The sequence below is a fragment of the Musca autumnalis genome, unplaced genomic scaffold (genome assembly GCF_047663935.1).
Source record: "Musca autumnalis isolate F117 unplaced genomic scaffold, ASM4766393v1 scaffold_5, whole genome shotgun sequence".
Classification (NCBI taxonomy): Eukaryota; Metazoa; Arthropoda; class Insecta; order Diptera; family Muscidae; genus Musca; species Musca autumnalis.
Genome location: NW_027412088.1, coordinates 134,420,790 through 134,492,878, shown reverse-complemented (window position 1 = coordinate 134,492,878; position 72,089 = coordinate 134,420,790). Strand labels below are relative to the sequence as shown.

The following is a 72,089-nucleotide window of genomic DNA, read 5'->3' as shown; positions in this document are numbered from 1 at the left end:
GTTTAGATGGGGCCATAAAATCCAAGCTGGATCTGACGCAACAAAACCCAACTAGGGTTTTTGTCGTTTGGGTTTTGTACTTTCAAAAAATCATCAGCTCAAATTGTTTGCACAATATAACCTTAAAAATGTTGCACATTGTATTCCAAAACATTGATAAAAACGAGATGTGAATGTTGGTATGCCACATGGGGGTCTGCGACGAATATTTCGCGGTATTACGTGAATTATCGGAAAAATAACATGAAAAATATTAAGAAATGCGCTATTACTTTCCTCCTACCGTTATATAAATCTTATACATAATTTGCGGCAAATCGCGACATTCTAAGCGTTTATATACATAAATTATTCTTAAACAATTAATATAAAAAAATGTTATAAAGAAGAAATATCAAAAAGCCTTTGGACATCGCATTCGGTGCAGGAACTTTTTTTCGCCGAATCGATCTATCTATCCGATCATTTAATAAAATTTTCTGACCAAAAACAAAGGCAACCCACTACATGACACTCACAGATATATGATTTCAAATACTACATCATTATAATGATAACAGTTCTTCATCAACTTTAAATGAAATTCTATTACCGCCGGTAACTTTCAATGTCAATTCAGTGATAAAAAATACCCAAATGCATTTATGTAAATCTGTTAAAGCAGTGCCTCATGGTGGCCATATTTTAAGCCACATTTCAATTGAAAAATTGAATTTATCCATTTCATTGAATATTCAACGGCTAGTGGACATCATCACCGTCATCGTTACGCTTCATTAGATAGCACCACAAACGAATGGAGACCACAGCTTGTTAGGCGTGACCACAAAACGTTTGTTGATAATCAAATTCTTCCAATTATGATTTTTATATGATTATGATGATGTATGAAGTGCAGAAATGTAACTTTATTAATTATAACTATTTGACGGGTTGTTTTTTATGAACTTGACATTTATTTCCTCTTGCCTATCATTAAATAATTAAATTTTTGTTATTTATAAAAACAAAAATAATACATATGTATATGTATTTATTGTCAATTTTTATAAAAAATATACCACACCAACAACATATTTACGGTTACTTACTTATAAGGTTCTTATTTTATACAGAAAACTGAACTAAGAACAGATTTCCAGAACGCTCCCATTTCTTCCTTACTTCTCCAATTTTGGATGCTATATTTTGAGATATCATTTTCAACTTGAACTTTCCATCGGAGTTTTGGCTTCCCTTGGGGTGTAAACCGTCAAGTGACTCGTATTCATAGGCATTTCAGGAGGGGTCATCTTAATCCATCCTGCTGACATGATCCAGCCAACAGGTCTAAAACCGCATTGGTATGACCCGATTATTCCACAGATCATAGGTTTCAGTCGTTCACACGATACTCTCGGCAACACCTTAAATGCGATGGGTAGCAGACCTATGCCTCTGTAGTTGACACAAACCGTCTCGTCTTCTTTCTTGTGCGCATAGCAGACTGATGTTCCGGCCAAATTTTGCTAATCAACTGATGCATAGTCACTGTCTGTATGTCGCCAGAGGTCTTGAATAGTTCGGCAGGCAGCCCATCAGCTCCGCCTGTCTCCTTGTTCCTCACTTTAGCTAGTTGACAAGCACTTTATCACGTTGTTTGTGATTGGTTCTTGGATATCTTCATCGCTGCCAATATTCGATACCAATAGTTTCTTCCTGATCCTCAGTACGCTATCTTTAACAGTTATCAAGTTCCCTCCAACGCCTTTGCAGGAGAATGTGCCTGCACCTGGTGAAATGTTCGGACTTCATTCTAACTCTTTCTTTTGAGAATGCGTTTCTCTTCTTTTACCGATATTTTCCTTGGCGCTTTATGTTGCTACTGCAGTAGTCATACGGCACTCTTGATCGTGGCATGGATTTTTAGGTGGTGATTTTGGTAACCAAGTATAGATTTATTGGAAGTTTGAAGAGAGTGGGTTATTTTTTACCGCATTATCGGGGTAAGGAGTGCCGCATGTGCCATCTGTTGCGTTTGTAGCTTCTCGACAACCAGCTTACGTAATGTGCTAGAACGTACTTTTGGCCCAACATTAAGACGAATGCGTACCTTGTCTCCCACAAGGAAATGGTCCTAATCGATGTTCCCTTATCGCGAACTGGAAGAGTGTCTTTCGTCTATCACAACATGATTTGATTTACCCATCTGCGGACACCCATGTGGCCTTGTCGTGGTGCTGAAACCTGGTGCTGCTGGGTTTTTCCGCAACCTCATTCCGTTGTCGGATGTTAGCTCATGAAGGCTGAACTTGCCGACCGTTACCAATTATATTTTTCCATCCCAATTTTAGCTCTAAAATCTTCTAGAACAATCTTCATGTCATGGCCAGGGCAGCGGTTATATGCTCTCTCTCAAGGCACTATTAGAATATATGATTGGACTGTTCGTCTTTCTCTTCGGCCGAGGCATGGTCGCAAATGAGACTGATGTTAAAAAATATGAAAAAATAGTGCAATTACCAGGTGACTCATCTTATTTGGAATGTTACAAATAATATTTGACATTAAGTGAAGATTGAGGCTTCCTTTGGCACGATACTAAATAAACCTTGGGTGCGATGTTCTAATTTAAATGGCAGGGATCTTTGGTATCATAAGAATAAAATTTTGCCCATTTCCCCACAGAGGTCCGATACCGACCATCACCAAAATGAATAGCTTTTTACTCTTTGGGACGTCCATATCCACAAAGGTTTTAAAGTGCAGGCGAACGAACGGACACATATAACTAGATCGACTTAGCTCCTCGAGGCATTAATTCTGGTTTATTTTGATGTGTACCACATATTTATAATTATTCGGTGACTCAAAGTGAAATTTAGGGGAGAATTTTTAACGTCATCCATCTAGGTAAGATATAGAATATTCGGATCCGATTCGACCACATTTTAAAGGGGTTTTAAACAAATTTTAGAAAAAGAGACCTCTCTTGAGGATTACATTTCTTAACCATAAGGTTCCTCGCATTGTTGGGAGAAATTTTGCCAAAGACACTACATATATATAACTCCAATATTTCCAAAAGTGTAAAAATAGCGGGAACTTCTCCTACGTATTTATTGTACCTCCCGACCTAAACTTTCAAAACGGTTTCATAATCTGCCCGATTTTACTTGTAATTATTTTTTGTGTTGTACAGTGTAATTTATTATAAACGATCCATTGCACTATAGTAATTTCGACAAGTTTTTAGGCAAAAAGTCGATTTTTGCACTTTTAATAACGCGAGCTTTATAATTTGATTTGAAAACAGAACATGTCAAATTATAGGGATATGTAATTTGTTTTCAAAAATATTCAAAATTCGCGGTATAATTCGAAGTCAAAGTTAAAATTTCGAAGGCAAAATAAAAAATATTAAAAAAGATTAAAACTTAGAGCAGAATTTAAATGCAATTTGTTAGAGTTCGGTAATAATCAAAAACATAGAAATGATATTCAATGGAATGGTGGCGGTGTGTACTTTCTGTTTTAAAATATAATTTTCTCTAAAATGTTTGTTACAGCGGAAAAAATCGTCATATAGGAAAAAACCTAAGAATTTTATTTTTTATAAAATTATAGTTTTATATTATAGACATATACAAAATTGTCCAACTTTGTCTGGAATTCTGCTACCGGAAGAAGGTTCTGAATCAACTACATAATATACCAAGTTGCGTTTTTTTGCGTTTTTTGAGTTATATAATCTGTGCACAAAAAATATTTTTTTTAAATTTTCGGTTTGATGTTAAACAATTTGAACTAAAAAGACAGCTTCTTTATAGGAATATTCACCATGTGTTTTAAAACTGTACAGTCGTGTCGTGGTCAACATTTTGTTAATTATATCTGTAATACGTTCTAACTAGGGATCATGATTGCGCGGTTTATTTGGTCCTTTTAAAAAAATAATATTTATTAAAATCTCTTCGCGAAGCAATATTTTAAACATATCAATGTTTATAAAAATCTGTTGGTGGATTAATATTTTAGTTCATTATACGCTTTATTTCTTTTAACCGCGTTCATTGGGTTGGAATGAATAAAATACGTAAAATAAGAATAGGGTGTAGGAACAACAAAATTTGTTCGTTATATCTGGCGTTCGTTATAATCGTGTTCATTTGTAGAATTCTTATTAAAGCTTTCTTTTAAATATTATTTATTTATATATTTGAAACAGTGCTTAAATTCGTCGCTATCCTCTTGTGCTTAAAAGCGGACCTGTGAATCCTAACAAATTGTATGAAATTCTAGTCGCGGGTTGACAATTTTTGTTCGTTATAGTAATGGTCATTTTAAGAAGTTAAATGTGTGTACAAATATTAAGAAAAAACATTTGGGAACACAAAACTTTGTTCATTATAAACATAGTTTCTTATAACCGATGTTCACAAAATCCGAATTCTACTGTGTAATTGTTTGCTTTAGCAGATTTTTGCATATAAAGCATTAAAAATTTATGAAAAGCCCATAAGTCAACCGCTATTAATTCTTGGTCCAAAAACAAGCCAAATTACCTAAAGTGCATTGTCCAATTATTTCCTAAATAATTTATCATTTACTAAATTTAAATGTCCTATCGAATAAATAGACACCGGTTCGAATGATTGATACATACGTTACTTATACGACCCAATTAGCTTTGTCAAATGTAACATCCTCTCACAATCTTTATACGCTTCACTTCAAATTTAATAATAAATATGTACATTTTTTCGCCAGCAACGAAGACTATAAAGCAATTCTCATAACATTTAATATTGATATTAAAAATAATAATTAAGGAGGTATGGAATGCTAATTTGTATTATTAAGTAATAATGAGGATGCCGCAGTCAATTAATGCGCCTATTAAAATTAACAATTAATTGGATATCAATTTTATCAATTGAATACATTGAAATATTTTAATTGTAATAAATTCCGTTAATTAATGGCAATGTTCATAAGTTGTTCTAATTATACCCTCAGCATTTATGCTAACGAGGGTATATGGCAAATAACAAAAATGTTTTGTAATCGATGAATCCGAGTTTCACCCTATCAGAATTCGCGAACTGTTAATATATTCTATAAAGTATGACTACAATTCTTTAAAATGAAGTGTTTTAGGAGGGATCCCAAAATGTCGACCATTAAAATTAATTTTCGTGGAAGCTGTGTTGGCATCAATGTAGAAAAATGAGTAAAAATGGGTTGAACCCAACAAGTTTTTTATGTTCCCATACGATTTTTGGCTTAACCATACATTTTATAGACCTATCCCTAAAGAAAGAATCACAGAATACTCCATGGGCAACCAGATTGTAGTGTATGATTTTTCGATATATCCACTGCATCCACCTAAAATTGATGCTGACATTTTGAAGCCGGAATTTCGGGGTTTTTTGAATTTTTTTTAATAATCCGGACGCGCAAGATGATAATATTCCAAACTCTTAACACGATTGTAGAACTCGTGATTTTACGTCGTTTGATGCATATCTCATGAGTGTGCTCCTTACAGCATCCTAGTAATTGGAGTCGAAAGGCCAAAATTTGATTCGTGAATTTTCTTACAAAACCTATTTTTGCGTGTAAAATTTACAACTGTCATTCCATTTCCTTTGAAACCCGCGTGAATTTAGTTTTTTTACGCGACGGTTCTAATGATGCCTTCCGCGATCGAATCCATCTACTAAAACCGCGGATATAGATACCTTGAAAATCGGAAAATCGGCAAAAATATATTTTGACAAATCCGCGTACTAAACCGCTATTTTCTTTAAAATTTTTTACATAAGTGGAATCCTTTACTGGCGATTATAATATTTGCGAAAACACGTGTCATAAAAGAAAAGAGATACGCGAGTAATATGGGTCTTTCACAAAAAATTGAATGTGGAGGCACATCCGCGGTTCTTGAAGAATCTAATTAAAATTGGTATATTTTGACGTATTTTTGATAGGCGCTGATGAAACCGGATGCGCATCAAAATCGTATGCACATTGCGCGACTTTTACCAACTTTAGGGTTTTTTGCAGTGTATGATGCAACTGGCGGCACACAATGGCCCTTGAGTGAAACATCGAAATATGCATCAATTTTGAAAGAGATTGATTCGCTTTATCCAAAAACGGATGCGCATCAACCGACTTTAACTAATTCGCGAATAACGGGCTTTTTAATTTTAACATTAATTGAATGATTGTAATTTTGATATTACTCTTAATTTTCTACCCTTATTAGTTATCACAGTAATCAGCTAAACTCTCGCGATGGTAAACCATAATTTTTGATGAAGTTTTAACCGTATACATTCATTATTCTATGGGATTTTAGCAAAATAGTTGGAGAACTCCCAAATATTTTTTTCTAATTTTTAGAATCAAACCAAAAAAATATTTGCAACAATATTTTCCAACAATAAGTTTTTCTCTTTTGTTGTTGCTATAATATGCAATTTATGTACCCAATCTCTATATTTTCTACGCATTGTCTAGATTCCGCATATATTTTTTAATTTATTTTTTGAGGGTTTGTACGGATTCTGGGAAAGGATAATTTGGATTTACTTCAAAAATTTTTTATTATTTGCTGATTTTCCGCGAAAATAATAATACATTTAATAACTATTTAAGCATCTACGAATAGATATGGAATGCTGTTAACGATTTATGCATACATTTTCTCATAACAACAATAAAAACCGCTATAAATTTTGCGCGCATTGGCCAATTTCGTGAACGCGAGCAGATTTGAAACCGAATTTTTTTCCTTTACCTCTATACCAAAAATCGTAGATGTGCTCGCAAAAAAATTTTTTAATTTTTTTCAAATGGAATTGTAAAGGAATTTTGTTATTCGCCATATACACTTTCATACGGGAAAAATGTGCCTCATCGAAATAATGGTTTTAGACCCCAAGTATGCTTGGACGAAATGTGTTTTAGACAATTTGGAGTCGATTGAGCAATCTTCGTCCGTCTGTCTGTCTGTCTGTCCCTCTGTCTGGCTGGTGCGCACGATAACTCTCGAACGGGTGAACCGATTCGATCCATAATTTGGCTTTCGTAATATTTTGTCCAAACTTATTTTAAGTTCGAAGATGGGTTATATCGGTCCACTCCTTCCGATACCTCCCCCACAAAAGTTCGAAACTGTTCGGAAAATTTGTACGAACGATAACTCTTGAAGGGAGTAAACGATTTGGTCCATACTTTGCAAATCGTGAAATGTTTACCAGACTTAAATGAGTTTCCACTATGGACTCAATCGGTCCACTCCTTCGGGTACCTCCCAAACAAAATTTGGGATAAGTTCAGTTTAGGACCTGCTCTCGAATCGCTTTGATTTTTGTTTTAGTAACTTGTATTCACTGCCCCCCATACGACGGTACAAGTTTTATCAAGGGCAAGTCCACGCTTCCTGACCAAATAGCCCCAAAGTTGAAAAACCCCTATGACACCGTGTGAGGTGGTCGGAGCGCAAGATAACTCTCGAACGGATCTGCCGATTCGGCCCAAAATTTGGCCTTAGTAATATTTAGTCCAATCATAGCTTAAGTTCGAAGATAAGCAATATCGGTCCAAACCTTCAGGTTCCTCCCGCACAAAAGTTCAAAAATGTTCGGAAATTTTTTTCGTACGGTAACTCTTGAAGTAAGTAGCCGAATTGGTCCATACTTTACACATTCTAATATATCTACTAGATATAGATTAGGTTCAAATATTGACTATATTTGTCCACTCCATCCGGTACCTCCCACATAGGGTTTTGGGTATTCTCGGTTTTTATCATTCCCGGGAAACGGGAATCATAAAATCGCCATTCCCGGCAATCCGGAATTTCCCGGGAAATTTAAAAATACGAGACGTTTCTAGGGGCTTTTTGAGTTTTTGAGCTAATTTCTTAAGAAGTATGGATTTGTCCCGAAAAATTTGTACCGTTGCCAAACATTTAAAAGAGAGAGTGTGGGATATTTCTTCCTTCGGCAGTTATCTTACGTCTACCTACCCTATGTAGTTGGTAACGGCAGGCTTTTTCTGAGATTTTGGGCCTTTACCCCTTCCTCCCAAAAAAAGTTGCCGTCGCAACTCGGCCTTCCATAGAACTTTTTGAAAAGAATTTCAAAACGATTCGAGATGAGCTGTTAAACTGCACCTTTCCAAAATTTTGTGTTGGAGGTACCCGAAGGGCTGAACCGATATAGTCCTGATACATGGCTAGATGAAATAATACAATGTGTAAAGTTTGGACCAATTAGAAACTTCCTGCGGGTGTTATCTTTCCAATTTTCCATTTTAGTTGTTGCCGTCAAGGTTTTTTGGAGCATTTAAGACATTATCTCAGTAAGTTCAGACTTGCCCCCGACAAAATTTGTACCGTCGTAAAGGGGACAGTAAAGACAAACTGATGAAAATTTCAAATCGATCCGAGAGGAGCTCTTAAACTTCACCTTTTCCGAATTTTGTGTGGAAGCCGCTCTATGCCTGGAAGTAATATTACCATATGCACCATTTATCGTGCGCACAAGCCAGCCAGCCGGACCCAATGACTGAGGGTATAAAAATGGGATTTTAAAATAGAAAATATTCTTTCGCACTTAAATGGAACAGAATAAAAATCCGTCGTTATAGTCCATGTTTTTGGTGCGGCTCTTATAACTTTTTTCCCTGAAAACACTTTTGTAGAATAAAGTTATTTCCAAATCTTTTGTAATTTATTGATTCTATAAAATCTAAACGAATTCTGATTCTATGATATACAATCTACGGGCGTAGTTAATTAATTCATTCAATATTAGTTGTGATAAATGGAAAATGATATTTCCCGATTTCCCGGGAAATATGATTTTGTTTCCTAGGAAAATCCCATAACCAAAAAACCGAGAATTCCCGGGAATTCCCGGTGCGGGATTTCCCTACCCAAAACCCTACTCCCACATTTCGGATAAGTTCACTTTAAGTCCTGCTCTCGAATCACTTTGATTTTTGTTGAAGCAACTTGCATTCGCTGCCTCAATTACGATGGTAAAATTTTTTTCAGGTGCAAGTCCATACTTCTTGAGCAAACAGCCCAAAAGGTTTAAAACCCCCTTAGGCACCATATGTAGTAGCTGGAGATCCACTTCCATAATGGTCAATGTCGATCCATTCCTTTAAGTATCTCCTCCACAAAACTTTTGACCTTTATTCCTAATCAAAATTTTTTTCGGTTCATACATCAAAAATTTTTAAAACCCCCTAAATACATACGTTTCTTGGGAAAAAATGTTTCAATATACACAGGCTGAGGGTATATCTCTGTCAGCAAAGCTGACTGATACTTTTTTACTTGTTAGAAATATATTTTGGGCGAATATTGTGCTAGTGAGTATGAAAAGGAATAAGGATAAAGATACAAGGTAAATTGTTGGTAATTCAATTGATAATTCGTTGTCTTTTATCAATAGAATGCATGAAATGACTGAACTGGAGACGTAACTGTCGTAATTAACAGCTACTTCACTCGGATAACTTAGGATCCATTGCATTCATCCTATAAAGTACAGAAAAAGTAGACATTGTGGACAAAAAGAAGTGTGTTTGAATGAAAAGCCGAGAGCTTCGGCGGAGAAGCATTTTTCTGAGGAGATTTGCCACAACTAGAAGATGTGATATTCTGGTCAGTGATTGAACCACAAACCTCTGTACCCACCATGCACCATGGGAACTGTTTAAAAAAGGCAAAAAATGCTGTACTGAAAATACATTGCTAGTTTCCTCAGGTACTAAAATTCGTTCGAACACTACCAAATTTCTGTTTTTACAGTGTTTTATTTAATTTGAAAAATATTTGTATTGTGTTAATTTTCAATCATTTCCTACAACAACAGGATCGTCTTAGAGAAACAGACCGTTAATCAAATTTAAATTTTAAGGGAATATATAAATTATAAATATTTTATACATTTATATCAACAATATTTATATTTTATTTTTATTTATGATCGATATTTTGGTTAAAACACCTAACACGGATTTCACGTAAAGACATAATACCCCACAGAAAACAGTATTGCGCCGTGGATATCAAACAGAGAACAATGCAGCCAAATCAAAATTAAATTAATGGGAAAATTACTTTATAACAGGGAAATGCAAATACCGTCTGACCGTCTTTTCAGCTGAACAAAAAAGACAAAGAGGCCTGAAATGAGCATACACACGAAACGAAAACGGCGTAAGCATCTCCTGATGTTAATTACCCCATTTTTCTGTGAATAACAACGTTATTATTGTTCGATTCCATTGTAAGGATTCGCACAACTACATACAACACATACTCATACAATTCACCACTCATACGTGTGTGTTTAACATGTATGTATTGCAATTCAGGAGAATTGAATCCCACTTGGTACTTGGGTTTCATACACATATACATGCAAATGTACATACATAGGTACCCAGCAAACCAAATGTCGGATGTCCGACAAATCGGAGCAATTTCAGAAGCAAAATTGTTCTGATTTCTATACGATTTTTCGCAGGGGAATTCGTTCAGATTTCGTTCCGATTTCGGAGAGAATGTGGGATGTAAATTTCCTTTCGAATATGCTTCCGAATTCGGATCGATATGTCGGAAATAAATTTCCCTTCGCACAACAAACACCTTTTGTGTTTTTTTTTTTATTGTCGAACCTGGGTCTCCGACAACTGAGTGTCAAGGTTACCGGCGTCTTAGCGTTTTGAACCACAATTAACTGACATAATTTCGCATATGCATTTATCTAATGAAGTGCGATATATATACTAGTTCCCAAGCTTTACCTTCGTCTGCAACAAAAACAGCATTCAATACGCCTGAAGATCGGCTTAACCACCCGTGAAACGTAGCGTAATGGTTGAATGTGTGGGACTTCGGTAGACTTCTAATTTTTCAATGTATATAATAGGTCTAATAAGCTCAACTCGAAAGAGAATTAATGAAAAGCAAAATGGTTGGTTATAAAATGCAACATACAATAATTCAAACTATTGCTGATAGACTCAACATATGCGTGCACAATGTTTACATTGTTCTACTATAACTACAAAATCATGACAACAGTCAAAATCATTAGATACGTTTGAAATAACAATCTTCCAATAAAAAATCGATCCGATTTCGCTCCGACATTTGGTTCCGCAATTATATCAACCACTTCATACAACTTTCGTTAAGATATCGTCACGATTTCGGATCCGACGGCGGAAGTAGCGTCCGAATTTTGTTCCGATTTCGTTACGATGTCGGTACGATTAGTTTGCTGGGTACGTACATGAATGAAGCTCTCTCTCCACGCTGTTGAGTACCGCGCGAAGTTAAGTGGGGCGTTACAGTAAAGTTTAATTATCTTTTCATGCGAAAAGGTGGCATAAAGAAAACAAAAGAAAAATTAAAGCCGAAAAGGGAAACGCATCGAAATACCAGATGCCCCGCATTTAAAAGCAACACTTAAAGCACTCGACACATTGAATACATAACAAAAAGGTAGATAGCTACATATGTATATGTGTATGTGTGCACGAAGCACAAGCACATCTGCACAAATGCAGATTCATATTCATTGTGTGCATGTGGAAGTAAACTGTGTATTTTGTGGTCACTTTTGTATGTTGCGAAATATTTTGGAAGATTTTTCCCGAATTGCCATTTTTAAAGTTAATTTCATTTATACGTTAAGTATATAAAAAATTGTAGGGTTTGATCATTATTCTAGCGGTTTCAAGCTGAAGATCTTAGCTTGGTGATGATTGAGTGAGTGACTGACAGATCATCGCCCAGACGAAAAGGCTGAAGCTAAAAGCTTGAAATTTTGAGTTTGGGTTGTTGTTGGTGTGTAGGGGTGAGATAAGGCTGGGTTTTTGGAAATTCGAACTAGGAGGGTAGGTACTAAATATGGTACCCTTTGTATTGGGCAAACGGGAAGAGCTGGAATTCTGAAATTTGGAATGAGGGTCATTGAAGGAGAGTTAGAAAGATGTACCAAAGGATTTTTGGAAATTCGACTTATAAGTGTATGAAAAGTACTAAAAGTTATTAAATTTAATACCGATTGTATATTTTGAATGGCTATATCTAGAATTTCGGAATTTGGTATGGAAATCAAGGTTGGAAAGTGGTGTTTATAAAAGGAAATTGGTTTAGAAATGCGTACTCATGTCTACGAAAAGTAATAAATGATACTAAATTTAGTACAATTTGGATTTGGGTGAACGGATAGAGCTGGAAACCTGAAATTTGGAATTAGGATTATTGTTGAAGTGTAGGATTGAGATAATGAGGTAGCTTTGGAAATTCGTACTTACGTGTACGAAAACTACTAAAGTGTACTAAATTTACTACAATTTGGGTGAACGGATAATGCTGGAAAACTGGAATTTTGAATTAAGATTGCTGTTGAAGTGTAGGATTGAGATATAGCGGTATTTTTGGAAATTCGTACTTCAAACATACTAAATTTAGTACTATGTGGATTTGATTGAAAGGATAGAGATAGAATTCTGAAATTTGGAAATAATATTGCTGTTGAAGGATTGAGGTAGTTTAGGAAATCCGTACTCATCGCGTACGAAAAGTATGGAGGAGGTTTGGAAATTCGTACTTATTTGTACGAAAAGTATTGAATGATACTAAATTTGGTAAAATTTGGATTTGGTTGAACGGATAGAGCCGGAAATCTGAAATTTGGAATTAAGATTACTGTTGAAGTGTAGGATTGATATAGGTTTGGAAATTCGTACTCATGTGTACGAAAAATGTGATACAATTTAGATTTAGTGAAAGCATCTAGCTAAAATCCTGAAATAAAGAACTAAGATTAAAGTTGGAGTGCAGGATTGAAATACTTATTGAAATTCGTCTTTCGTACGAAAAGTGTTAAATGGTACTAAATTTGGTATATGAATAGAGGTGGACTTCTTATATTTGGTATTACAGTCGCTGTTGGTGTGTAGGTTTGAGATATGTATGTGGTTGTGGATATACAATCTTACCATAAGCGAACGAAAATTACTATATAATTATATAATTGTTCCACAAACATCCCATAAGGGACAAGGGAGACTTCTCTCATATCAATGAGTGCACCCCGATTCATATTAGCTCAATGATATGGGACCTACAGTTTATCGCCGAGTCCGAACGGCGTGTCTAAGACACCACTTTTGTAGAGAAGTTTTACATGGCTAAAATACTCAGGAAATGTCACCAACATTACTGAGGGGTATTTTGCCACCGTTGAAAAGTGTTTTGATGTTGCCTGGCCGGGGAATCGAACCCACGACCTTATGTGTGCAAGGCGGGTGTGCATACCATTGCACCACGAAAATTACTAAATGCCACAAAATTTCGTTCAAATTGTTATTGTGTAAAGGGGAAGAGGTGAAATAGTGAAATTCGTTATTAGGATAGCAGTTTGAGTGAAGATATTGAGGAGGTATCGGAAATTCGTACTTACGTATACGAAAAGTACTAAATACACTATAGTCTCGATAATCCGGACACCACATGTTTCGGCGATGTCCGGATTATCGAATTGTCCGGATTACCGAGTAGTCACAAAAACCCATAATTATTAAATTAAAATAACTAATATCGGATGTTTACTACACGCAGAAAAATTTATGTTAGAAATATGTTTGGATCCAAACAAATATATGTTTGGGACCGGTTGCAAACAAATATATGTTTGGATCCAAACATAATATGTTTGGGTCCAAACAAATATATGTTTGCAACATTTTGTAACATATCTCAATTTGATATGTTTGGGTAAAACATATTTTTTATGTTAGAACATTTTTTTCATGGGTGGAGAGAGGATGTTTGTCAACGAGAGTACTAACAGTGCTCTCGCGGCTGTGGAATTCTGCTTTATAATAAAGAGTTGTGTGTATTGTATAATAGAAGACGTAGAAGCGAAGAAGGGGGCTTTGGTGGCATGTATGCGTCAAACTCGTGTGTTTCTTGTTTTGTTGTTGCTAACCAACGAAGAAGAAAAGAAGAAATGATATGAATTATATTTTTTTCTTTCTTCAGTGTTTTAGTTGCCTTTGTAGAGTCAAGACGGTAAAGTGAGTGAATAAATCAGTGTTTTGTGTTTTCTTAAAGAAATTGTGTTTTTAGTAAATTAAATGCCCAATACATTTTATAATTGAATCGGAAAGTTGAATGTAATTATTTTATTGGACAAGGAAGAAATCGCATTTAATATTGGTAAGTATGTATGTACTTATGTATATTTGAAATATGGCATATCCATATTTATTTATTACATTACATAATCATTTGATTCTAGATGCCGATTCCCCGCTGATGATTTCAACTAAGAGGACAATTTGTTTTATTTCACAACTAAGGAGAAGCGTTCAACTACGTTTCTATATATTTTTCCTTTTTAAAAGTTATTATTTCAATCAGTTTTTCTTTTATTAAAGTGTGTTATGTATTTCTTTGGAATTTTGTATGTACCTATGTGTTTGTTGTTATTTTGCCTTTTAATAAAAAAAACCACAACATTTGTGTGTATACTATAGAGATAGCCAGTGAGCTCTTACTGAGAGCAAGTGAGCACACATTTTAAAGTGTTTTACATTGAATTTTACGCTCCCTTGCTCTCAGTAAGCGCCCACTAGTGCATGTGTTTGTTTTTTTTTTGTGTCTTTTGGGTTTGTATTTTTTTGCACCCAAACATATAAAATGTTTGCACCCAAACATATAAAATGTTTGCACCCAAACATAAAATTGTTTCCACCCAAACATATCTTTGTTTACACCCAAACATAAATATCTTTGCACCCAAACATATATATGTTTGCACCCAAACATATATATGTTTGCACCCAAACATATATTTGTTTCCACCCAAACATATATTTGTTTGCAGACCCAAACATATATTATGTTTGGGACTGTTGCAAACTATATATGTTTGCTGCAAAATATGTTTGGGACATATGTTAGAGAGGCCGATTTTTTTTTGCGTGTAGATAATAACCTGACATCTTAAGTAAACTAATTCATATTAAGCAAATATCACGGGTTACGACCATTTTAAGCAGCTTTCCTGGCTACCAAGTTTATTTCTTAATGTTACTCTTCCAGCGTTATTTAGGTGATATTTCCAATACACAGGTAGTCTTAAACTTCTCTGTAATTGGTGTATATTTTTTCATAGTTTTTTTTTTCATCTCATTATGGTGAATATATTTTAGCCATTTCTATGAACATCAGCAAATGACTTTATCTCGTCGTCGAAAACAAAAAAGGGCATTGTTTAATATATATGTTACAGTCTTCGAATAAGACAACGGAATTTAAATCTTTTGGTGGTATAATTACAAGAATAGAATACAACGATACGTAGTTGCCTGTGCTTTTGTACATCAAAGATTGAAAATAAAAGGAGTACATACATTTTTTAATAATTTATTGAAATTTCTTATACAAAAAGTCCGATTCTCCAACTCATTTTTTGCGTTACTGAAAAAAACCGGTAAAATTAAATTGCTTATAATTTCGGTAATTAATCATATTTTTAGTAAGTTAGCGACCGAAAAAGTGGTCGATAAGTTCTGCCAATTGCAAAAGTGCTGCCAAATTTTATTTAAACTTTTCATTCATCATTTTGCTTTTTAATTTTACCGTTTTTTGTCGGTAACTCAAAAAATTACTTACAGAATCTACAAAAATCTAAATCTCTAAACAAAGCTATTAATTCCAACGCTTTAAATGTTATAAACATTTCTAGGTAAAATTTCAGTTCATCATTGGAATACCATACACAGTTCGAAGGGACTTTCTCACTAATCAGATGCCTAATAAACTAATTCCTTTAGAGGAAAGGTACACCCAACATCGATTTTTAAGGGAACTAGGCTACTCAACACTATGTTTAAAATACAGTTGCTTATCGTCATCCATCGATGGTTGAAGGGTAGAATATTAGTCGACAGATTCAAATAGTTAATTCCATATTGACTGTATAACTGAATCAACAGTTGCTAGTTAGAAAGATGTGGACCGAAAAATTTGAAAAACTTAATTTTTCTTATTTTTACATTAATTGCTATTGCTAAGAACGAAAACGTCAATGAAATAAATAAAAATCTAATGCTCAAGATAGGAAAAAATATTGATGTCCGGATTATCGAGTTACGAAAAATATGGGATGTCCGGATTACCGAGTCTACAATGTAACAAATTCTAGTGTCCAGTTTACAGCGTTGTCCGGATTAACGAGTGTCTGGAGTATCGAGACTATACTGTACTGATATAATTGGTTTTGGGAGAACTGATAGATCTGTAAATGAGTATCGCGGGATATAGTTTTGGATATAGGGATGTAATTTTTGAAACATATACCTATTATAAATACCAAATTTGGTACCGTTTTGGTGTTGCACAAAGATATATAACTGGAATTTCGAATTTTTGTGTTGGGATCTATGTTGGTGTTTAGATACTGAGTTTTTGAAATTGATACAACTTCTGAAATTAGGCATAGAGGTCGCTGAGGACTGAATTATTGAGTTTGTGTTGGAAATACGAAAAGTACAATATGGTACTAAATTTGGTGTTGAGTGAAGCTGGAGTCATATAATTAGTGTGCGAAACGTACGAAACTGCAATAAATTTGGTCTAAGGAATAGAATTCGGGCTAAGGAATAGAAATGGATACAACTTCTGAAATTAGGCATGGAGGTCGCTGAGGACTGAATTATTGAGTTTGTGTTGGAAATACGAAAAGTACAATATGGTACTAAATTTGGTGTTGGGTAAAGCTGGAATCATATAATTTGTGTGCGAAAAGTACGAAGCTGCAATAAATTTGGTCTAAGGAATAGAATTCGGGCTAAGGAATAGAAGTGGAATATTGATTTATTATTTATTTGTCAGGTTGACTGTTAGAGGTGGAAGTACAATAAGTGTACTAGAAGTATTAAATAATACTAAATATTGAAGCACTGGTATTGAGTGAACCGATAAATGAATGTTGTTATGTGTATCACTGTTGAGATTGGATCAGAATATTAAAATCCGGCTTTAAAATGTATGAAATGTTTGTATTACATGTACCATGGATTTTAAAAATTGTCCTGAATAGTGTAATATTGCTTTCATGTTAATGAGAAGGCGGTTTCTAAATAAATGTTCAGAGTCCACCATTTTCATATTAAATATTGTTTATTTGTATATTATTTCATTTCCGTATACGAATTGGCGGGCATTTTGCTACTTTTATTATAAATCTGGACAATTTCTCTTTTCCCCAATATCCAGCGTAGCAAATAATGATCAAATGATAGAAAAGAGAAGTAAAGTGCGTTGGCTATGCCATGAGAAAACTTTAGCAAAGTGTTGGCGTTTATGTCTGACAATAAAGTTGTTGTTATAGCAACGCGAAAATTCGGATTCTTCTCTGTCCAAATTACAAAACTCTGCAACCTGGACTGGCTGTGTCCATAACAAAACATAAAAAACAGGTTTAGTCAGGCAGTTTAAAATACGCAGCGTATAGTGGGAACCCCACGCAGAATTTGTGTTAAGAATCGTGCTGTTAATTCGGGCCCAATGGGAATTTAGTCAGCTGCACCGTCCGGATCTTAACTGTGCTAAAACCACTCGCATTTGACTTGGCAGCTATTGTTCTATGCTGTGATGGATGGGTGTGGTCTCCGAGTACGGTATTCTTACTAAATTTTTGAACTGTCTGCACAGCTACACCAGTGTGGATGCTATCCCACCTGTGTGATAGGCTCGTTGATCCCCAGGCTCTCTTTTATACCTTTCCTATTGTACCTGGGTATTAAAAGCCTGCCTACAAGACTGTGGCAAGGATACTCATGGCGAGAACAACCAAGCAAGCACTGTATATTGTTGTGCTCATGTTCCATTAAAATCTTTGCCTCCTCATGAACATGGAACACTATCATTTGCATAAAGAAAATTTGGAAAAAACATATGTAGTTCGTTTGAAATATAAAAATTAAGCTTTCAAAACTTTCGATAAGGCCCCCACTCATTTATCAGTCTGGAACCATCAGTCAGTCAGGAACCATCAGCCAAGTCTAAAAATCTTGAATTTCTCCTCCAAAAAGAAATGAATTTTACGTTTTTTGTGTTCCTACACCAACATTATTTTCTGTTTTTCAAAATTGTTTATTGATAATTTCAAAATAAACACAATTCACCTAGACTGATTGGGGTTCATGTTGAATTCAAAACAATTTTGATTTTCATCAATCTTGAAAAAGTCACCCATATATTCTCAAATTTTCGGGCAGACTGATAGGTGGGTGCTCAGCTATAGAAATTGTTTTTAATTTCGGAAAATAATATCAAAAAGATAAGAAGCTAAATTTAAAAGATAGATTTTTTTTAAATTGAAAAATTTTTTTGTGAACGCCATCGAACATAACAAAATTTTCCAATTGACCGGATGAGCTCCATATAACCAAAATTCTTTGTCCGTCTTCTTCTACAAAATCGGCGAATTATTTCATAGAAGAACATCCGCTACATTTTCCGCTGTAAGATTTTGAAAAAGATCTTTAAACCAAATTTTGTGTATTTCGAATTTGTAAATCATTGAAGTTAACAAACAATTTGGTGCAATATTCGATTCGTGACCTATTGGTAAATTATAAAGCATGTGGTAAATAATTAAGTCATTTGGCCCAAAGCATCCTGAAATATAAAGCATCAAGCATCACCATTATTTTGTCTGGAGATTTAATTTATATTAAGTGCAATTATTGCAGTAACGATTGGTGCAACGCCATTGGAGGACTTGGAGTCTTTTTCCCTAGTTTTAAGAAATTACAAAATCATCATCACATTTCATCACCACATAATACTTATTGCTATTAGAATCAATATCTTAATCCCTTATCTACGATGCAGCGATCGCTTCATGGCAGAAGAAGATAATAAGTAAGTTATTCTTATACCTTTTTTACACGTAAATATAACTGTATTTACATTATACACTGTAATAACATTATTCTCGATTTTATCGTTATTCCTAAAATATATTAATTGCAAAGACCACCATCTGTGGCATTGAAATATTCTTAATCACATGCACTTATTAATTCACATTGCTTCATACATACTCAGAAGTAAATTTTAATGATTTTGTTAGTAATGAAAACGTTAGTAATGAATTTTAACTAAACCCCGGTTTAGTATTGGCGAACTATAAGGTAGTTTGGGCAACACGATCACATAATATCTCGACGTCCTTTCGTTCCTACTTACTTTAACTTCCTCTATTTAAATAAACTATCTTCTATAAAATAAGTTATGTAACCAGCAGTCCGAAAAACCCTCCCACTTTCCCTGAGCAAGGTCGGAACTGAATTTAGGACAGCGGTTTCGTTACACACTTCGAATGAATGATTTAAACATGCTATTGAACGTTATATCCAATGTATTGGGGTAGTTGTGGGCCGGAATCTGGAAATTATCGGTCAATATGTGCATGAGAGCCTCATTTCAGCCATCCAGGACCCGACGCCAAGATCATACCATCATCCGCATACATTACGATCTCCATGCTGTCTTGAAGATGTGGCATTTTAGAAAGGTAGAGGCTAAACAGTTCCAGATATATCACCCAGTCTTGGGGAAGTTCCTGTTTTACTCTACGGGTCTTATATTTCTTAGTTTCGAATTCCACACACGACTGGTGTCCGCACATGTTGTTGATTTTCGAACGTTTCAAACAGAGCTGTAGGGAAATCTTATCCATGTCCTCGAACAGCATGATCATGACTGTTCTGTCACACGCACTATTCTTATTCAGTCCTCGACTGATACCTGTCTATATGACATGTAATGCTGTTGTGGTGATATGAATTTTCTATAATACACGCTGATGAGGGGCAACTGGAAAACAGCTTCATATCAGGGCGGGGAATATTTCTTATACAGTGGCGATAGAAGGGATATTGGCTTGTACGATTCATCTCTACTGATATCCTTCCAGACTTGATAAAATACGGGTAGCTAACGGTAAATTGGGGACCCTAGTCAAATTCTCAACTACAGGTTATGGCGTCTTCGTTCATCGAGCTATGAATTTACAATATGCAATTTGCCGAAGTAGTAGCTCATACGAGGGGCACTAGAAAAGTTTCGTCATTTGAAATTTTTTTGAAAGTTTTACCAGTTTTTAGCCTAAGCGTACTCCGGTCAGTTTGACATACGACAATGTGTTGGTTTGTTTACAGTGACTTGAAAAAATCACTTTGCAAAAAAATGGAATTTACTTGTGAATATTTTCGTCCCATTATTTTTCACAATTTTCGACGTGGATAATCACGGCAATGCACTTTTTATGTCGACAAAGGAGCATCCTATAGTAGTATGAAAAACTGGTTCAATGGTGGCCAACACTCGAAGTTCGTGAGAGTCGTCCAAAAACGGCCGTTGTGCCAGAAAAAATTAAGTCGTGCGTGAACGGATAATGCAAGATCACCATGTTATGCATCGTGAGATAGAGGCATCCATAGACATTTATTCCACCAACTAACAATTGATATAGAATGAACACTTGGCGGCAAAAATTCAGTTTATCTCGTCGGATCCCTTGTTGAGCGGTGCAAGAAATTTCGAAAAATACGATCGCGGTGCTTCAAAAGACGTTTATAAAATGGATCCAGGTGACGAATCATGAAACTATGCGAATGAACCCGAAAAATAGCAGAAATCACCCGAAGATTTTGTAAAAGCGTTCAAAAACCATGCTTTGGAGGTATCTTTATCAAGCCACTGTAAACAACCCAACAAATGTCAAACTGTCCTGAGTTCGCTTAGGCTAAAAACTTTCAAACTATCCAAAAAAATGTCAAATGACGCCTGGCGACACTGCGTGTTGCCTAGGCCAGAAAGTTTTCTAGTACCCTTCGTATGTAATTTAACTGATCCATTGATCAACTTAGAGCCACCCCGAAAATTTTCATGAACCCAAGAAAGTTTAACGAAGTTAGTTTCTCGAGTCTCTTTCCAAGTCTACTAAATAACGCGGCTGCGTTCCTGATGGCTAGAAAGGCTCTGGAGTTATAGAGATGTATTTAGATGCTTTTAATTTCTGGATCATTTCTGTGTCCCATCATAGATCTGTTTGTGTATATTATCTCTGCGTGGAAAGTAAGGTAAGTACTGACGTAATCGAGATCACCTCATATATTTTAACTATCAATTGAGTTTAAAAACTTCGCACGTTCATTGTGTGAATATCCTCTTGATTCCTACAAACCCTTGCAGCCTCAATGCAGTTCTAGATGCTTGGTACTAAACCAGCAAGTCCAAAGTTAACAGATTTTCGATCACGTTCAGAACAAGCTGAGCATTGCTTTTGATTGCTCCAGAGATCAGAATTAAACAGCCTTTTAAGGAAAGCTGCCAGGCCCTCTGATATATGCATTCTGAGCTTTTCCGATTTTGGTATCTAATTATGTTCTAACTTTTATGTCTAGTAACCTTTCAGTTGTTTTCGATAGAAAGGAAAAAAAGACAAATCTGTCTATGGTATTTAGGTTGTATTTAGGTAATATGGAACTTGTTTCGGAGCATTGGGTATATAGGTCTCCCCTTCCTCAGTTCTGTAACACATGCTCCTCCACACTTCATCATTCTCCTAAGAGTTACTAGTAGTTGTAGTATCTTATCTGAAACTTCGTTATTTATTTGTTCAGAGAGTCCCTCTCTTACATATCGACGCCTCCAAACAATAGTATGCTAAGTCGACTTAGGATGTTTTCAAGTTCTTTACATTTTTATGTTTAACGTCCTTTAACTTAAATTCTGTCAAATTTTGGTAATGATCGGACAATCCGAACAGAAGTTATAAACAAATATTTACTTAGCATAGTACTGAAGGTCAAAGAAATTTCCAAACTTTTAGAGTTTTTCCTGCAAAACTCTCTTTTCAGAATTAGCAAACTATTATTTAAAGGCGCCGAACGTCCTTTAACTTAAATTCTGCCTAATTTTGGTAATGATCGGTCAATCCGAACAGAAGTTATAAACAAATATTGACTTAGCATAGTACTGAAGTCCAAAAAAATGTCCAAACTTTGAGAGCTTCCCCTGCAAAACTCACTTTTTAGACTTTGCATACTATTATTTGGAGGTGTCGATATATAAACTGTAAGTGGCAACTGTGTATGACACCACGGAGCCGCCGTGATGCAATAGTAGGCACAAAAACTTCTTATTGAAGTTTTTCTTTGGTCACCCTTATACATGGAGCTTACGATTGGTGTTTGGGTATAAAAAGATTTTTTTTTTTGAAGAAGTTATTGAAAAATACCTTCGGTGGAGAATATCCACAAACAAAAACAGGGAACTGATGAGATCCTGTGGCGAGGATCGAAACTAGTCTTCCCTGTCTTACCCCTTGGCGAACAATGCCAAACTTTCTTCACTAATAAATTAGTTGTATTAAAATATTAAAACAACAACAATGGAATTAAGCCAGACTGTTTTGAATAAACAAAATTGCAACAGCTATCCCAATAAAAACACGACCAATGCACTATTCATTTCTTTATATTATTATAATTTTATGTTTGCTTTAACATGTATTTTATTACTCGAACTCGTTTGTTATGTCTTTGTATGTGTATCAATGCATTATGCATTTTCTATAATGAAGTGAACGGGTGCGAAAATATTTCCGGCATACGGAAGCTGTAATAATGCTTCGCAAACATGCTGTGACTACTAAAGCCTACTTAAAAACTCCAACCAGTTATTCGGCCATTGTCATTGTCACATACTGTGGTGGTAATGACGATGTTTGCCACAACATGTAATACAACCAACCAGCCACTATCATTATCACTCTATTAATAAAGCTTAAAGTGGACCATTTTCATACATGTATATTGGGGTGTTCCAGTTTATTTTCACTTTTGTTGTTTTATGGCCTGTTTCACTAAGACGATTCGAATTAAGATTAAGATTGTGTACAATAACAGGAATTGGGTAGTCATTCGAACGAATTTGAATTCGATTCGTCTTAGAGAAAATGACCGTTAAATTGTAACAAAAAAAAATAAAAAAACAATTTTTTAAAGTGGAAAGTTATTAACATGGATTTACTCTTGATAATGACAATATATGTGACCTGTACGGAAATTAAAATACAAATACAATGGGCCAATGCAAATGAAATAGCTACGGTTGCACTCATTATCGTTATAGATATGTAGGTGTAATGTACACACATACTTTAAAAATCAACAACAGTATACACATATGACTTTATGCCTGAAGCATTGCGTTTTATTTCTATTTGCATGTCCATAAATACAAATAGACATATTACATGTTCATTGTATGGATTGTATTTTTGTACCTTCATTGACCTAACCTTTATGGGTAATGCTGACCTTTTAAATCCATTATTTTCACCGATTTGATGAAAACTATATCTTAAGTTCATTTAACATGTATCCTGTTAAAACCAGTAAGGAAAGGATCAAAGTCGGGCGTGCCGGCTATATGATACCCTACACCACTGTGAATATGTAAAATATACATCGGAGCTATATCCAGATCTTAGCCGATTTCAATATAATTTGGCACATTTATTTCCAGACCGAATTCAGTCACACATTCCAAATTTCATCGAAATCAGACATATATAGCGTGTGTGGTACAGAAAATACGTGAAATCGGCCGAAAATTTATATGGGAGCTATATCCAAATCTGAACCGATTTCGATATAATTGGGCACATTTATTTCTAGACCGTATTCAGTCACACATTCAAAATTTCAACAAAATTGGACGCATATAGCGTGTTTGGTGCAGCAAATACGTGAAATCGGGCGAAAATATATATGGGAGCTATATCGAAATCTGAACCGATTTTCACCAAAAGCAATAGCGTTCTTCCTATGGCTAAAAAAATTGTAGTTCCCAATTTCAGCTGAATCGGACAAAAAATGCGACCTGTACGTTGCGAACAAAAGTACATGGACAAACGGACAGACGGACGGACATGCATACATCGACTCAGAAAGTGATTGTATGTATATCCCCAAAAGGAACTATGGGTCTATTTCGTTTCCTTTTGTATGTTACATACAATTGCACAAAGACATAATACCTCTTACCACAGTGTGGTGTAGGGTATAAAAACGTAGAATTAAATGCTTGTACTAACATTTGTAGCCATACAAATGGTTACTGAAGCCTAAAATAAGGGAAAAAGACTGGATATTTATCCTGCACAGCCTTTATAGCAAACTCGGGTCTGGTATTTGTTTTTAATATTCCGTCTAGGGTATATATTATTAGGTGACGTAGGGGGTGGAAGATTCCAAACAAAGGTCCTCAGCGATTGTAACATGACAAAGCCCAGAATTTATCTCGGTTCCTCTTTCATCTCAAGTGGACTCTGGCCTTTTCGTGGTTTCACCTGGGGAGCTACCTTTAAAACCCTTTAAGGTAGTGAGCTAACATGTACCGCACGTTCACTCATGAGAACGATACCAATTTGGGCTGAGCGTAGGGCTAGTAAGCAACCAGTCAAAAAGCATACTATGAAAATACAATGAAAAACGAGAAAAACAAACCCCTCTAAAGTTGACGACCCCCGCAAACGTTTTAAGGGCCATGATCTGCGAATTTGCACCTGGAATGTGCGGACTTACTACACAACAAGTAAAAAGCTGATATTATCGCTTTACAGGAAGTGCGATAGAATCGGGGAGACGCACTGTGGGCGAAATTCAAATCTAGCGGGGAAAAAGTCCGAAAACTGACCAAGAGCTAAGTAAAAATCATGAATGCAGTATTTTTCCAAACATACTGGTAGACCTAAAAATTACTATCAGTATTGTATTTAATGGTTATTGGCCGTTATAACGGTACATTTACTAGGAGTTTTTTTGCAAGTGATAAAATCGATTTTTTTGATGACTTGTATAGTGGCAAGTAATATGGACAAATAAAAATAAATATGACCGTAATTTTATTTTTTCAGATAGTTTCGAAGTAGTGCTTATTAAAAAAAATAATTGTAGCATTATTTGATGTTGTAAATATTCTGAAAAAAATCTTTAAACATTTATATGAGATTTTTTCTAATTAGAGAATTTTCAGTAAAGTGCAACTTATGGGAAACACACGGAAACACTACAGGACTTTTTTGATATTAAATGACATACTCCGAGGTATCTACTCTCAAAATTTCGTCTGCCTTTTTTTGCCTTTTTTCATGTTATCAACAATTTTCTAAATCCATTTTTACATGAAAATACGTAATAGAAAGTAGGACATTTGTATGGGGGATATACCAAAACGTGAACCTAAGTGAATAATGTTTGGTGTGTAGATGTTTTGTCTATTAAAAACCCGAAAACAAAATTTGCAGCCATTTCCATTGGAAAATGTTGCTAAAACCTTCTTAATTCTGGAAATCGGGAGATACCTACAGTGTTGGTCACAGAATTAGCACACCCCTTTGGGGCAAAATGATTTCAGTCAGCTAAGAGTTTTGATAGGGCAATTTGAAATATTTTCGTAAACAAAAGTCTTTTCTATAATGTATTTAACAGATTTAATGATATAAGTGAATAGTATTATCAGTGGTTTTTTGAAAATAAAAGTTTTGTGAAGACGACCAAATTTTCAAGGGGACATATAATTAGCACACCCTAAGATTTTTTAATTTAATTCAATTAATATACAAAAATTAATTTATATTGAAGTTAATTAATATTCAAAACGTATTGAACAAATCATTATAATAATTTATCACTCCGGAATCTCAAAATATATCCCAATAGCGGACCATTTTTCGTAAAGTACACTTAAACCTTAGAAAGTCGGCAAAACTTTAAAAACAAATGTACAATTGGATCTGAAATTATTGGAATTGTTAACCGATTACCGAAATTTAAATATAAAGTGCAAAAACTTTTCAAAAAGTGTTTAAGGTCAATGATTCATTCAAGAAAATTTTCGACTTGGAAGGGGTTTATAGAAAGAAGATCAATAAAATGCACCCTTGTGTGGAGAAGGATCAACTTATAACACCATTTGTTATTCAAAATTACCCGTCTGAATAACACCAAAGACCTATCACTACAAAACTGTCAACAAAGCACTAGGTGAACACGTAGTACATGAATATGTTTAAAGGTATAACCCCTTTCTGACCATAAAGGATTTTGAGGTTTGCTGAAATTGGTAAAAATTCAAGAAAGTAGGCATATACTATTCAAGATAAAGGTTTCCTGGGTTATTGATTTTACATTTAATCATTTTAAGCTCCGGGAAACATACTATCTTGCGGTCTCAATAGACTATCTCCCATTTGCCTAATGTTAAGAAAATTATTGAAATTTGCGTAGGTCCCATAGAGATGAATATAGGTTTATCGTGGCATACATCACGACATATCGGTAAAATTCAGTCCAGATGGATAAGTATTTATAAAATTAATAGCCCAAAACATCATATTAAAGTTATTTAATGAAAATTTTTGTGTCAAACGGACTTTACAGATACCCACTGCTGGTGGGTACATCCCACTATTCGCAAATTTACACAGATGAACAAGAATATGATATTTTATTTGATGTTTCTATGAACTACTTGCCTCAATGAATTTGGTTACATGAGAAAAAAATCGATAAAAAACACTAAAAAACTGAAATTTCCATCAGTCCTTGGGACCTAAGGTGTACCCCATATAATTCCCTTCTGACACTGAAATTTCGGAGGCTGGTAGAGAATATAACTAGCAGACTGGAACTTATTCCCAAACGAAAGGGATTTAAAACTGAATATGGACGAAAATATTGACCCTATTCACAATATTAGTGATTCTTTTAAGGTGTGCTAATTACGTGTCCAGTGAATTTAGTACATTTTTTACATTTTTGGAGGTTATTCAAATTGACAGCTATGTTTCAGTTTCTGTATTGCGTTGTATTCTTTAAGCATACTACGGAGAATATATTAGTACAAATACTTTATTAAATACAGCTACTTTTGAAGGTCTTTTTAGGCTAAATAAATGTTGGTAGTGGGGTGTGCTAATTCTGTGACCAACACTGTATATATGGGCACTATATCAAAACGTTGATCTAGGTCGAACATTTTTGGTACGGAGGTTTTGTGTGTACTTAGAACCCGAAATACCAAAGTACAGTCAATTTGATTGGAAAATATGAAGATTACATTCAAAACAACGAAAATCTCGGGGATAGACCAAAACGTGGACCTAAGACCCCCATCAGTAGAACTAATGTTATATACCCCCTGAGGATCCTAAATACCAAAATACAGCAAAATTAACAGTGAAATGCGGTCCACATACCCAAAATACCTTATATGCGGAGGTACCGTTACGAGGACGATATTCTTTAACGATGAGCTATATTCACCATACTCAGTGTAATCATACCTATACAAATAAGTAACATCTATACCAAATTATAGCCGCTTACCTCAATTAGTTTAGGAGTTATTAATTTTTCCCCGCTAGATTTGGATTTCGCCCACAGTGACACGTAAGCACCACAACCAAAGCATGAGCTAGGTGTTGGATTTATGGTATATCGAAGGCTTCAAAATCTCGTCTCCAGATTTGCTCCAGTTGATGAGAAAGCAATGAAAGCAAAATTTTTTACATCGGTCTCATCTGCGCCCATGCCTCAACCGAATAGAAAGATGAAGAAGTCAATGATATATTCCAAAAAGCGGCTAGACAGACTGTTCTTGGAGTTTTTTATGCTAATTTCTTTTAACGTTAACTCGTGCCAAACTAGCTATTTTTATTTCCATAGTAATTTGTATAGGGCCAAAGGTGCATTTTCAATTATGGTCAAAACGATGACAAAAGTTTTCCAGTTCATTGTTGTGACTAAAAAACGATTTCTACAAAAATTTATGACGATCCGTTAACGATAACTCGTGCCCCCTGACCGATCTTTATTTCCATAGTACTTTGTATGGGTGCCCAAGGCGAATTTTCAAAAAATCGCTCTTCAGACCACAATTGTTTTACAATTGATGAAAAAATTGCCAGTTCACTGTTGTGGCTAAAAAACGAATCATAAAAAAATTTAAGAAAATCGGCTCGGATTTTAATATTAGGTATTGATGATAAACAAATAATATACTATAAATCTACTCAAGACTGTGTATAACAAATCATGACCACCAATTGCATCGACAACGCATAATTTGGATATCGTCGTTTTTTTAGGATTTAGCCACAACAATGAACTGGCAATTTTTTCATGGAATGTAAAATTATTGTGACCCGAAGAGCGACTTTTTGAAAATTCGCCTTTAGCCCTTTGGAGTTCTAAAAAAGAAATTTTGTTGTTTTTTGGGTCGCTCTAATGTATATATTCCACATACCTTTGTTAACCTATTTATACACTCCACGTCAGCAGAATAGAACACCTACATTTTTGTTAATGTTAGCTTATTTATCCCAAAACGAATGAATCTGCGTTTTTAGTCTTGTGGGGATTTAAAGTCTATGATGTTACGTATCAAACACAGAAAAAATTATGTTTCTAGCTCTTCGCGAAATGATTTTCTGATCAATTTTCCGATCGTACTATGAAAAATAGGCATTTATTTTTGGTCATCAGGATAGAACAGTCACTTTATTTTCGCGAATTTTTGAGGTATTAACACCGACTTTTCTTTCAGTCGATAAAGTAAGGCTTTCTAATAATTTTTCACCAAAGAAAACATATAAATTATTTCGCGGACACCGAAATAACAGCGTTAAAGGGTTTAAATTGACAGATATTTGAAACATCTCGGAATATCAATAGGAGTCGCGCAGTTATGTCATATTTCTTCACAATAAGATAGAATATGACACAGACAACCTCTACGGATACAATCGAGTGCTTCGGATGCTGATAAGATGGAACATTTTAAAAATAATTATGAAAAACGTCAAAATTTCATATAAAACCCATAATGTTTTGTCCAATAAAATGGTTTTTCCGCGAACAAGTCCGCTGTTTAAAGATTTGGAAATATGCTCCAGATTTGGAGGAAGATAATCTGATACGAAAACAACCGCTATTTTAATGCACTGAGGGAAATTTTAGTACTTTGTAAAACAATATACGAAACCAAAAACCTCAATTTCTATGACTGTGTTTTGCCGCGAAAACGGGGCTTTTACATTTGCGAGTTCAGTTAAAAAAACTAATAATTCGTAAAATCCGGCATGGAGAGCATAACCCGGTCCATTTATATTGGAGCATAACACTGTTGAGAACAGTCGCGGACACCGAAAAAAGAACACATATAAAGCTCGAAGTCCAAAGGGTGTGTTCAATTTAAAAATGTGCTAAAATTTCCCTTAGTGTATTAAAATGACGGTTGTTTTCGTATCAGATTATCATCCTCCAAATCTGGAGCATATTTCCAAACCTTTAAACGGCGGACATGTTCGCGGAAAAACCATTTTATTTAACAAAACATCAAGGTTTTTAGAAGAAATTTCGACGTTTTTCAAAATTATTTTTAAAATGTTCCATCTTATCAGCATCCGAAGCACTCGATTGTATCCGTCGAGGTTGTCTGTGTCATATTCTATCTTATTGTGAAGAAATATGACATAACTGCGCGACTCCTATTGATATTCCGAGATGTTTCAAATATCTGTCAATTTAAACCCTTTAACGCTGTTATGTCGGTGTCCGCGAAATAATTTATATGTTTTCTTTGGTGAAAAATTATTAGAAAGCCTTACTTTATCGACTGAAAGAAAAGTCAGTGTTAATACCTCAAAAATTCGCGAAAATAAAGTGACTGTTCTATCCTGATGACCAAAAAAAAATGCCTATTTTTCATAGTACGATCGGAAAATTGATCAGAAAATCATTTCGCGAAGAGCTAGAAACATAATTTTTTCTGTGTTTGATACGTAACATCATAGACTTTAAATCCCCACAAAACTAACGCAGATTCATTCGTTTTGGGATAAATAAGCTAACATTAACAAAAATGTAGGTGTTCTATTCTACTGACGTGGAGTGTATATTTATTTATAACACTTATAAAACTATTTTAAATATCAATAAATGTCCCTAAGACTATAATATTTATTTATATTTAGATAAAATAATTAAAAAATAACCTGAATTCTGAATTGAATGTATACAAATATATAAAATGAACATAGGAGGGTTGGCGTTTTTTGTTTGGGATGACGACTTCTATTGTGTTTTTCAAAATAGTCGGGCTTAATCCCATAGTCGTTGTTTTAATATTTTATTAAAACAACTTTAATTTATTAGTGGGAAAAATTGGCGATGTTTACCAAGGGGTAAGGCAGGGAATACTATAGTTTCAGATCTCGCCACAGATCTTTATCAGTTCCCTTGTTTCTTGTTTTTCAACAAGAAACTTTTTATACCCAAGTGTCAATTGCTAGCTCAAATAGATACGTGCGCAAAGAAACACTCTGATCGAGAATTTCTTTAGCACTACCTAAACTCTAGCAACTTCACTTGCAAACAAAACCAAATCTTTCCCACTGCTATGCGTTCGTCGATTCTCGACGAAAAAACACATAACTAATTTGTTGGTATTGCATACTACAGCAATAAACAATTGATGAAGATCTGTGGCGAGATCTGAAACTATAGTATTCCCTGCCTTACCCCTTGGTAAACATCGCCAATTTTTTCCCACTAATAAATTAAAGTTGTTTTAATAAAACATTAAAACAACGACTATGGGATTAAGCCTGACTATTTTGAAAAACAAAATAAAATGAACATACATTCTATTTTTTATACCCTCCACCATAGGATGGGGGTATATTAAGTTTGTCACTACGTTTGTAACTACTCGAAATAATCATTGTAGACCCCACAAAGTATATATATTCTTGATCAGCGTGCAATTCTACATCGATATAGCCAAGTCCGTCCGTCTTTCCGTCTGTGGAAATCACTCTAGCGTCCAAACGGATTGACGTAGGTTGATGAAATTTTGGGAAAATCTATATATATAAAAAAGGATGATGTTAGTTACTACGCTTATAACTCAAGAACCGCTGAACTGATTTTGACAATTCGCACCAATTCCGAATGGTCTCATGGCAGAAAAGGATAAAACCTAAAAAATCGCGAAAATCTGCGAAAAATTTGCAAAATTATTTTTCACATTTTGTTGACAAATTTCTATGTAGCTTCGTCTTAAGAGTATACCGTGACACTTTTATTGACAGTTTTTGGCGAAAATTGTATATGCACCAACTGCCAGTGTCCATTGTACTACTCTGTTTTGTCGATTTCTGAAAGTTGTATAGACATTTTTTTATTCACAATCAAATCGATTTTCATTTATTTTAAGCATCTTTTTAGACAATTAAAATTTAAAAAGAGATAGTTTATTTTAGAGTTTGTAAAGATTAGTAGTGGTTTTAATCAGATTCCTATTAAAAAGATTAAGAGGATAACAGGAAATGGTTTCCACAGTTTTGAGGAAAAAAGTAAAAAATGTTCACAATTGGTGGGTTATTTCAAAAATCTAGAGCTCGGATGTACTTTTAAAACGGTAAGTAAAAACATTTTCGAAAGATCAACTTCCGATTTATGTCGTATAAAATATGAGCAGTACCGGATATACATTGATACTGTCTAGGTCCTGTCATGTTACTAAAAAACGATATCTCCACTGAAAAGGAGTATGAATTCAATCAGTTTAGTTCCCGCAGAGCTGGAACGCAATTGTAAATGGTCAACTACGTACATATGTATGTATATCGAAAAAGTATGATATTCAAAATTGGAAAGAAACAAGTAAGAAAGTAGTAGCTCCGAAAAAAATTGTACCGTTGAAATAGGAATCGTGAAAACAACCTTCTGCAAAAAAATCAAATAGTTTCGAGAAGAGTCTTCAAGTCCACTTTGCGAGAGTTATCTTCAGGATTTGGCATTTTAGATGGTGCCGTCAGGGTTTCTTGGAGTTTTTAGGCCAGTATCTCAGGAAGTATGGACTTGCCCCCGAAAAAATTGTACTTTGGAAAAATTTCAAAACCATCCGAGAGAAGCTCCTAGACTTCATTTATTCCGAATTTTGTGTGTTAGGTACACGAAGGAGTAGATTGATATGGTCCATATTCAAACCCGATCTATATACGGAAAGAGTAATACGATTTGCAAAGTTTGGACCAAATCGATTGCGCCCTTCGGTAGTTATCGTTCACACCATTTTACATAAAAATGTCGAACTTTTGTGGGGGAGGTACCCGAAGGAGAGGACCGATATGGGTTAACTTCGAACTTAAATTATGATATTAAAAAATTCAACATTTGGTTCGGTTGATCCGTTCGAGAGTTATCGTGCACACTAGCCAGACGGGCGGACAGGGCTAAATCGACTCCAAATTGTCTGAAAGAACTTCATCCAAACACTCTTGGGGTCTAAAACTATTATTTCGATGAGGCACATTTAGCCTAAAGGCTGAGGATATAAAAAGTAAGAAATTGGAGATACTGAAGATGTTTTGATCGAATTATGGACAAATATTCTGTATCGGGCGACATATTAATTTGTGATATTGATACATTTACCGCAGTTGTCCGTGTTACCAGATCCATTGTATCTAATTCAGAGATGAAAAAGAAGAGTGCGGCTCTCTAATTTAAATTAGGATTCTGCATACAAATGCACTCTCCGTGTTCACCTATGATTTTATTCTGAACTTTCAAATTGCGGAGATCTCTTTAAACAGAGAAGTCAGAAAGAAAAGCAGACGAAGATGGTTACTTTTATAAAATATCGGAGTAATAGGATCCCTCAGTTCGAAATAGGTTAATTGATTAAAACGCAAATTTAAATGAGCTCCTAAAAAACCTCTTTCTTCTACAAACTGACAATTACCGAAAGTACAATTGCCTAATGCGCATATGCGTCAAAGATCGTCCTAAATAGGTCAAAACAAAGAACCATTTGCAATTGAACTCGACAAGGAGATAGCAATAATAGTATAATAGATTTTAACCAAAACCATCGACTTCAGTGCCTAACAGACTGCGAGACGAAGTTCGCCGGGTCCCCTAGTATGAAATAATTGGCAACATTGTCCATATACCACATACCTTTGTTAACCAACAATACTCTATTTATATATCTATTTATAACACATATGAAACTATTTTAAATGTCAATAAATGTCCTTAAGACTATAATATTATTTATATTTAGATAAAATAATTAAAAAATAACCTGAATTCTGAATTGAATGTATAAAAATATGTAAAATGAACATACATTTTATTTTTTATTTCTTAAAATAACAAAATGTTTAAGAGTTAGCGGAAAATTTTAAACTATTGTATGAGATACCGGAGAAAGTTATCATGCGCTCCAGACCGAATTCCGCCCAAAATATACTTGGGGTCTAAAACCATTATTGATATTAGTCACATTTTTATCGTATCAAAGTGTATATGGTAAATTTCAAATTTCCTTTACAATTCCATTGAAAAAAAATTAAAAAAATTTTTTACAAGCACATTCACGATTTTTGGTACATGGGTTAAGAAAAAAATCGTGGTTTCAAATCTGTTCGCGTTCACAAAATTGGATGCTGCGCCCAAAAGTTATGGGGGGTTTTATTCCCTTATAAAGAAAAAATATTTAAAAATCCCCTTTGTGTTGTAATACCAAAATGTATACATAAATCGGTAACAACATTTAATATCTATCCGTAGACGCCTAAATATTTGCTATATTTATTTTCATTTTCGAGGAAAATCAAAAAATAATGAAGTAATCTTGGAGTAAATTTTATTTATTCTAACACAGAGTCCATAAAAATCTCTAAAAAAATAAATTAAAAATACAGAATCTAGACAATGTCCAGAAAAATGTGAGACCAAAATTTTATAGATTGGGTTTTTAAATTGCATATTGCAGCTACAACAAAAGAAAAAGTTTATTGTTGAAACATTATTTCAAGAATATATTTTTTGGTTTAATACAAAAAATTTGAAAACATTTTTTGAGAGTTATTCTACTATTTCGCTAAATTTCCAAACAAAACCTGAATAATTTTGCTAAAACCTCTTCAAGGAAAATAGTTTATCATTGTGAAAGTATATTTGCTTAGTGTGATAAGCAATATAATTAGGAAATAAAGAGTGATATTGATATTAAAATCAAAGAAAAAACATAAAAGTTAAAAACCGTATAACGAGCGAAATAGTTAAAATCAGTTGAGGCGCATGTGCTTTTCGCATAGAGGGAGTGCATCTCTGTCAATATGTTTGCATTTTTCCATGTTTCATTTAGCGACCAAAGTGTGCCATCAGTTGCATCTTACTACACCAAAATGCTTCATGTGGGTAAAAATAACACGATGTTCATATGATTATAAGGCGCATCCGATTTCAGTGACCCCCTGTTAAAAATACGTCAATAAGACAAATTTTATACAGATTCGTCAAGAACCGCGGATGTGCTACCTGATTCTATTTTTGGTTAAATACGAAAACTACCCCCGAATCTCTGTAATTTATGACACCCCTTTTTGACAAATATTATAATCGCGTATAAAGGATTCCATTTATGTAAAAAAGTTTAAGGGAAATCGCGGTTTAGTATGCGGATTAGTCAAAATAAAATTTTGCTTATTTTCCTATTTTCAGGGTATCTATATTAGCGGTTTTAGTGGATGGATTCGATCGCGGTAGGGCTCATTAAATCCGGCGCGGAAAAAAACTAAAATCACGGGTGGTTCAAGGGTACCTGAGTCACAGTTGTAAATTTTGAAGCCAAAAAATAGGTTTTTAAAGAAAATTTACGCACCAAAAATTCGACTTTGGGCTCCTATTACTAGGGAGCTGTACGGAGCACACTCATGAGATATACATCAAACGACGTGGAATCAAGAGTTCTACAATCCAATAAATAGATTAGGTCATTATCTGGTTGCGCCCTCCAATTATAAGAAAAATTCAAAAAACCTCGATTTCAAAACTTCACAATGTCAGTATCGATTTAAGGGGGATGCACTGTATATATCGAGAAGTCATACATTACAACCATGTTGCCCAAGGGGTATTCTTCAATTCTTTCTTTGAGCTCAGGTCTGAATTTTCCTTGGTTTGACCAGAAATCAAGAAAAAACACAAAAAAACTTGCTAACTTCAACACATTTTTACCCATTTTTTTATATTACCACCAACACAGCTTCCACGTAATTTATTTATTATGGTCTATATTATGAGACCCCGGCTAAAACACTTCAATTAATATAAATATATTCATATTATATAAAATATATTGACAGTTCGCGACTTATTAAATGGTGAACCTCAACTTCAACGATTGTAAAACATTTTTGAATATTACCATATACCCTCGTTAGCCTAAAGGCTAGACAGAGCTATGTGAAGTTTAAAATGGATTATCAACTGAGATCAGATGAGATTATAATAAAATATGTCACACACCCACAATAGAACATGAAACGTAGAACATTCCGGTTTAGCCAAATTTATTAAACATGTTGAGACGTATCTTCCCTCTCGTCCTTTGGTCATGCAAATCGTTTAAAATTCCCATACAGCAATCACTGCCCTCAGCTGGGCTAAAACGGTATATGGTTTTTACTGGACTTTTGAATATGAACAATGGTTTAATATTTGCTAAAACGACGTACATTTATATTTTCGTATATTTTCAAAAATCTCAAGATACAAATTGCAAATAAGCAATAATCATTTCACTCATCCATGTCTCGTTAGCGTGCCTTTGAATTGCCAATTACCAATAGTTATGCCATTATTGTTTATTTCTTCTTGATGAGATTTGAACTGTTGTTTTGAAATTTGAATTGCACATTTTATTTGCTGACCTCTCTTAAGACAGGCAAGCGTTATAAATGGCCTAAAATAAGAAACTAGAACTACTACTACCTGTCTGAGAATAATTTTCCTCTTGAGGTATTTTACGGTGCAAAACTTTTTCAATATATTTGCTAAAGTTAGCAAAATAAGTATTGTTTTGGGGGCTTAAGGCAATGGCTAGGCAAGTCGGCGAGGTGATGGATATGGGTATTCATGTTCCTTTGGGCACTCCGCTAAGTATGGATGGCTAGTCGATTGTTATGCTGATGTAACTTACAAGTTATTGCAGTTATGCTGAGTTTTTGGCATTTTTTGAATATTTGTCTAAAAAAGTTTTCATTTGGTAATCAAGTTGTCGGAGTATTTGGGGATTGTGGAAATGAATGAATGCGGAAATTATTTGGTTTGTTATTTGTTTATTCCAAATGGGATATGTAAAAGGGGATACAGCGTAGGTGGCAAGAAAAATGGAGTAGGAATTTTAATTCAAAAGAGGACTCTGGCCTTTCTGAAAATATGAAATACGTATGTAATTAATTTATTAATTAAAAAAATCAATCTTCGAATGTGTTGGACATACTATCGATTCGAGAAGCACAAACCGATTTAAATTACTATATTGTTGCAGGAAAGGTTCATACATTATTGAACGTATATAACTAATAAAGTACCAACTGATTCAACACGAAAGCTGAACATCGAAAAACTTCAAATACAGCAGACAACCGCAGAATATTCCATTCTTATTAGGCAAAGGTAAACTTTTCACGATCGATTTTCGATTTACGTGTAGTTCAGTCAAAAATTTTAGCAAAAATCCTCCTCCTCCTTTTGGCCCTGTGGGCTAGGTACTGTGTTTTTATTAATAAATAAATTGAATTGAAATTTAATTAATTCTCTTTCGAGTTGAGCTGTTAGGCCTTTAGAGATACATTGAAAAACTAGGAGTCTACCGAAGTCCCACGCATCCAACCATTACACTTTAGTAGACAATAATTGATGATCAAATCAAAAATAAATATCTTCTGATATAGAAGAGCAATTACTAATGATGTAGGAATAAAACTTACCATAGTATTTGTGAACATTGAAAAATGGGATTACCAAGCAGGACTATAGGAAAAGTTTGGAGTTTCAATTAACTGACATAATTTCGCATATACATTTATCTAATGAAGTGCGATGTATATACTAGTTTCCAAGCTTTGCCTTCGTCTGCCACAACAACAACATCCTAATACACCTGAAGATCGGCTTTACCACCCGTGAAACGTAGTGTAATGGTTGGATGCGTGGGACTTAGGTAGACTCCTAATTTTTCAATGTATCTCCAAAGGCCTAACAGCTCAACTAGAAAGAGAATTAATTAAATATCACTATTAATGGCCTTCGCCTTAATAAGGCAAAAATAAAAAATAAATTGAATTGAATTGAATTGAAAATACCGAAAATCGGGAGGTACCGTTTTATGGGGGCTATACCAAAACATGGACCTATGTCCACAATTTTTGGTGGAGAAGTGTTGTGACCCCTAGGAACCTTAAGTGTCAATTTACGGATAAAAATTGTAGTTCAAACATTAAAATACCGAAAATCGGGAGGTACCGTTTTATGGGGGCTATACCTAAACATGGACCTATGTCCACAATTTCTGGTGGAGAAGTGTTGTGACCCCTAAGAACCTTAAGTGTCAATTTACGGATAAAAATTGTAGTTCAAACCTTAAAATACCGAAAATCGGGAGGAACCGTTTTATGGGGACTATACCAAAACATGGACCTATGTCCACAATTTTTGGTGGAGAAGTGTTGTGACCCCTAAGAAACTAAAGTGTCAATTTACGGATAAAAATTGTAGTTCAAACCTTAAAATACCGAAAATCGGGAGGTACCTTTTTATGGGGCTATACCTAAACATGGACCTATGTCCACAAATTTTGTTGGAGAAGTGTTGTGACCCCTAAGAACCTTAAGTGTCAATTTACTGATAAAAATTGTAGTTCAAACCTTAAAATACCGAAAATCTGGAGGTACCGTTTTATGGGGGATATACCTAAACATGGACCTTGTTGTGACCGTTAAGAAATTCAAATTTAAAATTACAGCAAGCACGCTTAAAAATTTTAGCTAAAATCCTCAAAATACCGAAAGACGGGAGGTACCATTGCAAGAGGGCTATACCTAAACATAGACTTATGACGACAATCGGGAGGTACCGTTATATGGGAGCTATATCAAAACGTGGGCCGATATAGCCCATCTTCGAACTTGACCTGCCTGTGGCAAAAAAAAACACTCTGGTGCAAAAATATAGCGTTCTAGCTCAATTATTGTGGACGCTAGAGTGATTACAACAGACGGACGGACAGACATGGCTATATCGACTCAGAATTTTATCCTGATCAAGAAAATCGTCACCTGAAATGACCAAAGACGTAACCCTCAACGTAACCCTTTGAGGGTTACGTCTTTGGGCATTTCACGTGACGAAATATATACTTTATATCGACGCCTCCAAACAATAGTATGCTAAGTCGACTTAGCATGTTTTCATGTTACAAACGGAAAAACAAACTTTATGTACCCTCCATACTGTAGTGGAGGGTATAAAAATCAAAGACATAGAAGCACGAATAAGGTCCGTAAGTTCTACCAAAAAAATATGACTTCGGTGCAGTTACACTCTTTTGTGGAGACCAAGATAATCTGATAAATGATACAGATAGGGTGCTCAGTTTCTAGAATGATCTCTTACGGCTAATAATCTCTGAGATTTCGCGTTTGACTAAAACCCGATGTGAGGGAGGTCCCACGCCATCTCCATTTCTCGGTATAAAAACTACATTAAGATCTATTCTCAGACCTACAGAATCTACAAACAAAATTTAATCGGATGAAACATATATATGAAAGCTACATCTATATCTGAACCGATTCCTACCAAATTTTGAAGATGCATTTTTATGATCAATATAAAAATCGAAACGACATTTTAAATTTCCAGCAGCTTCCAGTGACTTGTTGCCTCAAAAACCTGTCTTGGACCCATAGTCCAACGCTCGAAACCAGGAACAATGTTTCCATTATAGCCACCTAAGTAGGAACATGCAGCTACTAAACAGTCTGTATCACCTTATCAATGATGTGTGAATGGAAGTCGATGTGAATTTTTGTCTTTTCCCAGTCACAGACGACCTAATGCTGTAAAATCCTCCTAAGATTAGTTAAAAACACAAAACATCAACACAGTGTCACAATAGCCACAACTAGTCGAGCTGAAGTCAAAGAAATTCCTTACCAATACTACTAACTAATAACTTGGTTAAGTTTGTTGTTGTTTATATCAGACAGCGTGACTTTCATACGATCTGAGTGAGAGCAAAACTTAACAAAAGTTTCGTTCCGAATGACCTTCGACACTTTTAGACTTTAATCTAAAATCGAATTTGTCACCTGCGGTAAGTAGAGGAGGGTTGTTAAAAGTGTAAAAGTGTGTGTGTGTTTTGGAACGCGGGAAAACTAACACGGATGGATGATGTTGTGGCCGTTTGTGTGTGTGTATTGGAAGAGTACATGACGCAAAACCAATTGTGTGCAAATCACGTCAAATAAGAGCAAGACTTTTACCAACATCGACACTTGCAGCAAAACATCTCAAAGCCAAGAGTTTCAAGTTTGTAGTCGTAGCCAAAGAAAATTAGAACATACACCCGCACACACACACACCTACACTCAATATAATCTACAACAATGTCAGAAACCTTAAGAAAAAGTTTAAAATTGTTGTTCAACTTTAAGGACCACACATACTGTACTAAACACTGAACACCGAACAGCGCACACACACACATACGGAAACATATTTATAAGTTTTATGTCCGGAAGTGTATCCCACCATGTTCATAGGCATGCATGTGTATGAGTGCATGTTAGAATCTTTGAACATGCTGCGAGTAGGTTATTGAATTTAAAGGAGTAGCAGCATTAAAGAGTCAAAAGATAGAGAGGAAAGTTTTCCAAACAACTGTCAAGTTGTCACCTTTTTAAAAAGCAACTCTCACAAGAGACCAATTTTAAATGAAATTAAAATGTGCATTAAATTCCATGAAGAAATCGAAACTTTTCCAAACAACATTCAACATGTTCTTTCTTCTCCTCGGGAACAAGTCAATCCAAAGTAAATGGTACTCCAACAATTTGTCATGAAACGATAAACGAAGCAGACGAGAGATTCGAAGAAATCACAGAATTTCAAAGAACATTTAACTGAATTGCTTAGAAGAGAAGGTCAACAGTAAATTACTAAAACTAGAATAGGGTTTGAATAACTTGGAATTGGAAATTTAAATGCTGTTTAAATAAACTGAATTAAAAATTCTGGCGATAAAAGTGATATTCTAGTTAATAAGCTAAAGTGTGCCATGGGACATTTTTAATTTTTTTAAGATTTAATGATAAAGTAACATTTAACATTTATTATTTCCTGCGCAAAATTATAGGTGGAGAAGTTTTTAGACTACTTACTTACTTTATGTACCAAACAGAACGACGTTATGTCCCGATTCGTTCGTTTATCTCACAAACAAAAACACATGTTGGTTTTTGTATATTTTTGGTTTTCACAAGAAAAAAATACAAACAAAAACGTCTGAAAAAAACGATGGAGAAAAACCCATCGTTTTGAACCGAAATTTGTTGATTGTTACAGAATTTCGCTGAAAACTCATGTAAAATCGCGTCGTACAGGACAAATGTCAACCCCTTCCCAAAATGATTTTTGCCATTTTTTGAAAATTGTTTTGAAAATTTGTCTGTATATTAAACATTTTTGGCGATTGTCACCAATAACACAATTTTCAATGAGAACAATTCAAAAAAGTTTTAATCAGACCAATGTTTTTCAATTTTTTTTAACTAAATTTAAAACAAATTCGTTTCATAAACAATTTTTTTTACAAAAACAGGCTGTAAAAATAGATTTCCAAACGCACCGAACTTCTTTACTTTTCCAGTTTTGGCTGCCATTTTTTGTGATATCAACTTCAACTTGGTCCTTCCATCGGGGTTGTAACCTTCGGTATTCACTGTTAACACATATTGGTACATAAATCCTTCGAAGACTGTTCCTCTCAAACATAACAAGTTCTGACTCATCTGCTTACGCAAGTATCCATGCTTCCGATTCATACATACTGTGTTGGTCACGTAATTAGCACACCCCCTTGTAGAAAACTTATTTCAGCCAGCTAAGAGTTTTGTTTTTTCCCTATGATGTACCAAAGCAGATTCAATAATATATGTAAATAGTATCATCTGCGATTGTTAGAAAATAAAAGGTTTTAAGAAGACACCCAAATTTTAAGGGGACGTATAAATAGCACACCCTAAGATTTTGTCATTTAAATCAATTAACATATAAAAATTAACTTTTATAGAAGTTAATTCTTATTGATGATGTATTGATCAAATCATTATTAGAAAGAAAAGAAATTATCACCCTATAATCTCAAAATATTTCCCCATAATGAGCAATAATTAATATTGAACACATAATCTTCAGAAAGTGTTCGAAACCTCAAAAATATAGGTACAATTGGATCTGAAATTATCGGAATTTTTAATCGATTACCGAAATTTTAATATGAAGTTTAGAACTTTTCAAAAATTGTTTAAGGTCGTTTAAGGTTAAGGAAATCCTCGACCTCACTAAAATGCGTCCTATGGGAAGAAGGATCAACTTATAACACCATTTGTAATTTAAAATTACAGGTCTGACCAAGACCAAGACTTCCATTACATAACTGCCTTATGTTTAGAAAATTATTGAAATCTCCGTAGGTCCCATAGAGATGGACATAGGCTTATCGTGGCATACAGCACTACATATCGGTAAAACTCAGTCCAGTAATGCGATTCTCTAAATAATTTTTTGAGTTTTCGTCTAAAATTTTCGGCAATTAACGATATTATTCGGTATGTTAGCGACCAATAAAAAGTAGTCGTAAAGTTCTACCGATACCAACAGTGTTGTCAACTTTTATTTAAACTTTTCTTCGTTCATAATTTTGTATTTTAATGATACCGATTTTTGTCAGTAACTCAAAAAATGAGTTAGAGAATCGCACTACAGATGGATCAGAATTTAAAAAATCAATGGTTTTTCAGTTTTTGGTCAAACGGACTTTACAGATGCACTCTGCTGATGGTTACACCTCACTATTCGTAAATCTACTAAGATGAACAATATAATGATGACACGAAATAAACGATACTACGCCTCTCTATGCGTTAGAATGTAATCAACATTCTGTTGAAAGCCAAACACAAACATTGTTGATTCATAATTAAGGCAATGTAGGGTAATTTTCTTGCTTTGTCAAAAATTTTGACTCAAAATGATTACCTCTTGCTTGAATTGTTAGTGTCGTCTTCGTTTCGAGTTTACTTATGCATACGACTAATAGTTTTGTTAAAACCTCTTTCGTTTGAACGACCTAGTTCACTATATAGTTCAGTGGACACCGGCCGTTTGTATGAACGAACTGCGTATGAGTAATATTATCTCTTTGTTTTTATGAGCGAAGGCTATAGTCGGGTCGGGGACGACTATGTCAACTCAAATAAACAACTCAAATAAAAAATGGAAAAGTGGGATGTACGCCAACCATCAAAATTCCGACCTGTAGTGTGATTGCACAAAATATGGAAAAAGGAATGCATTACCGACTATTGCGATATCTCTGTTGTTTGACCACCTATGACAACCTACTTCACATCGTTGTAAAGGTGGTATTTTCTACTTTCCTTCCCAGGTTTTGCTTTCGATTTAATTTGCTTTGAAATAAAACGTTGGCCTTTTCTCCAAATAAGTTTTTTTTTTTACATTCCGACCCCTGAATAATATGCGACCATTACCAAAATCAATAGTTTTTTTTTCTCTGTTGGACCACCATTAACATCCAAAATTTCGTGACAATCCAATCAAAATTGCGACAGAAAAAAAATAAAAAATGAGATGTATTAGCGGATATTGCGATATCTCCGTTATTTGGCTACCTACGCCAACCTGCTTTACATCATTGTAAAGATGGGATTTTCTACGTTCATAGCCAGGCTTTGTTTTTGGAAGGTCCTCAACCAAAGCTGTGATATTCGTTATTATTTTTAAAATCGCTAAACTGAAAAGTTGTGTTCTATTAGCGGCTATTGCGATATCTTTGTTGGTGATATTTTAATTAAAATTAAGGTTCGGCATGTTACACTCTAAGGGTACTGGTTCTCCAATTTTACCTAAATCTTGATCTTTCGTTGGAGGACCTTTTTCTATTTTTTTCTTAAATTGGACCCAAAAAATTTGGACCTAATGGGGATGTATTCCCAATCATTGTTATGCCCGTGAACCCTATTTCTCATACTTTTTTGCTTGGTAAAAAATATACTACCCAAAAATTCGGTATTCCAGCTTTTCTAGAAGGTTTATAATTTCCATATTTGATGAGTTTTATTAGATTTGGCGAACTTTTTGGGATTTATTATGAAAGCAGTGTATAATATCTATACATTTAGTAAAAATGAAGTCATTCCAATAATATTGAAATGAAATGAATGTCCAAAGTGGATAGACAACTCATTATGGAACATAACTTTGGTAATTCTCCAAAAAAAACCGTAGATTTAGTAATTTGTGCAATACATTTATTGTCACCTCCAACTAGTAGTTAATTCTAATTTTTGTCCGTATTTGTTATAAATTGCAAATAAACTTTGTATATTTTGACGGAATATTGTTTTGAGGACCAATATCAAGAGTTTTGAACAAAAAGCCCATAGTTTTTTTTTAAATAATTTGTTGCCATAAACGAACAATTATAGGTCAAGACGAGTGCGTTCCTTGGCTGCTACAAGGAAATGGTCCAAATCAATGTTTGCTCCTCGAATCGATCGAACATCTAACACACTGGAAGAGTGTCTTTCGTCTATCACAACATGATCGATCTGGTTTTTCGTTATCCAATCTGCAGACATGGGGAGATTTTGGAATTTAATGCTATTAACTACCATGTTTTTTGGGTCTGCAAAATCGATTAGCCTCATTCCGTTGTAGCATGATACCTGATGATATTTCCCTCCCAATTTTAACATTAAAATATCCTAGAACAATCTTAATATCACGACCAAGTCATCGAGGCATGGGCGCAGATACGGATTGTGGCAATTCTGTCATCAACCGGAGTGAATCTGGAGATGAGATATTTAGCTCATGTTTCGTTTCTTGGTAGATATAATACAGGGCGTAATCGTTTGTGATCTTTACTTCTGTCCAACTACATAGAACTTCCTGTAAGGCGATAATATCGGCTTTCTACTTACCAAGTACATCGGCCAGTGCGCAAGCTGCACCTATTCTGTCCGATGTAAATCCGAAGATCATAGTCCTTAAAACGTTTGCGAAGGTCCTCAACTTGAGAAAAGATTGGTATTCTTATTTTTCTTTGTTTTTTAATAGTATGCTGTTTTTTGACGGGGTGGGTTACTAGCCCAACGCCCACACCAAGTTTTTATCGTTCTTATGGGTGAACGCGCAGCAAATGATAGCTTACTACCTATAACGGGTGTTAAAGGTAGCTCCCCAGGTGACACCACGAGGAAGACAGGATCCACTTGAGATGAAAGAGGGATCAAGATAAGTCCTTGGTAAAACCAGCCAGTACCGTTGCTTGGTATCTTTCACCCACTACGTCACTACTGGTAACCCCAAATCGCAATTTAGGTCGAAAAATTATAGAAAAACTTAAAAGTACCCGAAACAGGCTGCATTGTTATATGAGGGCTACTCCAAAACGTGAACCTATACCCACATGTTTTGGTGGAGAAGTTTATTGACCGCTGGGAACCATAAGTGTCTATTTAAAATATTTAAAACCGTTCTATCTCAATTTGTTTGGATGCTAAAGTGATTACAACAGACGGAGGAACATGCATATTGATATACGCATTTTAAGCAGTCGATTTTTAAGAAATATCGATTAACTGTCAAACTGTCCAGCAACATTAAAACATTTTGTGGTTGCCTAATGACTGTCAAAAATAAACGGCAACACCGGCAAGCAACCGATTATTTGAGCAAAACTGACAGTCAAAACTGGTTGTGTGTACCCCGCTTTAGGGTCGCAAATGAATATTTCGATGCGTTACAAGCAGAAAAACAAACTTAAAATACCCTCCATACTATGGTGGAAGGTATAAAAACACTGTAATTGAATCATACGATCTTTGTATGGTGCTGATGGAGCTCTTTAATTCTGTTATCTACCTCGTCAATTAATACGTACAACAAATTTATGCATATAAATTCAATTTGACTAGGAGGCTGCCACGAACCCTCACAACAAAGCATCGTTATCCTCTTAACCTATTCACAGCATTTACAGTGAAAGTCATTGCCCTCATTTGGGCATTGTTTCAAATTGTACAAATTGCAGAACAAAACAATAGTCCCGCAGAAATTGTTAAGCAACTAACCATCAACACCACCACCAACATTGTTTGCTTTTAGAAAAATCTAATTAAATTGTGGTCATGTGCGCAGAGATACATACATACATATATTTTGCAATACGGCACTAAAAGTACTCACGAGCTATTTGAGCAGCGCTTACAATGTAATCGTATGTACATATGTATGTTTCTGTCTGGGGCATATATGTATGTACGTTAGGGTTAGGCTTTTTGACCTTTTTCCCAAAAATGAGCTCCTGTTGCGAAAATTAATGAACTTTTGCCTAATAATTAATAACGTTTACTTTTAAGTACTAAGACGGTCCAGCACAAACCACTTTGAAATTATATTTTTGTGAAAAAATTACTATAAAATGAAAAAAATGTTTCTTGCAAAAATATTTCCTATCGGACCACTATAGGTAATTTGGCCTGTTTTTGAGGCAAAAATTAATAGCGGTGGATATGTGGGCTTTTTATACATTTTTATTGCTTTATAGGTAAAAGTAAGATAAAACAAAGAATTACAATGGAAAATTCGGATATAGCGAACATCGGTTATAAGAAACTACGTTTATAGCGAACAAAGTTTTATGTTTCCAAAGAATTTTTCTTAATATTTGTACATACATTGAACTTCTTAAAACGATTACGATTATAACAAACAAAAATTGTTACCCCGCGAGTAGAATTTTTTACAATTTGTTTGGATTTTCAAATGGATTGGATTTGTTTCAAATATTTTAGCATATGATATTTAAAAGTAGGCTTTAATAAGAATTTTACAGACGAACTTGTTTACAACGAACACCGTATATAGCGAACAACTTTTCTTTTTCCTACCCCCTATTCTCATTTTACCTATTTTATTCGTTCCAACCCAATGAACGCGGTTAAAACAAAAGAAAAATGGTTACAATGAACTAAAGTACTGATCCGCCAAAAGATTTTTATAAACGTTGATATGTTTAAAATATTGATTGGCGAAAATATCTTTATAAATATTATTTTTTTAAAGGACCAAATAAATCACGCAATCGTGATCTCTAGTTAGAACATATTACGGCTATAATTAACAAAAATGTTGACCACAACACGCCTGTACATTTTTAGAACACCTGGTGAATATTTCTTTAAAGAAAATGTCTTTTTAGTTCAAATCGGATGCTTTTTTGTGTTTAATATTTCCTTCACCAAACAAAAAATTTAAAAAATATATATTTTCTGCAAGGAGGTCACCTTCAAAAAAGTGATATAACTCAAAAAACGCAAAAAATCGCACCTTGGTAATTATGTAGTTGATTCAAAACCCTTTGCTGAAGGTATTCCTGGTAGCAGAATTACGGTCAAAGTTGGACAATTTTGTAAAAGTCTATAATATAAAACTATAATTTTGTAAAAAAAATTATTCTTAGGTTGTATCCTATATGACGATTTCTTCTGCTGTAACAAACATTTTGAAGAAAATTATTTCTTAAAACAGAAAGTACACACCACCACCATTCCACTGAATATCATAATTTTGTATTTAATTATTACCAAACTCCTACAAATTGCGTTTAAATTCTGCTCCGACTTTTAATCTTTTTTAACATTTTTTATTTTGTCTTCGAAATTTTGATTTTAACTTCGAATTATACCGCGAGTTTTGAATATTTTTGAAAACAAATTGCACATCCATAGAATTTGACATGTTCTTTCTTCGAATCAAATTAGAAAACTCGCGTTATTAAAAGTGCAAAAATTGACTTTTTGCCTAAAAACCTGTCCAAATTACCTATAGTGCGGACGAATGAATGAACTAAATTAAGTATTGATAAAGGTCACACACAAACCACTTTTAATTGATATGATATATGAAATATTGTTATATATGATATTGAAATGATATATATGTAATGATATGATAAAATGCTCATAAAGAAAAATGTTAAAATGATGTTGTATGAGAGGTTTTAAGATTATGTGTAATCTTAGGTAAAAATTCATCAAAATATGATACAAAGATTAGGCTGTCCAAAAAACAAAACGGTTTTCGGAAATTTTCAATTTTTAATAAACCCGGTTTTCGGTTTTAAACCAGTTTTGTAAAATAGGTACAAAATTACTCATAATTGATAAATATTTGATTCAAAATGTGCGGAAAGGGGTCAATTAAGTAAAACGACTTCGTTATTGTATAATTATCTCATAATATCCCTGTTATTTGACATTCAACCTCGAAGTGGAGACATTAAAATAAGGACTGAAATTGTGCTCTAAAAATTGTTAAACCCTTTACATATATAAAATTGTGTACAAAAAGAATTAAGTTTACATTTTATTAAGTCTGGATTCTCCCTCATGTGTTGAAAACCTCAAATTATCGTGCCGTTTGTTATCGTTTACAACCTTAAATTCAACATGTTCTTAGTTTACTGTACTAATTCAAAAACGTATGAGTAAAGTAATTCAAACTACCTTGTGATATTACGTATACGCAGCTTTCATAGATCGTTTAATTGAAGTTGTGCCAATCTACAACTATACATTTTAAACAAAATATTTTTCAAATTTAAAGGTACCTGACATTTACAACTTTTCCCGTACCTTGTGGTAGTTAAGTTTAGTTTACTTTCAAGAATACAATTTTAATTTAATATTAAAAATATTACTATTTTTTTGAAACCGGTTAACCGACACAATTAACCGGTTTTTCCGACACAATTAACCGGTTTTCCGGTTAACCGAAAATGACGTTTTTGGCAAAAACCGGTTTCGGTTTTGTAACTCAAAACCAGGTATCCGGTTAACCGGGTTTGGACACCCTAACAAAGATACGAGGTTGTAAAAAAGGCATAACCCTAATGTGCATACATACGATGGAACAAATGAATATATGATGCAGTAGTAGTAATCGTATTACATGTATTTATACTAGCGATTATTACTCTATGTTGATTAATGAGACAGCTGTTTTTATATACATATTACATGTCAAATAAATCGGGGTTGACTGGTTCATCATGATAATTATAAACGCACACTTAAATAATAATTTAACTAAATTATTATAAAAAGCAGTAAGGTAGGTCCAAATTTCAACAAAATATACGTTCAATCTTGTTATTCAAATCAGCTGAAAATATATATGGGAGCTATATCCAAATCTGAACCAATCGGACGGACACATGATGTGCTCAGCACCAAACAATCTAACCCACATGTTAAAAAATCAAACTTGTATCGGCCCGTTTCACCATTTTTTATAATTATAAGTTTTATATTATGACTATAACAAAATATCAATATTATGAAGATCAATTTTAATTAACATAATTTTCATTTATGCATTATACATACATATGTTAACATCATTTACATGTTAGGTTAACATAATAACAGTAGCTTCTGTTACAACCCAGCAAAAATCCTCATTACGAACTTCCTTTCCCACCCATTATTTTAACAAGGGCATTTCGCGCGATATATCTGGTTATTTTGTAACTAATACGTACCACTTTAGTTCGATTTTTGTCACGCCTACACATCAAGAGCAATCCACATTTTTTGAGATATTTTAATTGAGTTTCTCAGCGCAAATACGGCCTAACCCAACAACCGCCATCCTCATTTCTAGCTGTACCTGTTCCCCCAATTATAGAACTATTTAGTACTTTACATGTAAATATATACATACGAACCTCCTCCTATTATTTCAAAATTCCCATTACACAATAACAAATTGTACCAAATCCTGTGCCATTTACAACTTTTTACGTATATTTATGGCACATATTTCTTAAATCGGACGTTATAAGCAAATGATAACAATAATCTTAATTCCAAATCTCACGAATCCAGATCTATCCGTTCATCCAATACAAAATTGTACCATACATGGAACCATTTCGTACCCCTAAGTGTACCTAATTCCACATTTTAGGATTCGAGCGCTATAATTTCTCCTAAATCCTAATTGTACAAAATGTAGTACTTTTTGTAAGCATAAGTACGCATTTCTAAAACTAAGTACGCATTTCCAAAACTAACCCCAACAGTAATATTAACTCCAAAATTCAAGATTCCAGCTCTAACCGTTCGCTCTAATCCAAGTTGTAGCATATCTCAATCCTACACTCCAACAGTAATATTAATTCCAAATTTCTTGATTCCAGCTCTACCCGTTCGCTCAAATCCAAGTTGTACCAAATTTAGTACCGTTTAGTACTTTTCGTACATATAAGTACGAATTTCCAAAACTTCATCAATCCTACACCCCAACAGTAATCTTAATTCCAAACTTCAAGATTCCAGCTCTAGCCGTTTGCTCAAATCCAAATTGTACCAAATTTAGTACTTTTCGCACTCATAAGTACGAATTTCAAAAACTACTTCTATATCTCAATCCTACACTCCACTGTGGTTCCGCCCGTGGACAAAAATCGAAAAATGTATGGCGTCAAATTTGATTGTAATTGAAATAAATATTCTCTAAACACATTAAATTGTTAATATCCAGTATTCTTTTTCCCAATTTACAGCTGTAATATGCCAAGTTAGGTCGAAGAAGTTGAGATTTGTATGTGGCGCCTTAAAAACGTAAAATAGATCTGCAATGCATTCGAAGCTTATAAGTGAAATTATAAAAAATTTAAGAGATAAATGTACAATTTTCAAAATCACACTTATATTTGACGGCATTGACAATATACAATATTCCTACGAAGAAACAAATTCATAATTCGTTTTCTAACTTCCTTAAAAATAAATTTTTTGTAAATCACTTTTTGTGCTATTTTTAATATCATTACTATAAAATTATGTTGAGTTTTACTAATTAAGGCCCCGTAAGGGCAAGCCCGTATTTTTTTCAAAATACAGGGGAAAGTCTTTAGTTTACGATAAAATGAAATCCAGCTGCCCATACCTGCCACCCTGTATGTTATTCCCATTATAAAGCGCACGCCCGCCTGTAAAAGCACGCACCTCTATATGTAAAAATGGAATGTACGAGTACGAACATTGTTCTCAGCAAACAACAAAATTCGAAATTATCGGATTTAGTTTATTTTACATCATATGTTTATTTTTTATATAACTGAAAATAAAAGTTTAGCACCTCGGTAAGAGACATTTTGTTGATATGAATATTTTTCTTTAATCGACAAAACGACTAAAACTTGGATGTACCATTATAGAGAGGGGGACTATAAAAAAGTGTGGATCTATATCGAACATTTTTTTGCAAGGAGGTATTTTGTTCACTAAGAAGTGAAAATACAGAAATACAGCCATATCGGTTCGTAAATTTGGCTTAAATAGTTCAAAATACCGAAAATCGGACGGTACCTTTATATGGGGTCTATAGCTAAACGTGGATCTATATTGAACATTGTTTTGCAAGGAGGTAGTTGGTCCATTGTAAAGTCAAAATGCAAAATTATTTTTGCTTTAATCGGTAAAACTAATCAGTGGTCTATGAAAATATCGCATACTAAATTATAAGGCTATTCAATAAAAATTGACCGAGTTACAGCAAAATCGGAAAAAGATATATATGGGGGCTATATCCAAATCTGAACCGATTTCTGTTAGCATCGGTAAAACTAATTAGTGGTCTAAGAAAATATCGCATATTAAATTTGAAGGCCATTCAATAAAAATTGACCGAGTTACAGCAAAATCGGAAAAAGATATATATGGGGGCTATATCCAAATCTGAACCGATATGGACCAAAGTTAGCATTTTTCATTCCTATGCCGTCGAAAGTAATTGTAAAAAAATTCATCAATCTAGATCATCTCTCTCTATTTTTGTCCACGTTTACAAAGAAGCGGCACCATTGTGCACTCCAACAGTAATATTAATTCCAAATTTCTTGATTCCAGCTCTACCCGTTCGCTCAAATCCAAGTTGTACCAAATTTAGTACCGTTTAGTACTTTTCGTACATATAAGTACGAATTTCCAAAACTTCATCAATCCTACACTCCAACAATAATCTTAATTCCAAATTTCTTGATTCCAACTCTATCCGTTCGCTCAAATCCAAATTGTACCAAATTTAGTACTATTTAGTACTTTTCCTACCCATAACTAAAAATTTCCAAAATTTTATCAATCCTACAATTCAACAGGTATTTTAAATTCAAAATTGGGGATGGCAGCTACATCAGATCACCAAAATCCAAATTGTACCAAATTTAGTACCATTTAGTACTTTTCGTACCCATAAGTACAAATTTTCAAAACTACCTCAGTGCTATGTTCAAACGATAACTCAAATCCAAATTTGGTTTCATTTAGTACTATTCGTATCCATAGTACGAATTTCTAAACCTACCTCTATCAACACTTCAACATCAATTTTAATTCCGAATTTCACGATTCCAAATGTATCCTATCACTGAAATCCAAATTGTACCAAATTTAGTACTATTTAGTACTTTTCCTACCCATAACTACAAATTTCCAAAACTTTATCAATCCTACACTCAAACAGTACTCCTTATTCCAAATCTCGGGTTTCCAGCTATATCCGTTCACCCAAATGCAAACTGTACCAAATTTGGTACCATTTAGTACTTTCTTACCCATGAGTACGAATTTCTACAACTACCTCAATCCTACACGCCAACAGTAATCTTAATTCCAAATTTCAGGATTACAGCTGCATCCGATCACAGTAATCCAAATTGTACCAAATTTGATACCATTTAGTACTTTTCGTATCCAAAGTACGTACATCCAAACCTTCCTCTTTCAACACTCCATCAGTAATCGTAATTCCGAATTTCAGGATACCAAATGTATCCGATCACATAAATTAAAATTTGGTACCATTTAGTACTTTTCGTACCCATAAAACTAAAAATTTCAAAAACTTCATCAATCCTACACACCAACAGCAATCCTTATTCCGAATCTCTGGATTCCAGTTCACCGTTCACCCAAATCCAAATTGTACCAGATTTGGTACCATTTAGTACTTTTCGTACACATAAGTACAAATTTTCAAAACTACCTCAGTGCTATGTTCAAACAATAAGTTTAATTCCGAATTTCAGAATTCCAGATACATCCGATAACTCAAATCCAAATTTGGTACCATTTAGTACTATTCGTATCCAAAGTACGAATTTCCAAACCTACCTCTATCAACACTCCAACAACAATTTTAATTCCGAATTTCACGATTCCAAATGTATCCCATTATTGAAATCTAAATTGTACCAAATTTAGTACTATTTAGTACTTTTCCTACCCATAACTAAAAATTTCCAAAACTTTATCTATCCACACTCCAATAGTACTCCTTATTCCAAATCTCGGAATTTCAGCTATATCCGTTCACCCAGTACTATTCGTACCCAAGAGTACCAATATCCATAACTACCTCAATCCTACACGCGAACAATAATCTTAATTCCAAATTTCAGAATTACAGCTGCATCAGATCACCGTATTCCAAATTGTACCAAATTTAGTACCATTTAGTACTTTTTGTTCTCATAGGTCCGAATTTCCAAACCTACTTCTATCCAACACTCCAAAAGTAATCTTACTTTCGAATTTCAGGATTCCAAATGTATCTGATCACCCAAATCCAAACTGTACAAAATTTGGTACCATTTAGTATTTTTCGTTGCCATAAGTACGAATTTCCAAAAGTATCCCAATCCCACACTCCAATAGTAATCTTAATTTCAAATTTCACTATTCAAGCTGTATCCGATCACTTAAATTCATATTGTACCAAATTTGGTACCATTTAGTACTTTTCGTACCCAAAAGTACGAATTTCCAAAATACTTCTATCCTACACCCCGACAGTAATCCTAATTCTAAATTTCAGGATTCCAGCTCCATCCGTTCCCCCAAATCCAAATTGCACCTTATTTGGTACAATTTAGTACCTTTCGTACCCATATGTACGAACTTCGAAAACTACCTCCATATCTCTAACCTACACTCCAACAGTAATAGTAATTCACAAATTTCAGAATTCCAACTTTATCGGTTCGCCCTAATTCAAATTGTACCAAATTTAGTACCATTTAGTACTATTCGTACACATGAGTGCACATTTTCAAAACCACCTCCTTGTATCAACTCATCTTCCTAACCTTGATTTGCATTCCAAATTTCAAGATTTTAGCTCTATCCGTTCATGTAATACCAAATAGTACTAAATTTAGTAACTTTTAGTACTTTTCGTACACTTATAGTTCGAATTTCCAAAAACCATTTGGTACACCTTTCAAACTCACCATCAGTGAACCTCATTCCAAATTTCAGAATTCTAGCTCTTCGCGTTTGCCTAATACAAAGGGTACCATATTTATTACCTTTTAGTACTTTTAGTACAGTTCTAGTTCGAATTTCCAAAAATCCAGCCTTATCTGACACCTTCGGACCAAGAGTGACCCTCACCCAAAATTTCAAGATTCTAGCTTTAGCCGTTTAGTCTGGGCGTTGATTATCAGTCAGTCAGTCAGTCAGTGAATCAGTGAGTCAGTGAGTCATCATTACTGAACTCTTTTATAAGTATAGATATATATATATATATATATATATATATATATATATATATATTTCGGTATTCAACGAATCACACAAACCCGGTTACTCTGGTTATTTTAGCCGCTTCACCTGAATATGTGCGTGTTTTTCCTTATAAGTGTGTATAAATGATCTTTGTTTAGAACCGCTATATCTCAAGAATGGTTCCTTCTAGGAAAAAAATATGAAGACCAAACTTGTACAGAATTTCTGTCTACAATATTTGCTTTAGTCGCTTTTTGGTTAGACTCACCGTTTTCAAGATTGATGGGGACTTTTAGGACGTTGCTTCTAATGACAAACAATAGCTATCCACCAAAATTCAGCTTTGTGGGAATTTTTGCTATTTCAATCTCTATTTTGACTGGACTATAATATTTGCATATACTCGTATTATGTAGGAGATAAATTCTATCAAAATGATTTTACATACTTGTGCCCATCTGGCCATAGAAATTATGTTCAATCTTTGTATTGTGATCAAGCTGCAGAGCAATAAAGTTGGTTAACTTGGAAACAATTTGTTTTATTTGGAAAAAGAGATAAAATACTATTCGCTAAGACATGGGAAGCCTTAGGGGCCAAATACATACGGTCCGTTGAGCGCCGCGTTACAACAACCACATGAAAACTTTAAAAACAAACTTGGCATCACTTACACATTTTTCATGTGGTTGTTGTTTTCAACGCGTCACGCAACGCGTGTCCCATTAAAGCGCTCGGCACATACGGTGCGTTGAGCGTTGCGTTACAACAACCACATGAAAAAAGTGTAAGTGAAGCCAAGTTTTTAAAGTTCAACATAATTTAACTGTTTTGGAACAACGCGTGTCCCAACGTGTCACTAAACGGACCGTATGTGCCGAGCGCTTAAGGCTACAGATGCTTGCGAAACTGAGAAAGAATACTATTCTCTATGATTTATTCTGTCCCAGCATAAAATAATAAAATTTAGTTGAGTAGGTATGGCAGTACTGTTGAAAACAGGTGTTGTGCGGGCATATCTCGTATGCTGGGCAGATGTTTTGCACGGTGCCATTGATTCTTGCCCTATAGGAATTTAGACGGTTGCACCATCCCGAGCGTAGTTGAGTCAAAACTACTCTGGTTTGACGTGGCAGCTGACGATTCCCAGCTGCGATAGATGGGGGATGTACACCGAGGACTGCATTCAAAAGATAGTTGCGTAGAACAGTGTATATGTATAGGACTTATATCCAAATTTAAACCGATTTTAATATAATTTGGCACACTCATTTCTAATCAGAATTTGCGCGCTTGATGCACCAAATACCTCCAATAGGACGAACATCGTTTTTATCTCTCCTGAAAATGTTTATTTTTTAAGATACAAGGTTAAGGAAGTAAGCCATCGATATGAAAACCAAAATCGATTCGATCTGAATAATATTACAAAATTCCAGTATAAAACAAACATATAGAGCAGTAATACATAATTACCTATATAAGCATGATCAACGAACTTCTATTTAATTCCATTGACCTTCCATTGATAGCATTATTAAATTTCAATTGCTTTTGTCCATTCCATTCTTTTACTAACGTGAACCAACACACATACATACATATGTACATATGTTACTATCTATTGTTCAAATGAAAATCCACCACTTTTATTGCAGCATTCGGAACCATGCATCAATGATTTTCAACGAACAGAGTACAGCATAAATTCACCACCAACTAAATCAGTATGGAGCCATGGTTTTAAATTGTACTCAAACATTTCCATACTAACTTTTATAAGTAGATTTTGATCAGAATGCATATTTTGTTATGGAAAACATGTTATCTTACGTGTTTGGAGATTTCGAACGCTGACATAAGCGAAATAGATTTGGCTACAAAAAGTGAAAACAACATGAAAAGTATGAAATAATTATGAATTAATAATGTATGTAATTATGTGGTATATTTTTTGACGCTACATCACACTGTGGTAAGGGGTATTACATATGTATGTATTTGTGCATTTGCATGAAAAATACAAAAGGTAACGAGATAGAGCCATAGGTCCTTCTAGGCATACGAGTATACATAGAATCATTTCTGAGTCGATTTATGCATGTCAGTCCGTCTGTCCGTTCGCAACGTACGGATCCCATTTATTGTCCGATTCAGCTGAAAAATGAGGAATATAATTTTTGTAACCATAGGAAGAACGCTATTGCTTTGCTGAAAATCGGTAGTGATTTGGATATAGCTCCCATATATATTTTGATGAAATTTTAAATGTGTAACTGAATTCGGTGTAGAAATAAATGTACCAAATTATATCGAAATTGGTTCACCCTTGGTACATATATTTTCTGCCGATTTTATGTATTTGCTGCACCAAACACGCTATATACGTCCGATTTTGATGAAATTTGGAATGTGTGAGTGAATTCGGTCCAGAAATATATTTTACATATTCACAATGGTGTTGGGTATCGAATTTGATCCTTTCCTTACTGGTTTAAAGTATACTTTTCAAACTATATGTTTTCTTGACTGTCCGTCCGTCTATGGTTATCACTCTAGCCTTCCAATGAATTGAGATTTGGCTGCAGGCAGTGTTAAGTTCGAAAATTGACTTGGTATAGCCCCCATTTAACTGTACCTCCTGATTATAGGTATGTTGGGGATTTTAGCTGCAATTATTTAACTTGACTGGCTACAAAACTTCTCCACAAAAATTCTGGACATGGACCCTACTTTTTGTATAGCTCTCATATAACGATATCGGCTAATTTTAGGTAATGTAAAGTATTTAGCTTCATTTTTTGACCAATTAAAGGAACAAATATTCTGTATTAATTCAAAATATTTCATGGTGTAAGATATAACAAGTTCGAACCGGCCAAACTTACCGCTTTTATACTTGTTACGATTCATGTTTCTTTGCACATAAATATTCTGATTCCAATATTTCCATTTCCCAGACCTCTGAGGGCCATGTTAACTATTTATACAGAAAAAACGACTAAGTTTTCGTCCAACTGACCTACCTTCTGTAGAAACAATGTAATGCCGTTATTACAAAACCAATGCAACAGTCAAATGTCAACAAATCGAAAATATGTACATGAGTATACTTGAGATTTGAGCGCCTTCATTGCGTTCCATGGATGGTTGAATTTCCCATTTAACTTCAACACTCACCGACACAGTTAACACTAACTGGTGGCCTGTCCATGGAGATTACTGGCTTTCGTTGTCATCAACGAATTTCCAATAACATGTCATGTGTGGGGAGTTCTGTTCTGTTTGTTTTGGTTTTTCCTCCAGCGTTCGCATGCTACTATCACTGTCCAGAATTTTTGAATTTAGTTTATGGAAAGTAGTCAAAGCAACAACACCCGCCGTCCAAAAAAAGAAAGATCAACATTACTCCCAACATACGAAACAAACGACAACATCCAAACACACATCATCATCAGTATATATTAAAAAGCTTGCGTTGGAACGAAATATCTGGATTGGATTTTAATTAAGCGTAACTTTGGTTCGTTCCACTACACGACACAATATGAAAATAATTGAAAATTCACAACACCACTAGCCGTACTAGAAGAGCGAAAAAGAAGTTCAACCCTCTGACATAATGGATTTTAAAATTAAGCAGAAAATTTTCAATGGAAAACTTATACTTTTCATTTGGCTAGTGGCCAGTGGGGTCACTGGAACTGGAGCTCAACAAACCCATATTAAATTGAAACAGGGGACTTTAGTGGGGGTAAACTGATGACAAACGTGTGACAGTAGATAAATTTTTGTTCTAACAATATTTCCATTTTTATAGCTGAAAGTTTTTCCAGATTCTGCACGTTCCGCTGTGTATGCTTTTCTGGGGATACCCTATGCCCAAGCACCCATTGGTGAACTTCGCTTTGCAGTAAGTTATTTGACATCATCATATAAACATAGATTTTATTTTTAATTATATTGCATTGTAGCCACCAAAACCTCACATGGGCTGGAATAGAACCCTACAAGCCATGAGCATGAAACCCATATGTCCGCAATTGTCAAATACAATTTACGATGAAACTTCAGATGAAATATTGGCTAGACCTGCTGAAATGAGTGAAGATTGTCTGTATATGAATATTTGGGTATCTGAGGTGAGTATTAAGTTTCATGTACACATGTATGTATGTGGTAGTTGTTCTCTACTTTTCTGTAGTGGGATTCTCTAACGCACTTTTGGTTACCGACTAAAATCGGTAAAATTAAAACGCAAATTTATGAATGAAAAGTATGATTAAAAGTTGACAACATTGTTGCTATCGGTAGGAATTGGCGACAACTTTATTTTTGTTACTGACTTACTGACAAATTTTGTTAATTACCGAAATAATAAGCATTTACATATTTCAATTTTACCGATTTTTGTCGGTAACCAAAAAATGCGTTAGAGAATCCCACTACAGGTGTGCCTAAGCTCTGGCTCACGAGCAAGAGCAAAAGTGATTGCCTTTACACCTTTACTTTTCTCGAGAACATAGGGATGCCACAAAGCTTCTCCATTTTTTGTGTAGACTAGCGGCAATATCTACCGGAATGCCTGCTCCGAGCACATTTGTCCCCTGCCTGTATAAAGAAAAATTCCGCGCCATGGATCATTTCCATTACCAGATCAGCAACAACCATATGTCAGCATCGTTGAGATGTAATGGATGTAGGGAGCGAGAGAACCTGCGAGCCTGCTCTGGCCTTAGGGACCTGTGATAGGAGTTATGTTGCTGCCTGCTGCGACAAGTTCACCCTCGTCGTCGGAATTCGAAACACCCACAGGCTCCCCAACAACAACATCTAACACCACATGTTGTTGTTCAGCGCCGCAGAAATGCATCGTCCCTGCAATTCAATTGCAACGGTCTCTGCTACAAAGACATGCTTCTTTGTAGGTTTCTATTCTGCTACAACAACAACAAGTCCCAGGCAACCAGACCAGACCACATTTTGCAATGTTAACAAAGACGCTCTTACGAGAACAAGAGGAGATTGCCACAACTCGCAAGATATCACTATTGTGGCATCCTGGCTCAGACCATCTCCCCACCATAATCTCCTTTAGCCGGCCTTCCGACTTCATAACCTCTGACCGCCGTACTTTTCTGAACCATAGAAAACCTGATAGGCAAGGGTTCAGAGAATTTACCAATCACAGCTTCAGAGAGCTGCTCATTACCTCAAATCATCGGATGGCTGAGAGTATTTTCCGGGACATAATCATAGCATCAGCCGCTCGTTACCTATGTACATACCTGCTGGTAGAATACCCGAAATTATATCAAATTCCCCAGCAGAGGCGAAGGGACTAGCAAATGATCGTGATAAGCTCTTCGTACGAACCCTGAAGACAGGGAACTTACTCTTGAATTCAACAGCCTAGTAGGCGAGCATAAGCGGAAAAAGTGGGTAAATTATGGGCAACTGTCAAATCGCTCTCGAAGCAGCTGGCTTTCGCGCTTACGTTACTTCTGATAGAAGACTAAAAGGAAAAGGACAACCTAGTTCGAATTTGGCTTGGCCGTTCTTTATTCTTTAATCAGAAATAACTTAAGCAAGAATACCAAGCTTATACCATGCTTATATACCGAGATTTTACTTTCAACGTCGTGACAGTGGTATATTCGAAGAAGGGCGCGCAATTAAACGGCAATTTATGGAGCAACCCGAGAGGAATAGGACGAAAACATTGGACCCACACGGAATCTTAATGGTAATGCTTAAGCAACTTAATGAACCCAGAGATCAATATCTGTGCTCAATCTATCGTTAGCCATCCATACTGTAAGCCTGGAAAGTTACAGGATAGTCCCGCTATTGAATCCAGCCAAGGATGCTAGCGGAGGCGAATCGTATTGGTTGATCTCCCTCCTGTCGCGAGTAGCCAAGATTTTAGCGCCACTACTCCTCCTCATGATGAGAAACAGTTTCCCTGTTGCCCTACCTCAGCATAGATTCCAGATTCCAGAAAAGACACAGTACCACAACGCCATTACACGCCATATCCACATATGTCAGTCGAGGATTGACCCAGAACAGGCCTTGCGACTGAACAGTCATGTTGGTTATTGACCTATCGAAGGCCTTCGATACCTTAAACCATGCCAAGCTGTTCGAGGACATAGCCGTGTTTGAAACGTTTGATAATCAGGTAAATGTGTGGGTGCCATTTGTTTGTGGAATTCAAAAAGAAGAAGTCTAAAACCCGTACAGTGAAACAGAGAGTTCCCAAAGGTGGGGTGATATCACCGGAACTGTTTAACGTCCACCTATTTTAAATTCCACACCCTCCAGACGGCATAGAGATCCTAATGTACGCGGATGATTGTACGATCTTGGAGTCGGGCCCTATCGTAGATAACATATACGATAGGGTAAATGTCTACATAGCTGACTTAGCGCAGTTCTGAGGAATATGAAAATATTGCCGCTAAATTCACTACCACGCTTTCCACATGGACGGCTGAAATGACGTAAGCCTTGAACATATTGCTGGATGGTGTCCTGATCCCGACCACAAACTACCACAAAATGTTGGGTGTAACGATCGAAAGCATGCCGCAGCTATTTGCGAGAAGATCAGAAGTAGGAACAAGGTCCTCAAGTGTCAGGCCGGCAGCACAAAGAAACCTTCTTGGCTTCTTAAAAAGCAATAGACGGGTCTGTGATAAGACATGTTGCTCCAGTGTGGCATGCAAATGTAAGCGCTACGCAGTGAAATATACAAACCGCCCAAATGCCACCCTGGGAACTGCAACAGGGTGCATCGTTACGACAACAGTGGACCATTTTCATGAGGAGAAGAAGATGTTGCCGGTGCATCAGCACTATAAGATATCATCGATGCAGTACCTGCTTATGTGTTACCGACGTGATAATCCCTGCCATAATCTTGTGTACAGGCTTCCCCCACCCATACACGTCACGAGATATCTTCATGATCTAGAGGGCGATCCATCAGGCAGGTTTGAATAGCATTTACACTGATGCAGTAGCGCAGACACTGCAAAGATACAGAGTGAATTCCGTAATCGGATACTACCCCCATCAATCGCAGCAGAAGAATGACAGCTGACAAGGTAAATTCGATGGGTTTTAGCTAAGTTAAGATCCGGACGATGCAGCTGCCTCATTTCATCTTGGGCCCGAATTGATGGCACGATACCCAACATATACTCAGCCTGTGGGTTAGGACTGTACGACACGCTTCATTTGTTTAACTGCCTACATATTCGTGTTCATAAAAGCTCAACTGTGCTCCCTACGTCATCCTGAAGTGATTCCTCTGGCAAAGCTTGTTATTTAATTGTGTTTTTATCTTTCAGTACACGATTTGAATTGGTTCTTTCCTTTTTATACGGTTATTTAAAAGTCTTTAGTGTGGTTGATGATGTGTCACATTAGTTTTTACTTTTTATCCTTCTTTCTTTCCTACCCTCAACCTTTTGTTATTCTTTTATTAATACCCTCCTTTTTACAGAATGGTTTACGATACGGAAATCTACCAGTGCTGGTTATACTTACCGGTGAAGATATGTCCTATGATTGGCCAAGAAATCGAGTCACGGGTCTAGACATTGCTGCTGAAGGTTTGGTCGTCGTCACGATACAATATCGTACAAATATTTTCGGATGGATTAATGCACCCGATAACGATGAACTTAACGGAAACTATGGTATGCAAGATCAAAGACTGGCCTTGGAATGGATACACGAAAATATTAAAAGTTTAGGAGGAAATGATAAACAAATAACTTTGTTGGGTCATGGCACCACAGGAGCTTCCTGTGCTTTCCTACATTTCATAGAGGGACATCAGGCATTCGCTTCTGCTATATCTAAACCATTTAATCAAATGATATTAATGTCCAGTGGAAACATAGAAAAACAATTATCATCAGTTCCTATGGTCCAAGAGGCATCAAAGGCACTGGTTCAAAAGTTGGGCTGTCAATTTGAAGAATACGGTAGACAAGTTGTGACATGCCTGCGTTCTAAAAGTGTTAGTGATTTGCTCAATGCCTTCGAGAGTATCTACAATCACGGCAATGGATCTCATCACTTGGCACCCAGCGTAAACTTTAATGTTGTCGATATTCTATCCAACTCTAGCCTAATGAACAGCTTTCCCAACACAATGATGGGCATTACATCCAATGAGGGGGCATTCTTACAGGATTATTGGTTAGAATTGGCACGTGATAGCTATGCCAACTTGCGAGCCTACATAAACAACACATTATTGCAGAAAGTTTGGCCAAGTCCCAGTATTACAGGTGAGAATTATGAAAAAGTAATCGAAGCTTTGAATTGGCGTTACTTTGGCAGCGATCACGATGGAGATCGAATTCAATTGCTCAGCTCAATACAAAAATTCATTTCAGAATATGAATATGAAATACCATTCTATAGTTTATTAAATGGTATCCTAAATTCATCCACATCAGCCGATATATATGCCTATATGTTCGATTTTGACAACTCCATGGATATGCGCGGCAAAGTAAACCTGTTTGGCGGAGCTTCACATAGTTCAGATTTACCCTTGGTATTTGGACCATCTCTGTTTCAACAAATAGCTCGAAGACGTTTTACAATTGAAGAAGAAAAAATGTTTCGCAAAATTAGAACTCCATTTATAAGCTTTATAAAAAGTGGCAGTCCAAATCCAAGTAGAACCTATGATGGATGGATGCCCTACACCCAACAAAATAAATTCATTTATAATTTGGGCGAAATTTGGACATCTCAACAGGAAAATACCTTGTCTTTGGATACAAAAATTAGCCAACAAATCGAACAACTGCTTGAGAGTGAGAAACCACTTGCATCTCGGCCACGACCGAATCGCAATGAATTCAGTAATTCCTACCAAATGCCTACTGACAAGCGCTCCACGCCGAATTCGACCATTTCGAAGCGGAATTCCCCATATGCGTTGCATTTAAAACGGGTGCATGGATATTGGCAAGTGTTTTTGCCTCAAATCTTTGCAACGTCCAATGGCCAATATGGCGATGACATCATTACTCAACGCTTACTATACAAAGAAGCTTCGGCCGATGCCGCCCGTTATAAACATGGCTTCTTTGTGATGTTGGGACTAGTTGCAGTGCTCCTTAGCCTATTGGGGTTATGCATTTATTTATTGCGCCGCGATCCATTAGATCCATCACCAGACTGCGATTGTGATTTATGACATAAGTGGTTCCTTCGGCAAACAATTGCCAAATGCTGTTCCCGGAAGAGTCGTTCACATCCCGAGATGACTCATGAATTCAGTCAGCCCGTCACAGCAGACAATTGGTGCAGGGAAACCCGTTTGCCGAAGCACTCCAACTACCCCACCCCAAAGCCTTTCGAATACAAACAACGTCAGCGACAATCTTCCATTGAAATACCGACAAGAAACAGCAAATGTAGAAAATCAACTAGAAGCGAGCTGAAATCTATAGAAGCTGTGAAAAATACACCCACGCCCGTATCGAAATTGAAATCAATAACGACAACCATAGTCACCCAACAAAATGCCATCGTGAATAGCCAGTCACAATCCCAACTTCCACATTTTACCGATCCAGCTGGCATTCGAAATTGGCAATATCAGTTGACTTGTGAAAAACTTTAAATCTCTCTCATATTTTATACATACATACATACATATTTATGTATATCTGTCTATATATGTATTAGTGTTATATAAGTGAAACTATTTTTTCATAATTGCACACACCAAAGAATAGAATTTAAGAATTTTGGAAGTGATACAAATGTTTATATGAATCTGTGTTTAATATGATATCGTTTTCGTAATAAAAATTGTGTACCAAAATATCTTTATTTTGCTACTCATTTACTGTTTGTGAAGGTAATATTTTGGAACCAAGAAAACGAAAATTTTTTGTATTAATTTATAAACAAGTAAGAACGGCGTTAAGTTCGGCCGGTCCGAACTTGTTATACCCTCCACCACGAGTTATATTGAAGTAAAATGGAACAATTAGTTTCCTTTCGTTTATGAAGAAGAGAAATTACCAAATTTCAGCAAATTTCAATTAATTTAATAAATCGAGCTTTTCATGACCTAAGGAGATTACATTGAAAAATTGATATCTAGCGAAGTCCTACACACACATCAACCGCTATGCGACGATCGTTTCGTTAGCTGGTTAGGCTAACATCCTCAGGCATATTTGATGTTGTTGCTAGACAATTTTCGCCATTTATACATCCAAGATTGCAAAATTTGCATTTGTAAATTTCAAATTGAAGCTTTTTATTTCCAAAGACGACTCATTTGTCCCCCTTCTATTCAAGAAATCAATTTTTCAATATTACATTCATATTACAGCCAACCATTTTTTTAAGTGGATTGTGGTTCAGGACGCTAAGACGTCAACAACAAATTTCAGCAAATTTCGTCGATCTATACCGACAAATTCCTGCGGAAAGTTCTTAGACTCAAAGAAGACTAATTACCAAAATTCCGATATTCCGGTAAGATGATGTGGCTAAACCCTAAAAAATACTAAAAATTAAGATGTATGCTTCTATGGGGGATAAAGGAAGACGTGGACATATACTAATAATTCTTTTCAGGAATACTTTATAACCCCCTAAATAATAAAAATCAGTCATTTCCGTGGGATATTGACGTCACAACCTTTGGAATTACGAAAATCGGGAGGTACCGTTCTATTGGGGCTATATAAAGGCAAGGACCTATACCGACAAATTTCATGTGGAAAGTTTTATACCCCAAATGAAGACTAAACACCAAATTTCAGCCAATTCGGTGGAATATTGAGGCAACAACTTTAAAAATACCGAAATTCGGGAAGTACCGTTCTATGGCGGCTATATAAAGTCGTGGATATATACCCACAAATTTCATGTGGGATATTTTATACCCGAAATGATGACTAAACACCAAATTTCAGCCAATTCGGAGGAATATTGAGGCCACAACCTTCAAAATACCGAAAATCGAAAGGTACCGTTTAATGGGGGCTATATGAAGGCGTGAACCTATACCGACAAAATTAGAGGGGAAATTTGAATACGCCCAAGGAAAACTAAATACCAAATTTTAGCCATTTCGGAGGAATATTGATGCCACATCCTTCCAAATACCGAAAATCGGGAGGTACCGTTCTTTGGGGGCTATATGAAGGCGTCCAGTCCAGCGTTTATCTGTTTGCCGGCATATATTTCAAATGAATTTGAATTTTTCGGCATCATGCCCAACAGTGTAAAAACGACACAAAACTTTACCCAAACGTTGTATCTGTTTACAGCTTAACAGAATTATAGAACTCGTGATTTTACGTCGTTTAATGCATATCTCATGAGTGTGCTCCTTACAGCATCCTAGTAATTGGAGTCTAAAGGCTAATATTTGATGCGTGAATATTTTAAAAAACCCATTTTTGCGTTTAAAATTTACAAGTGCCATTCAATTTCCTTTGTACCCCGCGTGAATTTAGTTTTTTTACGACCTTCCGCGATCAAATCCATCCACTAAAACCGCGGATATAGATACCTTGAAAAATCGAAAATCGGCAAAAATGTATTTTGACAAATCGGCGTATTAAACCGCGATTTTCTTTAACTACGCATAATGCAAAAACAACATTTTGTTGTGATCTCTGCTTAGTGCAAACAACACTAGTTATGCTTGTCTTCTTTGCGATGCAAAGACAACATAAAAAACAGTAGTGGGTATATGATTTTGGTTATTCTGACTCAATTGTGCAGTCAACAGTTTTAGGAGGATGCAGAAAATTTCTCATTTTGTTTAATTTTCTGGTCACTCTTATTGACCTGTTTATCGACACAGAGTCAGCGGTTAAGGGAACTGATGAGGAAGTTTGGCTGCTTCCGAAACTATAGTCTTCTCTGCCTCCGCTCGTAGCAATCAATTTCATTAACCACTGTTAAACATTTTGTTTATTCAAATATTGAAGCAACAAAATAAGGACTTCAGCTGTAATAAATACACAACATGTGTTTTTTCAATATCTCTAACAGTTTTCAAGATATTGCAATTTTAATAACCAGTATTTTTGTACGAAAAAACACTGCAATTTATCTAAAAATGCATAGCTATATCGGAAACAATTTTTCCTCCATTCATTGCAAATTTCCAACTTTACTCGTTACTGATCTGAATCGATAGCTAAAAATGTTCAAATACCTGAAATCGGGTACTACCGTTATATAGGCTATTCCAAAACCTTATGTCCGCACTTTTTGGTAGATACATTGTTTTGAAAACAAAGAATCCTAAATGTGAAATTATAGTTAGTTAGGTCTGAAAATGTAGCTAAAAACTACGAAATAACCTTTCGACGGGAAATATGACTAAAAACGTCGAAATACCTCCTCAGATCGGGTGATACCGTTATATGCACGCAGAAAAATATGTGTTAGAAATATGTTTGGATCCAAATAAATATAGGTTTGGTACTAGCTGTAAACAAATATATGTTTGGGTCCAAACAAATATATGCGTGTATGGTGTAATAGAAGACGCAGAGACGACGACATGAGGGCGAAAATTTTTGTTTTTGCTTTGGTGGTCAATGCTTGTGTTTCATTCTTTGTTGTTGTTGTCACAGGCAACCAACCTTGCATGCGAAGAGGAAAAGAAAAAAATGTTATGAATTATTTTTGTTATTTTTGCGAGAAAGGCAGGGAGTATTTTTTCTACAGTTTCTTCCAGACAATCGTGGAGTGCAGACGGTAAATTGAGTAGATAAATCAGTTTTCTTAATCTAATGGTGTTTTGCAGAAAATTGTATAATTGATCAAAAAAATTGTATAATTTGACAAAGAAAAGTGGGTGGTAATAACATTAACACATTTTTAATATACATACATATATTTTAAATATGGATGTACCTATTTATTATATTACATAAACATTTGATTCCAGATACCCATTTCCCGCTGATTATATGATTTATGATTATGATGATTATGATTTTAATTTTGAGGGGAATGTGGTTTATTTCACAACTAACGATGTTTTTATATTTTATAATAGTTTTTATTTTTTAATAGTTTTCTATTATTTACTTTTATATAAATTTCCTTCTTTGAAGTCTGTTATGTGTTTCTTATATTTGGAATTTTTGTATGCGTCTGTTGTTGCTTTTGAGTTTGGTATTTCTATGTATTTCAATAAAAGAAAAAAACACCAAAATTTATAGAAAAAAATGACAGAATTGCAGTTTTCGAGTTTTGAAAAAATTGAAGTTGTGATGGGTTTAGCTAAACCTGTGCCCATTTTTGCCACAAAAAATTCTGTATCTCGTACCATTTTCGAAGAAACACTAGTTTCGAATACATGACAAAATTTAGTTGATTTGTTTTGTGCTGATTTGTTTTCAGTTTGTGCTACTACTTTGTGTCTTTTATATTTTTTTTTTAATATCGTTGTTGGCTTTGTATAGTTGGACTGCAAAATAATACATGTTGTTGTGAAATTGATTACTACGAGCGGAGGCAGAGAAGATTATAGTTTCGGAAGCAGTCAAACTTCCTCATCAGTTCCCTTAACCGCTGACTCTGTGTCGATAAACAGGTCAATAAGAGTGACCAGAAAATTAAACAAAATGAGAAATTTTATGTATCCTCCTAAATCTGTTGACCACACAATTGAGTCAGAATAACTAAAATCATATACCCACTACTGTTATTATACCCTCAGCATTTATGCTAACGAGAGTATATACACTTTCATACGGGCAAATGTACCTCATCGAAATAATGGTTTTAGACCCCAAGTATGTTTGGACGAAATGTGTTTCAGACAATTTGGAGTCGATTAAGCAATGTCCGTCCGTCTGTCTGGCTGGCTGGCTGGAGCGCACGATAACTCTCGAACGGATCAATCGATTCGATCCAAAATTTGGCTTGCGTAATATTTTGTCCAAACTTAGTTTAAGTTCGAAGATGGGTTATATCGGTCCACTCCTTCCGGTACCTCCCCCACAAAAGTTCGAAAATGTTCGGAACATTTGTACGTACGATAACTCTAGAAGGGAGTAACCGATGTGGTCCATACTGTGCAAATCGTGAAATGTCTATCAGCCTTAGATAAGTTTTCAATATGGACTCAATCGGTCCACTCCTTCGGGTACCTCCCACACAAAATTTGGGATAAATTCAGTTTAGGACCTGCTCTCGAATCGTTTTGATTTTTGTTTTAGCACCTTGCATTCACTGTCCCCCATATGACGGTATAAGTTTCATCAGGAGCAAGTCCACACTTCCTGAGAAAATAGCCCCAAAGTTGCAAAAAACCCTATGAAACCGTGTCAGGTGGTTGGAGAGCAAGATAACTCTCGAACGGATCTGCCGATTCGGTCCAAAATTTGGCCATAGTAATATTTTGTCCAAGCATAGTTTAAGTTCGAAGATAAGCCATATCGGTCCACTCCTTCAGGTACATCCCCACAAAAGTTCAAAAATGTTCGGAAGTGGCCGAAATAGTCCATACTTTACACATCCTAATATATCTGCCAGATATAGATCAGGTTCAAATATGAACTATATTTATCCATTCCATTCGGTACCTCCCACACATAATTTCGGATATGTTCACTTTAAGACCTACAATCGATTCACTTTGATTTTTGTTGAATCAACTTGCATTCGCTGCATCAATTACGATGGTAAAATTTTTTTCAGGGGCAAGTCCATACTTCTTGAGCAAGCAGCCCGAAGGGTGTAAAAACCCCATATGGCACCATATGCCGTGGCTGGAGATCCACTTCCATAATGTTCAATGTCGATCCATTCCTTTAAGTATTTCCTCCGCAAAACTTTTGATCTTTAATCCTAATCAAAATTTTTGTCGGTTCATACATCCAACATTTTTGAAACCCCCTAAATACATACGTTTTTTGGGAAAAAATTGTTTCAATATACACAGGCTGAGGGTATATCTCTGTCAGCAAAGCTGACTGATACTTTTTTACTTGTTTATGCTGTCTTTTCATCGCAAAGAAGACAAGCATAAGTAGTGTTGTTTGCAATAAGCAGAGATCACAACAAGATGTTGTTTTTGCTTTATGCGTAGTCAACAAGTTTCTTCAAATATTGAAGCAACAAAATATGGACTTTTTTAGCTGAAATAAATACACAACATGTATTATTTTGCAGTCCAACTATACAAAGCCAACAACAATAACAACAACAATAACAACACTACTTATGCTTGTCTTCTTTGCGATGCAAAGACAGCATAAAAAACAGTAGTGGGCATATGATTTTGGTTATTCTCACTCAATTGTGCGGTCAACAGATTTAGGAGGATACAAAAATTTCTCATTTTGTTTAATTTTCTGGTCACTCTTATTGACCTGTTTATCGACACAGAGTCAGCGGTTAAGGGAACTGATGAGGAAGTTTGGCTGCTTCCGAAACTACAGTCTTCTCTGCCTCCGCTCGTAGTAATCAATTTCATTACACACTGTTAAACATTTTGTTTCTTCAAATATTGAAGCAACAAAATATGGACTTCAGCTGAAATAAATACACAACATTTGTTTTTTCAATATCTCTAACAGTTTTCAAGATATTGCAATTTTTAATAACCAGTATTTTTGTACGAAAAAACACTGCAATTTGTATAAAAATGCATAGCTATATCGAGAACAATTTTTCCTCCATTCATTACAAATTTCCAACTTTACTCGTTACTCGCTGAAAATATCTGAATAGATATCTAAAAATGTTCAAATACCTGAAATCGGGTAGTACCATTACATAGGCCATTCCAAAACCTTATGTCCGCACTTTTTGGTAGAAAAAAAGAAAAAAGAAGAAAAAAAGAAAAAATTTTATGAATTATTTTTGTTATTTTTGCGAGAAAGGCAGAGAGCATTTTTTCTACAGTTTCTTCAGATAATCGTTGAGTGCAGACGGTAACTTCAGTAAATAAATCAGTTTTCTTAAATTAATGGTGTTTTGTAGAAAATTGTATAATTGATCAAAAAAATTGTATAATTTGACAAAGAAAAGTGGGTGGTAATAACATTAACACATTTTTAATATATGTGCATATATTTTAAATATGGATGTACCTATTTATTACATTACATAAACATTTGATTCCAGATACCCATTTCCCCTTGATGATTTTAATTTTGAGGGGAATGTGTTTTACTTCACAACTAACGATGTTTTTATATTTTATAATTAATCGTTTTTATTTTTTAATAGTATTCTATTATTTACTTTTTTTATAAATTTCTTTCTTTGAAGTCTGTTATGTGTTTCTTATATTTGGAACTTTTGTATGCGTCTCTTGTTGCTTTTGTGTTTGGTATTTCTATGTATTTCAATAAAAGAAAAAACCACCAAAATTTATAAGTGTGTGTGTATGTTTTTTGTGTGTTCTGGGTTTGTTTGGACCCAAACAAATATTTGTTTACACCCAAACATATATTTGTTTGCAACCAAACATATATTTGTTTGCAACCAAACATATATTTGTTTGCAACCAAACATAAATTTGTTTGCAGGACCCAAACATATTTTAGGGACTGTTGCAAACCTATGTCCACAGTTTTTGGTAGATAAGTTTTGTGATCACTAGGAACCCTAAATGCTAAAAACTAAATCTAATTCGGTCAGAAAATGTAACTACAGACGTAAGAGAAATAAATGGGATACCGTTGTATAGTGACTATATCAAAACATTGACCAAAGTTCACAATTTTTGATAACTGAATTTTATGACCTCTAGGAACCCTAAATGCCAAATTGTAGACAATTCCGTCTGAACAAGTAGCTAAAAACGTAAAATCACCTGAAATCGGACGGCACCGTTATATATGAGCTTTACAAAAACATGGATTGAATGAATTTTTGGTAGATAGGATTTTTGACCACTAGGAACCACAAATGCCAAATTATAGCTAATTCGGTCTGAAATTGTGACTAAAAATACCTGCAATCGGGCGTTACCCTTATATTTGGGGCGATACCAAAAGGAAGACCATCTACTTCTATTTTTGTGGATGCTAGAGTGATTACAACAGACGGACGGATATATATGCATAGATCGACTCAAGAATATATAATTTATAGGGCGCATATGATTATTTCAATGCGTTACAATGTGTAATTAACTTTGTCATTCCGTTTGTAACACATCGAAATATTCGTCGAAGACCCTATAAAGTATATGTATATATTATTGATCAGCATAAAATTCTATGTCGATTTAACCATGTCCGTCCGTCCGTCTGTCTGTCAGTCTGTTGAAATCAAGATACAGCTCGCAATTTAAAGATATTTGGTACAGACGTTTTTATTACTTGCAGGATGGTTGGTATTGAAAATGGGATATATCGGTCTACGTTTTGATATAGCCCCCATAGAACGGTACCTCCCGATTTTCGGTATTTTTAAGGTTTTTGCTTCATTATCCTACCAAAATGGCTGAAATTTGGTATTTAGTTATCGCTGGGTGTATAAAACTGTCCAACTGAAATTTGTTGGTATAGGTTCACGCCTTCATATAGCCACCATAGAACGGTACCTCCCGATATTCGGTATTTTGAAGGTTTTATCTTCATTATCACACCAAAATGGCTGAAATTTGGAACATAGTTTTCGTTGGGGGTACAAAACTTTCCCCAAAATTTTGTAGGTATCGGTCCACGCCTTAATATAGCCCCCATAGAACAGAACCTCCCGATTTTCGGTATTTTGATGGTTTTAGCTTCATTATCACACCGAAATATCTGAAATTTGGTACTTAGTCTCCGTGGGGGGTATAAAATTTTCACCCAGAATTTTGTCGGTATCTGTCCACGCCTACATGCAGCCCCCATAGAACGGTACCTCCCGATTCTCGGTATTTTGAAGGTTGTGGCCTCAATATTCCACCGAAATGGCTGAAATTTGGTATATAACCTTTTTTTGGGAGTATAAAACTTCCCCCCTCTAAATTTGTCGGTATATATCCACGCCTTCATGTAGCCCCCATAGAACTGTACCTCCCGATTTTCGGTATTTTGAAGGTTGTGGCCTAAATATTACCCCAAAATAGCTGAAATTTGGGGGTACTCAATCTTCCCCTTTACATTTGTCGGTATAGGT

The 72,089-nt window shown here is 35.1% G+C and overlaps 1 protein-coding gene across 2 annotated transcripts; it reads left to right on the top strand.

Moving 5' to 3' along the window:
• Nucleotides 1-18,814: 18,814 nt before the first annotated feature.
• On the top strand, nucleotides 18,815-63,801 carry LOC141405870 (liver carboxylesterase 1F). 2 transcript variants are annotated; one of them, XM_073990715.1, is made up of 4 exons: nucleotides 18,815-18,970; nucleotides 57,773-57,849; nucleotides 57,911-58,078; nucleotides 61,450-63,801. In XM_073990715.1, the coding sequence occupies exons 3-4, from the start codon at nucleotides 57,926-57,928 to the stop codon at nucleotides 63,166-63,168; spliced, it is 1,872 nt and encodes a 623-aa protein (XP_073846816.1). In that variant the 5' UTR covers nucleotides 18,815-18,970; nucleotides 57,773-57,849; nucleotides 57,911-57,925; the 3' UTR covers nucleotides 63,169-63,801. The 2 variants fall into 2 exon arrangements, with proteins under 2 accessions (XP_073846816.1, XP_073846815.1); XM_073990714.1 differs by lacking the exon at nucleotides 18,815-18,970 and adding an exon at nucleotides 57,284-57,690 and having other exon boundaries at nucleotides 57,757-57,849.
• The last annotated feature ends 8,288 nt before the right edge of the window (nucleotides 63,802-72,089 follow it).

What these genes read in the sequence shown, in the direction of transcription:
- LOC141405870 (XM_073990714.1), top strand. Translation starts at nt 57,559, where the DNA reads ATGGATTTTAAAATTAAGCAGAAAATTTTCAATGGAAAACTTATACTT. An exon ending in AACAGGGGACTTTAGTGGGG is followed by an intron (nt 57,691 to 57,756) that starts GTAAACTGATGA and finishes CCATTTTTATAG; the next exon opens with CTGAAAGTTTTTCCAGATTC. An exon ending in TGAATATTTGGGTATCTGAG is followed by an intron (nt 58,079 to 61,449) that starts GTGAGTATTAAG and finishes TCCTTTTTACAG; the next exon opens with AATGGTTTACGATACGGAAA.